Below are 72,089 nucleotides of genomic sequence, written 5' to 3' on the forward strand. Positions count from 1 at the left end.
ACTTATGTCCGTGGTCCCCTTTGGCCGTCCAACACTCAGTACCATAAAGCATAGCCAGTCTTATAGCAGTGCGACAGAATTTACCTTTAAGTTTTAAAGGCACTTTTTTGTCGCATATAAAACCAGATGCACTCCGCCATTTTGACCAACCTGCTTGGATCGTATGATTTACATCCTGTTCAATCTCTCCATTATCCTGTATGATGCACCCAAGATACTTAAAACTTTTAACTTTTCGTATGATGTTTTCTCCAATCTTTACCTCTATATTAGGGTTTTCCATTCTCAGACCGAACTTACATTCCATATATTCCGTCTTGCTACGGCTTATGCGCAAACCATACACTTCTAGAGCTTCTCTTCATAAGTCAAACTTCTTATTTAGGTCTTCCATTGCCTCTCCCATAAGGACGATATCATTGACAAAAAGTATGCACCATGGCACAGGCTCTTGGATGTGCTCTGTGAGTACTTCCAAGACTAATGTGAAAAGGTATGAACTTAAAGATGATCCCTGGTGTAATCCTATACCAATAGGAAATTTCTCTGTCGCACCACCTTAAGTCTTCACACTAGTTGTGGTCCCATCATACATGTCTTTAATTGTATGAATATATGCGATCCTTACTCTCCTCTTTTCTAAAACCTTCCATAAAACCTCCTTTGGCACCCTATCGTACGCTTTTTCCAAATCAATAAACACCATATGCAGATCTCTTTTATTACTATGATACCTCTCCATCATCCTTCTTAACAGGTATATCGCTTCGGTGGTGGATTTGTCTGGCATAAATCCAAATTGGTTCTCTGTTACTTGTGTCTCTTTTCTCAACCTCCGTTCTATCACCCTTTCCCATAACTTCATGGTATGGCTCATGAACTTGATCCCTCTATAGTTTTCGCAACTTTGTATATCCCCCTTATTCTAGTAGATAGGTATCAAGGTACTCTTTCTCCACTCATCAGACATCTTTTTTTACCTTAAAATCTCATTAAAAAGCTTGGTTAATCAGTTGATGCGCCCTTCCAAACCTCAATCAGGATATTATTAGGTCCTACTGTCCTGCCATTTTTCATCTTCTTTAGAGCCTCTTTTACCTCGAAGTCTCGAATTTTTCGATAGTAGTCAAAGTTTTGATCTTCTTCCTTTGTGCATAACCGACCAAGGCTCGGAAGAGTCTTATGTCCTTCACTAAATAACTCGTAGAAGTAGCTCTTCCACCTTTCATTTATCTTCTTCTCTTGAGCCAGCACCTCTCCATCTTTATCCTTTATGCACTTAACCTATCCAAATATCTTGTTCTTCTTTCACGGCTCTTTGCGATTTTATATATACCTTTTTCTCCTTCTTTCGTGCCCAAATACTAGTAAAGACTCTTATATGCTCTTGTTCTTGCTTCACTTACAACCACTTTTATCTCTTTCTTAGCCGCCTTATATTTTTTCCAATTATCTGCATTGCAATATAAATACCACTCTTTAAAGCACTCTCTTTTTATCTTTATCTTTCCTTGTACACTTGCATTTCACCACGAGGACTCCTTGTCTCTTGGTCCTATTCCTTTAGATTTACCAAAACTTTCTTTTGTTGTTCTTCTAATAACTTTTGCCATCTCCCTCCACATTTCTTCCGTGCTTCCATTTCCGTCCTACTTTGCCTCTTTTTCTACCGGTCTTAGGAAGCTTCTTTATTCCTCACCTTTCATCCGCCATCACTTTGTCCTTAGATTTTTCGTATGATGTCTTTTCCTTAACTTTTTTTCAACAAGTGATTGAAATTTTTGGAGACATGAATTGAAATTTTAATAATATTTTTTTAATAAATAAAAATATTTTAATAAATAATTTTATTTTATCTTTATATTTATCTTAAATCTATAATATTAAGACATAACTCTATATACTTTATACTAAATATAATATGAAGACTTATTTTAATCTTTATCTTTCAATTTCTGTCAGTGTCTCAATCTTCCTTCCAACAAATGCAATCAAATAAGTGTTTAGGAATAGAAATACCAACAATATAAAGATATGTGATACAAATCAATTAATTAACAGCATATCAATAAATTTTAAAAATTGACAACTTTCTACAGTATTAAATATAATAGTTCATATTTCACTTGCATTAACAACATTGTCTCAATGCATTAATAATATAGGTTTTTGCAAAGAGAATACAGTATAGAGAATACATACGTTAATAAAATATACTAATAGCTGTGTGTGGAACTATGTAATAAACTAAATGGACTTTAAAAATAGTCCTTTACCATTCTTAGTTCAATTAGAAATAATAAAACAATTTAATTAGTTCAAATAATATAAGCACTCATAGAACATGATTAGTTATATGGAAACTATAAGAATACTTTTAAAAACTATTTAGAATGAATATGAAACAAATAAATAGTAAAAAAGAAGGCACAAGATGCAATGGCATACAATGCTGAAGATGAAAATATAGGAAACTTAAACAAAAATTTTAACAATAGTAAAGAAAAAACTCACATGTAAAATACTATGTTATGGCCAATTTGGTACAAAAAAAAGGGCACAAATAAAAAAAACATAATAATAAAGAATCTATTTCATATAATTGATGATATAAATTAAAGTAAATTAGCAATTTTGTCTCTGAATTATCAGAATGTTGACAAAAATGACTTCAATTTTTGTTAACGACAAAAATATTTATTAAATATTAAAAAATGCTACAAAAATGCCAAATCGTAGAAAAAACTATTCCGTTAACAGAATTGATTAAGGTGTCAAACGAATTCTATTATACCTTTTTTCTCCTTTTTCTTCTTCTTTGTTCTCCCTCACTTCCCAAAGCAACCGCAACAACAATAAATAGTATCTGAGTCACTTCCTCCCTTCCTTAAACCTCTCCGGGGCAGCCGCAAGAACAACAACAACAGATCTTAATCACTTTTCCAAAATTGCAACAACGGCAACATCATCTTCTTCTTTCTCACTGAAGCCGTTATAACAACAACAACAACATTCTATTGAAGAAACATAAAAGGTGTCACCACCTTTAACCACCTCTCTTCTCCTACTTTGTCACCATCTCCCCACACACACAAACTCAAAATTTCCATTTTTATTCTTATGAACCCCAAAATTGAAGAAACAGAAAATTGTGACATTATTTTTAAAATTGATTCTCATCACAATTTTTGCTTCTCCAAATTTTTCATCATTGCTTCTCATTTTTCGCATCAATCCATTAACAACGCATTCTGAAAGCCTCAAAGGAGAGCTGATTCAAAGTGAGAGATAGAGCCATAGAGGATGCAAAGCAAATCGGAGAGAGAGAGAGAGAGAGAGAGAGAGAGAGAGAGAGAGAGAGAGAGAGAGAGAGAGAGAGAGAGAGAGAGAGAGTTGTCTGAATGACGATTTTGAAATAAAGTTCAACATTGAGGACGAAAGGGCGTTTGCTTAATAAAGCAGGTAGGCTTTGTTTAATTTAATCAGTTCTTTTATCAATCCCTATCTATCAGATGCAAGTGTCGCTTCTACTAGCTTATGCAAATGAGAAAATAAATTTCTTGATAAGACAATTTCTTTGGAAAGGGAGTGCGAAAGGGCAGGGACTCTCCTTAGTAAACTGGAATCAGATTGTGACTCCCAAGAAGGTAGGTGGGCTGGTATTAGAGACTCCTATTGTGTGAACTATGCTTTACTTGGTAAGTTCATCTGACAGATTTTTCACTACAAAGACAAGCTATGGGTCCAGCTTCTAATAGGTAAATACATGAAGAACTCGGTGGATCTCATCCAAAACGATAAGAATGTTTCTAATGTATGGCGTGGTATTGTGAAGGCTTACTCTCAGATTAAGAAAAGGGTTTATGTGGTGCTACGAAGATCTTTAGCCGTCTTTGTGGCATGACCATTGGAGCCCAATTGACAAGATTGGAGGTACTCTTCCTTATATCCACATTTCCAAGTTGCTCTTTACTATTGCGGATGCCTGTGATGGTAATTCATGTGATGGTAATTCATGGAGACTAGATCACTTGATATCACCTATACCAGAAGATGTTAGAGATATGATCTTGAGTTTACCCCACCCAAACATTGTAATGATGTCCATGGTTGGTATTGGAATCCAAATAATCATAGGGAGTATAGCACCAAAACTGGATACCTCTGGTTTGCTCAAAAAAAGTTTCAATGGAATGATAGGATTGATTGATATTGGTTGTGAAAATTAAAGATTCCGAAAAAGTTTAAGATGCTTATTTGGCTGGCACTCAATGAGGCCCTCCCAATTGCTGTTTTTCGTTTTAGAAGAGGTCTTATTGATTCTGATGTTTGTCCTCGATGTAACATGACTTAAGAATCGGTGCTTCAGTGTCTTAGGGAGTGTGAGGCTGCCAAAGCAATTTGGAACCTATTGGATTTGGAGTATCTTGTTCTTCGAAGAGAGGACAATTTTTATGAGTGGTTCAGTGATGCGTGAGCATCTTATACCCTTTTCCCCTTTATTTTCTAGTTGTTTTAAGATAGATTTTATTAAGTTTTATTATATTTTATTACAAAAATCCTCTTTGGATGCTACTTTGAGTTCTTTTAGTATTTTTATGATTTCAGGCGAAATTCGGAAGAATTTGGCAGAGTTTTGTGCAAGAACAAAGAAATGATAGTGAGTTGCTGTCAATCTTGATCTCTTTGCATTCCAACGAGCATAACTTTAGCTACAAAGATCCAATTGATGCGTTTTTAATGGCGTTGGAAAGCCAACTTTCAGAGCTTTCCAACGATATATAATACTCTATACTTTACTTCTGGAATCACTGCCAAATCTGGCGCTAAACGCCGAGCCTGGCATTTAGTGCCTAAGAGGGACAGAACCAGTGCCAGAACTTCCCCCTCCCGGTGCTGAACGCCCATTTTGGCACTAAACGTCAGTAGTACGGGTCCAACCTCACTCATGGAACATCTTTAGTTGGATTTAGCTCTTAATTGTTATCTTATCTTTTATTTCTGTAATTTTTATTTACAAAAAAAATATTTTAGGTTTAGAATTCAAGTTTCAAATCAAAAGATTTGATTTGATCTATATTTGATTTTATTTTGATTTAGTTTGAATTTGAATTCTAGGTATAGTTTTAGAAGTTTTTTACTATAAATAGGGGAATTCCTTCCTCCCTAGAGAACACACTCGATCTCTCCTCTGGGAAGGGGACTCCTCACTTCCGCATTTTCACATTTTTCTGTAAGTATGAGCAACTAAGCCTCCTGGTTAAGGTTAGGAGCTCTGTTTATTTCTATGAATTAGAACTATTATTCTTCTATTTTAATTAATGTTTTGATTCAATTATAAGGATTGTTTTTATTCTTAATCTTATGAATTGGGTGGAACGAGAGTATGACCCTTTTCTACTTGAGTTCTTGTGATTCTTGAGAGAGTTATCTCTCTTGAACTACAGCTTGAAAATAAATTCCTCCTAAATTGCTAATTACATGAACTAATTGAGATATGTGATATAAAATCTTGTGAGCTTTGGGTAATTATGATTTTTGTGGCGCTAAACTAGTTTTCTAAACTTCACCCTCTAATATGAGTTAAGTGACCACAAGAGTGGCAGTTGATGAAGGTTAGAAGAGGCTAAATCACTAAGAGATTATGGTTTAGACACTCATAGTTTGCCATAGAATGAATCATTCATTGTTAAAATAGTTGGTAAGACGTTTTAATCTGGAAAGATAAACATCTCTGAAGACTTAACTGTTTTCTCATATTGTTTTCACACTAAATTCATTATTTGCTTTCTTTACTCTTATTTTATTGTTTAATGCTTTTAAAAACCACCAAACAATCTTTTTTGCCTGCCTGACTAAGCTAGTCATTCAACCATTGTTGCTCAATTCATCAATCCTTGTGGGATCGATCCTCACTCACCTGAGGTATTACTTGGATGATTCGGTGCACTACTTGCCGGTTAAGTTGTGGATATTCCAAAAATTCGCACCAAGTTTTTGGGGTCGTTGCTAGGGATTGACTGTGATTGACAACTGTTAGTTGTTTGATTGCTTATATTAGGCATTTTCAGTTTTTGATTTCTTTTTATTTTTGTTTTGCTTTTTAAAATTTTTGAAAATTTAATTCTTATTTTAGTTAAAATTTTTCCTTAATTTTTGAAATTAAGTTTGGTGTCCCTAGTTATTTTATTTTCTTCTCCATTTATTTTCTTATAAATTTCGAAAAAAAAGAATCTCTGTTCTTTCTTCTTTACTTTTGTTTACCACATGGTGCGTTTAATTTTCTTTAGTGTTTTGTGCTGAGGAACAATAATGGAGAGGGATCACATGGGTTACTACTCACACCCAAGGAATGATTCAAATTACTATGGATGGAGGAATTATCCAGACTTTGGTTGGGAAAGTCAAGACCAAAGAAACTTCAGTGCTCCATATTCCATCTATCAAGAACCACCATCTTCTCACTCATATCAAGAACCACCATCTCCATATTCATACCAAGAACCACCACCTCTCTATCCATACCAAGAACCATGCTCCTTTTACTCATATCAAGAGCCACCATCTCATTATTTATATCAAGAATCATCATCTCCTTATTCATATCAAGAACTACCAGCTTTAGAGCTTACCATAAAAGAATTAAGGGATGCCACTCAAAGTTGCATACATGATATGAGAATAAGTGTCAAAAATATAGAGGGGTATGTGGAGGTGATTATCAAGCATTGGGCAGTGACAGAGAATGCCAGGGAGGGCGCTGAACACCCAGGAGTAGAGCTAGGAAGGGCGCTGAATGCCCATGAAAAATTAGAGAATGCCCCCTCAAGGCATCCAGATAACTCTTTTCCGATCTCTCTTGATACACATCCTGCTTTACTCAAGGCTCCCGAATACAAGCCTAAGTGGCTCATGCCATACCCTCAAAGGGTACAAGAGGTGGCACAAGAACATGCAAAGTCCCTCTCAAAAGAATCATTGCAGACTCATACAAAAAGTGAGGGAATCATTTAAAGGAGTTCATCCTCGAGTGAATAAAAAAGCTACATAGGGGTTAATTTAATTGAATCATCAATCCAAGAAGTTCTTGATGAAGGGGTCCTTCCAAACACTGTACAACACTCAAGCCCTGAAAGAGAAGAAGAGTTAGAAGTACAAGAGCAAGAAAAAGAGGCCCCTGTACCAAGTGAAACCCCAATGAAGAAGGAGGTTGTAAGGGAGAAAAACATTTATGGGAATTTACACTCCAATGAATCAGAGAGTGGCATAGAGGGTGAGTTCATTGAACCACCAATTCAAGAGGTTCTTGACGAAGGGTACACTCCATCCATCACACAACACCCAAGTCCTGAATTCAGAGTGGTAAAAGATAATCAAAGAAAGCATTGAAAATGGGATTGTGACCAAGGAACAAAAGACCACATCTATAAAAGAAAGAAAATCAACAAAAAGCAATCCAACCCTTACCGCAACAAGCACTGTGAATCAAGTTGACAACAACAAAAGAAATTAAAGCTTGTTAGGAGGAATTCAAATCTGAGAGCACTAATCTTCTCCTTTTTTCTCTTGGAGTCATTTCTTTCAACCGACTGAAAGAAGAGGAAGAAAATTCAACAATCAAGTGTCAAGCTAATGACATTAAAGTAGCGCTTGTTGGGAGACAACCCAACCATAAGTATCCTTAAGTTAATTTCTGTTTTATTTCAGTTTTATTTTAGTTTGATTCTTATTTTTCATTGATTCTCATAGTTTTCCTAGGTTTAATCTAGTTTGTGATCATGTACAGTACTTAGAACAGGGACAGGATGACTCAGAAGGAAAAACAGAACGCTCTTGAGCAAGAAGGCTCTGGCGCTAAACGCCCAGCCTGGCGTTTAGCGCCAGAGAGGAGGCAAGCAGTCCTGGCATTTAACGCCAAAAGAGGACCAAGTGAGTATGGGCGTTTAACGTCCAAAATAGGTGTTCCCTTCCAAATTCTATCCCCTTCGGGCATTTCACGCCCATAATGAGCGTTTAACGCCACCAAGGGGTCATCCAAAAAAAAAGTTTTAAATTTAAGTTTTTCTTCCCCCTCTATCACTCTTATCTTCTTTTGTATTATTTTTACTCATCCATGTGCTCTTCATGTCCCTCCCCATTTCAGTTTTCTTTACTTGAGGACAACCAAACTTTTAAGTATGGTAGAGCGAGCTCTTGGGTTATATTATCATCAATGACACCAAAGGGAGGTGAATCATCTTCATGGAAGAGCACAGCCTGAGGAGGGAGCAGCAGCCACCATGATTGAGGTGGTTGAGTTTCATTATCCCTTGCCTTATCTTATCTTCTGTTTTTCCAATATTTTTAGCTTATTTCCTATTTTCTGTTCTAACTTTTGCATGATCACTAGTAGGATGTCCTTGTTTTCTAGTTTAGTTCTTTATTTAGTTATTTTATGTTTATTTTGAAAGATGTCTCATGTATTACTTACTAAACTTAAACAAAACTCTAAAGAAAAAGAAGTAGTAAAAATGCATGAGATTTTGGGTTATATATTTCGTGATTCTAGTTACTTTGAAATGGAGGCACCATCTCTATTCTGAATATATAAATTAACTGTGCATATTTGATATTGGAGTTGAGTATATTGGTTCTCGAGGAACAAGAACTTAGAGAAATATTATTGATTCTCTAAATTAAGAAAAAAAGATTGATTCTTGAAGTAAAACAAATAGTAAAAGAATGGAGATATAAAGAAAAATCAAAAGAAAATGCCCAAGTCTTTGAGCATCAATGGGTAGGAGGGTCAAAATTGATCTAAAGCTCAAAAGAGTGCTTTTTCCTAACCATATGCTTGTGGTGTGAAAGTGTCAAGTAACCCTTGAGACTTAATACTTAAAGTTGTAACTCATTGCTGTTATAGAGTATGTCTAAGGCTCTGAGTACCACTGTCTGGGAGAAGTAAAAAGAAAAATTCGAAACTAAAGAGTTTCCCAGTTAAGTGCTTGTGGTGTTCTTGTTTCAAGTTAAGCTTGAAGACAAAATACTTAGAGTCATGGCTAGGCTAAAGGTGCAAAGCACCAAAGAAAAGAAAGAAAAAGCTATGTTCAAGGATCAATTAGAGCCTAAAGAAGAGAATTCATAATATCATCCGAGTTCTAGTTCTTGAGGGCATCAACACTTCTGAGCTTCAAAGGATAGTGAGATGCCGAAGCTATTCAGATTAGAGTATCATTAGCCCCACTCAATAACTAGACCTGAGCTTAAATGACAACTCAAGTCTCAGATATTTTCTCTTCTTGGTCCTATATTATTTTGGTTGCTTGAGGACAAGCAACAATTTAATTTTGGTGTTGTGATGTGTGAGTATCTTATACCCTTTTTCCCTTCATTTTCTAGTTATTTTTAGATAGATTTTATTAAATTTTATTATATTTTAGTGTAAAAATCCTCTTTGGATGCTACTTTAAGTTCTTTTGGTGTTTTTATGATTTCAGGTGAAATTTGGGTGAATTTGGCAGAGTTTTGTGCAAGAACAAAGAAAGGATAGTGAGATGCTGTCAATCCTGACCTCCTTACATTCCAACGGGCATAACTTGAGTTACAGAGGTCAAATTGATGCTGTTTTAATGTCGTTGGAAAGTCAACTTTCAGAGCTTTCCAATGATATATAATACTTTATACTTTTCTTCTAGAATCATTGCCAAATCTGGTGCTAAATGCCGATCCTGGCGTTTAGCACCCAAGAGGGACAGAACCATCGCTAGAACTTCCCCCTCTCGGTGCTGAACGTCCACCAAAACGCCAGGATTGCCCACTCTCAGCGGTGAACCCCATTTTGGCACTAAACAGCAGTAGTACGGGTCCAACCTCACTCATAGAGCATCTTTAGTTGGATTTAGCTCTTAATTGTTATCTTATCTTTTATTTCTGTAATTTTTATTTACAAACAAAATCTTTTAGGTTTAGAATTCAAGTTTCAAATCAAAAGATTTGATTTGATCTAGATTTGATTTTATTTTGATTTAGTTTGAATTTGAATTCTAGATTTAGTTTTAGAAGTTTTTTTTACTATAAATAGGGGACTTCCTTCCTCCCTAGAGAACACACTCGATCTCTCCTCTGGGAGGGGGACTCTTCACTTCTGCATTTTCATATTTTTCTGTAAGTATGAGCAACTAAACCTCCTGGTTAAGGTTAGGAGCTTTGTTTATTTCTATGGATTAGAACTATTATTCTTCTATTTTAATTAATGTTTTGATTCAATTCTAAAGATTGTTTTCGTTCTTAATCTTATGAATTGGGTGGAACGAGAGTATGACCCTTTTCTACTTGAGTTTTTGTGATTTTTGAGGGAGTTATCTCGCTTGAACTACAGCTTGAAAACAAATAATTCCTCCTAAATTGCTAATTACATGAACTAATTGAGATATGTGATATAAAATCCTGTTAGCTTTGGGTAATTATGGTTTTTGTAGCGCTAAACTAGTTTTCTAAACTTCACCCTCTAATCTGAGTTATGTGACCACGAGAGTGGCGGTTGATGAAGGTTAGAGGAGGCTAAATCACTAAGAGATTATAGTTTAGACACTTATGGTTTGCCATATAATGAATCATTCATTGTTAAAATAGTTGGTAAGACGTTTTAATCCGAAAAGATAAACATTTCTAAAACCTTAACTGTTTTCTCATTTTGTTTTCACACTAAATTCATTATTTGCTTTCTTTACTCTTATTTTATTGTTTAATGCTTTTAAAAACCACTAAACAATCTTTTTTGCCTGCTTGACTAAGCCAGTCATTCGATCATTGTTGCTCAATCCATTAATTCTCGTGGGATCGATCCTCACTTACCTGAGGTATTACTTGGACGATCCGGCGCACTTGCCGGTTAAGTTACGGATATTCCAAAAATTCGCACCATTCAGGAATAATTTGGAGTGTCTTGGTTGCTTTGGGACTCTTCCTGTTTGGTCCATAAAGAGGTGCGAGCTCTTTGTGGTTTGACATGGCCTAGTCTTAGCTTGGGAGTGTGGTTTTCGACAGGTTATTTGTGAAACAGATAGTTTAGATGTCTTCCTTCTTCTAGGTGGTATTTGAAATTCTGATAATGCTTGTGACATCGATCTTTTAAACAAAATCCAAGACCTGCTAATTCGACATTGGAATGTTCAGTTTGATCTTATCAAGTGTGATGCTAATAGCGCCGTTGATTGGCTAACCAAACCTAGTGCAAAGGATAACAGAGATTACTTGGTGTGGTTAGAGTTTGGGGAGACGCCAGACCATCTCTTTTAGAGAGACATTGCTAAACTTTTTTAACTTTTTTTCTCTTATTGTCTTTTAGTTCTTGTTTAATTTTTTTAAACACCAAAAAGTAGAAATTATTTTTGTCAACGTTCTAATGATTCGGATGCAGAATTAATAATTTATCCTATAAATTATTTCAAAAAAAATGATAGTAACATTTAAATCTAGAATAAATTTTATTCAATTAGATTGATTAGTTTTGTTGGTTTATGTGTAAAAAATAGATATTAGTTTAAATAAAAAGAATTTTAATTTGATAAATATATAGAAAATTTTAATAAGAATAAGAAGCAATTAATTACAGTAGCTTTCAATTGCTTATTTGATTATTTTATTACTAAATTACTTTATTTTAGAAGGAAATGAATAAAAAAATTAATTTTAATATACTAATAATATAAAAAATATTATGCATTAATTTAATTAAATTTATGTATTTAAATAATGTTTTAATAATAAATTTTAAAATTAGTTTTTTTCCCTAACATAATGATATACGATTAGTTGTTTATGTAAAAGAAAAATTTATATTAAAGACATATGAAAATTAAATTCTAAAAGAAAACATGAAACTTTATTTTAATAAATTTGATTTAAAAATTAATTTTTGGTATGAATGTATAGAATTATAGATAGATAGATTAAAAAAAAAAAGCTTATAATAACTAATAAATTAATAAATCCTAAAAAGTTTTACTTCATTACGAGATTTTTTATTTCAAGAAGGCAAGAATTAGGGGTGTATATGGCTCTGCCTGACTCGAAGGTTTAGTCCGAACTCGAGTATTTTAGGGACTAATTTAGTGTGATTTTATCGGATTTAAGGTCGGATAAAAATCTCAAAAATAGACTCGGTTATTATTTAGGGTCGAATCTAGATTAAAGCGAATTCTATGTTATATAAATTATAAGTTTATTGTTTTATTTTTAATCATATTTAGTAGAATTAAAAAATAAATAAAAAAACATGAAATTAGAATTTATAGACAAATTTAAATTTAAATATGGATATTAACTTTTCGGTAACAAGTATATTTTTTTTTATAAATAAGTGTATCATATTTTTTTGACATAAAATTTATCAAAATTCGAACTTCATCGATTTAGACCTGATTTTAGTATGATCCAAAATAATATGATTTGGTCGAGTTTAAGACCAAATAAAATATAAAAAATATACCCAATTATTAATTGAGAAATTCTTCACGTACAAGCATTTTTTTATACAAGTCTTTACAAGTCATTTATATTAACACGTTTCGAACTGTTTTCACTGCACCTCTTTCTTCTTTTTGCTGCACGTTCTTCTTCCTCTTTCTTTTTTTTTTTTCGTTTCTTGCCTTCTCTTTCTCCTTCTTCAACCGTTACTACACCGTTTCACTGCACATTCTTCTTCTTCTTGCTGCACATTCTTCTTCCTCTTCTTCTTCTTCTTTTCTTTCGTTGCTTGCCTTCTCTTTCTCCTTCTTCATTTACGTTCTTTTCTCCCTGTTTTCTTTTTTCGTTATTCTCAATTTCTATTGTTTTTTGACATCAAGCTCTGAAATCGTTTTTGAAGAAGAAGCAGCAGAAGATGAGGAGGAGAAAGAGTTCTGAATTATGCATAAGGTGTACTTCAACGAATTTTGGGTGTATTTCTTAAATCCTTTGGATGTATTTCTGTAATTATTTGGGTGTATTTCTGAAGTTCCATTATCTTCAAAACGATTTCAAAACTTGATTTCAAAAACTATGAAAATCGAAAAAAAACGAAAAAGAAGAGGAAGAAGAGGAAGAGTTCATAATACATGGTGAGTGTAGCGCTTTGAAAACAGAAAACGGTTGAATAACGCATTAAAAGGCCCGTATGTGTACCAACTTGTAAGACTTATATATCAAAAAGACCCCTATGTGTAATAACTTGTAAGACTTGTAAGTCAAAAATACTTGTATGTGTAATATGGCTCTTATTAATTTATTATGTAGAGCCGAATCCAAAATAAGACTAACCAAACTTCACCGGGCCATATACACGCGTAACAAGAACAAACCAAAGCAAGCTCCAAACTCCAAAGTCCTAACACTTGTAATTGTATTTGTGTGCGCCGTGCAAATTGCAAAACCCTACCTGAACCCTCTCAAGTTTCCACACTCACATTGATTCCACCAAACAACAATGTCTCTCAGCATTCTCCGATCGCGATCCATTTCCATCGCAGCCACCCGCCTCCTCTGCACAGCCAGTTCTGCCCCCGCTTCCGCTTCGGAGTCGGCTCCGCCACCGGAGGCCGAGCCACGCCGCCCCGGTGGCTTCCTCAAGTTCGCCGTCGGAAGCATACTCACCGGTGCCATCGCCACTGCCGGTTACGCATCTTACGGTTAGATTTCTCCCTCTTTCTCGCTTTACTTCTTTAGCGTTCTAAAGCGAGTTGTTTTTTATGTTCTATCTGTTGGCGTTGCTATTGAATCAATTTAACTCGGAAATGATAAAAAAAACAAAAACTAAATGTGCCTAATGTACTGTTGTCATTGAATAAAGTTGATATGGAAATTATTCAAAGTGGAGGTTTATGTTTTTTAATGCTGTTACTTCTTTTCTGAATATCAATCTTGGAACTTATTTTGATGTAATCTTTACGTAGATTTGAATTAGTTTGGTTATTGTTCATTGAATTATCTGTTCTTTAATAAATTTGGAGGCTTGGAGCAACTGTTTTATGCGCTTAGGACAGCTATTTGATCAAATCGATATGGAATGATAAATTTATTCCTTTTGTTTTATACATGCTTAGTGTTTTTATTGAACAAGGGCATGAGTCTTGGCGTAACAATAAGCTAGCTGCCTAGTGAGTAGTGACACGAAGATCATAAATTTAAATCTTACAAACAGCATAATTTTCTTGCAGGACCATGTAAGAACCTTGTGTGCATTGATCCTCCTTTATAGTGTTGCTATTGATCCAAATTCCAAAGTGATTTTGAATTGAGCGAAAATGAAGATTTGCTTTAATTTGTATTGGTTCTGCTCTTAAATCATTTGAAATTCCTTCTGCAGCTTACAGTTTGAATGAGATAGAAGAAAAAACTAAGTCTTTCCGTGAGTCAGTGAAGAAGAGTCCAGGTGATGGAGCTACTTCACTTGATGTGAGTATTAAGTATTTCTCCACCCTCCTTAACATTCAATCTCTTGCTCTAATTCTTTGTTTCACGGTTTTTTTTGGGAACTATTGATTCATAAATTTATTTCAAATGATATTCAGGGTTGATTAGTTGAGTATATGAAACAACTCTTGGAATGTCGCCGTTCTTGTTTGATGTTGAGAATTTGGGATCAATCGAATGTAAAAAATGTATTCACCATTTTAACAACTTTCTGCTTGGGTTCTATATGTATTTTTCTACTTGTTGTAGAAGTAAAGTTTAGCTATAACAGATTAAAGATTATATTATTTTAGTACTTGAAATGGCAATCTTTTTAATACCTGATGACACTAAACATTGATCCATTTCGGTTTAAGCACCACATGATTGATCTTGTTCCTACGGATTTTGGGGAAAAAATGTGATTGAGATTGACTGGCTATTATTCTTGGTTTTGGTTTAGTAGATTGTGCTTGAAGTTTTTCCCATTATATTGAGTTGGAGGACTAACATGATTATGCTAGTAACTCAGTAATTGCCTGGTCCATTAGGATCTTTCATTGCCAATCTTACACTTTTACATAGCTTTTGGTTCCATTCTTTTTGAAAAGATAAATTACAATTATCTCTTCACTTCAGTCTTTCTTTATAGGCCAGAAGAATCACGTTAGGGATAACATGTTCTTGTGTATATGTTTCTGCAGAAATTTCAAGGGTTGCTATACTCTGCAGCAATGACAGGTTTTCCCTCAACCTCAAGCTATATGATGTTTGCATCTTGCGTTATATATGTGTGCTGCTTCTTTAAAAGAATTATCTGTCTTCTACTTTCTTCATATGATTGATTTGGATGATTTCTATAGTTAGTTTTGGTGGTTCTTCAAGTAGCCCTGTTTCTTTTTTTATCCATGAACTGAAAATAATGCTTAAATATAAGTCTCTGGGTTTTTGTGGACCTAGTTGTAGAATAATTAGCTGCAACAGATGCTTTAGTGATGTAATTGATGGTAACACACTAACACATAATTGATGGTTGAGTTCCATCACAAACCCCTACTATTTTGTTCATAGTAAGGACCTTGAAAAAAGGGCAGCCCAGTGCACAAGCATCCTGCGTTAACGCAGGGTCCAGGGAAGGGCCGCACTCAAAGGGTGTAATGTACGCAATCTAACCTGATGTTTATTCATAGTAAGGACCTAATTAATTTTTTTTATCTAGTATGGAGATATATGCATGCGTCTTTTATGTGTGTGGCCTGACGAGATTGGTAGGGAACTTGATTTTAGGCTCTAGTGAGAACAACAATAAAAGGCTCCAATGAGAAAAGTCAATTGGATAGAAGATTGTCCAATTAATAATGGAAGAAGACCATTATACATATAAAAAAATGAAAAAGAAAAAGGGAATACCATTATGAAAATTTTAAGTCCTTTTATTGAGCAGATTGTGTGAGTGGTCTATGTATCCAATTCCCCTTTGTTGGATGAGACTTTGTTGTTGTTGTTAATGTGATATGGTACGAGGACATTCTTTTAGCCACCTGACCAACCGAAAAGATTACCCTCTTGATCAAATAATAAATTCAATTGATTAGATACGAAGGGCTTAAAGAAGGAGGCAGTAGAGAGTAGGTATGAAAGGCAACTAAAACATTGAAATTGGGACAGTCAATTAGGACACGTTTGGTTAGGATTCTAGTTCTATTCTTAAGTTCAAGGGAGAAGTTTTCTTTTCTTTGCCCTTAATCTCAGTGGTAGAGAGATTAGGTTAGTGTCATTTTTCTAGTTAAAAGGTATTTGTGTAATTGGCTACTATATTTGATTATTTAATTGTTAATACTATATTCTGATGCCTAATAGAGATTCAGCTCATGGCAATTGTGATCTGCAGGGAAGATTGGTGTAGAAAAACTATTAACTTTCGGGTGCTAAAGTGCTGTGACGAGCCATACTTTATTATACTAGATGTCGGGTGGTGAAGTGCCAATAAGAGCATAAGATAGTTTTGCGAGGATGAAATTGTTGCAACGTAGGAGTTGTCATTGTACAAGAAAGATAAGATTATAATGAGTATATTCAAAATTACTGTAGTAAAGGTGGTAAAAGCATGTCTAAAGTAGTGTGGTTTGGACATGTTCAAAGGAGAGCAATAAAATCATTTGTTAGGACCATGGGCCATTAATTAGAGTTATTGAGAGACCATTTCATTTGTTTAGCAGAGTTGATCAACGGAGGATGGTGATACTTTATGGTATTGGTGAAAAGGAGGGAAATGCCTTTCATTTTGAGTAGGAGAGATAATGGATTTTATTTTTGTTTTGTTTTGGAGGGGGTGGGTGGAGCTTTCGGCTAGGACATACAAGAATAATTGAGAGGAAAAGAAATAGTTATAATGTAAATGTAATGTAATTATTTTTTAATTAAATTTAATAAATTCGCCCTACTTGCTTTCCCGTTATTTTCCCTCCTTTCCTCTCATCAAGCTAATGAGAGTGGTGGCCATTCTTACATTCCCTTCCCGATCCCTTTTCCGATATTATCTGCATCCAACAGTACTTAAATGATTAAAATGAATTTAGAGCTAAATATTTCACAATTACTTGGTTTGTACTAGAACATGATGGGTTTTGTTTTATTCATGTAATTAATTCTTCCTGGTGGTAAAAGGACTGCTATTGGTGGTGATAGTTATTAACAGCATTTGATTGTTTTATATGTAACATCTCAGTGCCTGTTAAAGCGATAGAGCTCTATTTGGATACAAGAAAGTTAGTTGAAGAACAAGTTCGGGTACGTGTACAGTTTTCTTCTATAAATGTGATTTTAGTATGAATTTTTTTTTACCATTATTTAAATAACAGTATGATCTTTTTACTGATCATTAGAGCTACACGGAGCCACATGCAGAGAAGCTTCTTCCAGATTTGTTACCTCCCGAGCAACATGCGTTTACACTTGTTCTGGATCTCAATGAGACATTGATTCATTATATATGGACGGTAAGGCTTCAACTGTAAGTCACCTTAAATGAATAATTAGACTGATTGGTAGCATATTCTTTTAGGTAACCATTTATTCTATACACGGTTACACAGATTTTTTATCTCTTCGTGACTTGCCACTGCTGCTTACTTAGGGATGTGTTGTATGAAACTGGTTTGTATTTTTGTTTGATATGTACAGCGAGAGACAGGCTGGCAGACATTTAAGAGACCTGGTGTTGATGCATTCTTGGAACATCTTGCTCACTATTATGAAATTGTCGTCTACAGCGATGAACAAAATATGGTAAGTTGATATTGTTTCTCCCTTTGATGACAGATATGTTACTTTTATGACAGATTAGTCATTTGTTGTTTCAATATATTTATTTTATTTTCCCAGTTTGTTGACACTGTCATGGAAAGGCTGGATACCAACCATTATGTACGATATAGGCTAGCAAGGACAGCTACAAAGTATCAAGATGGGAAACATTTCAGAGTATGCTTAAGTTATTATTCTTGTGTTCGCTCATATTATATCCTTGTTCTTGCTGTTCTTTACTTTATTGTCTCAAATTGTCTGTGATCTTATTGTTCTTTAATGTGCATGTTGCTTCATGATAATTAGCTGTGAATTCCCAATGTTGAAGAATAAAACCTTGAATTTTGTATGCATGTTGCTTAATGATAATGGAAGGGAATTATCTGATGCAGAGTAGAGTTGGATGAAGAGTGAAGATTGTAACTAAATTTGTGAGGAGAGTGTGCATTGCATGTGATTTTTTATTTTTTCCTACATTATAAAATGTACGATCTACACGCTTCATTAAAAGTGCTTTGATAAAAGTGACTAACATGTTTGTAAAAAAACATATATATTTTGATGTTCTTGTAACTTGTTCTTTTACTCGCCTTGCTTGGCAGGATCTTTCAAAATTAAACAGGGATCCTGCAAAAGTTCTCTATTTAAGTGGCCATGCTTTCGAAAGTTGCCTTCAACCTGAGAACTGTGTCCCAATTAAGCCATGGCAGCAGACCGATAAAGATGATACAGCTCTGTTGGATTTTATACCATTTCTTGAGTGTAAGCACTTAGTTATGATATGTTCAACCACTAACTCTAATTATCAGCACAGATGGTGTCTTATATTGCATTAGTTATTTCCTTTGTGTAGTTGTTGCCCGTAGTAGTCCAGCTGATATAAGGCAAGTGCTAGCATCTTATCAGGGATGTGATATTCCAGCTGAATTCATTAGACGTTCCAAAGATCACCAAAGGTAATATTTGGAGTTTTCTGCATATTAAACTTAGCGAGATCAAAGATGGGTATTGTTTCTTTATATTTGTTTGGTATAATTATTGTCTGATTTCCTAGGTAATGTGTGTGTTGTGTTGTAAACTGACTTGTTGGATCTTGCTTCATGTACTAATACCGGTCTTGCATTTTTTTTTCTTTTTCTCTCGCATCCACCATATACATATACAAGTATATAGCGTAGGTTGAGTTGGAGAAACTAGCTAGAAATTAGAATTAGTCATAATGGAGGTTTTTCCCGTGTTTACACCTATTTCATCTATGAACTTGTTTGTACTGTACTAGTCTGTAATCTGCACTGGGTGTTTCTATCTTCAAATCAGATTATTTCTGTGCAGGTAGTTTGACACTAAGTTCTCTCATGTAAACTATATTCCCATTAGTCCAATAGACTCCGGATATTGATAGTTCATGCCAGAATGTTCCTTCGATGGATGGATCACTTTTCGGTGATTGAAGGATTCTATTTATGTACATGATTTTGCAAGTTCATTGATCCTGTCATTAACTCCCTGTTTTTTTCCTGAACGTTTCCAATGATGCAGGAAAATGCAAGAGCAGAAAGGTCGAGGTCGCTTCTGGAAAAATTGATCTCAGGATTAACGTAAAAATGGAAAAATGATTGCGCTTCCTCATTGCTGCAAGATGAGAATATTTTTAGTTTCATTGCAAGTTGATGATAATGATGAGTGATTACATTGTAATTGATTTTAGAGAAACATTAGCCCACATGATTTTTCAATTTCTCCGTTTGCACTTTTTTCCCCTCATAAAGGGAGAGAAAAACTGTGTTGTCTCTCTCCCCCTCGAAAAAGTTCAGTGTAAAAGGGGTCTCAAAATTCTAGGAGAACCAGTAGGATTCATCTAGAGAGAAAAATGTAAATTTTTGGTTTTTTTTTCCCCAATATTTTGCCTTCTGTTGAAATTCTGTTCCTGCCCAATTTATAAATTTCAGCTAGCTTTTTGTTTGTCAAATACAGCTTGGTCGTTCATTCTTTGCTTCCAACTTTTTACTTTTGTAGTTGGGTCTTAGATTTTTAGCAAATCTAAGTGGTTGGATATCTAATGATTTTGGAGTGAAACTTACTCCTCTTATGAGTATCAGTTTTTAAAAGTGCATCAAAGATTTTTTTAATTGAACAAAACAATAAGAAAAAAAAGTAAAACAAATTTTTTTCAATTGAACAAAACAATAAAAGAAAATCCGAAAGAAAAGTAAAACAAATTTAAAAGTAAAATGATTAAAATTGGAAGGAATAACATTGAATTTAAATAAAGCAGTACTTTCGACAAGATTGAAGGATTTTGAAATCGAAAACAAAGTGCTGAATGTTAAAAGAAAACAGAAAGAATAAACTTGCTTGAAAGATAAATTTGCAATAAAATAAAGATTACAAAGAACTTAAATGAAATTTAAAAGATATGGAAGGAATCCTACATAAAAGAAAGCTCTTTACAGACTCAGAAAATCGCTGGGGATGTGAGTGTGCGAGAGTGTTTTCTGAAAACAAATTCTAACCCTTTTTTCTTAGAAACCTTCACCTATTTATAAGGGTCTTCGACCAATCAAATTCAAATATAATTCCCACGTGCATTAATCTTTGAGTAACCGTTTCCGCTCTCTTGCACAATGTGGGTAACTACCACTAATTAGCTTCACTTATCAACTTCTTCATTTCTTCGATTACTTTATTCTCCCTCGATGAGTCCTTATCCATCGAAATTCACTCCCTTGTCGATATGCCATCCTCGATAAGCCCCATGAAGCAAGTTTCTACTTCAAAGCTCATAACTTATTTATTTTTCGACTAACACGTACGGAGTTGATGGATAATAAAATTGTTTGGATGTTGATTTATACATATATGAGTTATATTGTTTGAAATGTGGAATGTTGGAATGAAATTGATACAAGGGAGTATTGGTATGTTGTGGAAGAGATGGAATGGATATGGGGTTGTTTTGGTCATAATTGATGTCGTTTTGAAATGGAAAACTTTGGGTTGGGTTGAGGTTTTTGGTAAAAATAGAGGTTTGGTACTTTTGATAAAAATTGATTTTTAACCAAACTTCGACGGGCTATAACTCGAGTTTCGAATCCTCAATTTTTGTCAAACTTATTTCAAATAAAAATTGGGTCTGTGAAGTTTATGCCGTTTAAAGAACAGACTAAAAATTATTTTTAACGAAAAAGTTATGCGCGCCAGAAGTTTACTGTGTAAAAGAGAATTCTGCAGGACTTAACAGCTTTTTAACACTTTTGAGGGGTATGCGTATGCAAACACATACGCGACGCGGACTCTGGGCTCTGCCCAGACGTCCCCCGTACGCGGGCGTGTGCATGCGTACGCAGAATGTGAGAATTTATAGGCTCGCATACGCGGGCAGTGCCAAACGATGCGGGAAGTTTTCCCTGCCCAAGGGGCTCGCATACGCGGACAACTGTTGCATACGCAAGAATGGCAAATGACACCTCCGTGTACGCGAAACATGGCATGCATACGCGAAATCCATGTTTTGGCCAAATGTGATATTTTTGGATGTTTAACCAAATCTCTAGTTTTTCAAACATTTTTTTCCTTGTTTAAGGTCTGTTAGTGAGCCTTTAAATCTTAGAATGAGGTTGAGTCTGTTAAATAAGTTGGGGAGATATTTGGAAGGATTTTGCAAAGTGTTAGCTGAAGTAAAAAGGTGTTGGTAATGTTGAATGAGAGGAGATTGACGAGGATGATGGAAGTAATGATGATTTGTAATTAAATGAGGTATATGTGACCAGTTAAGAGGTGGTGGCATTGTCCACTTGCTCTGGGTAAGAGATGAGGAAGAAGAACAATGAGAATAATTGATTGTGATTAGCAGGATAATGATTATGATTGAAAAATGTGACGGGTACTATATTCCAAGAGTGTACTGGGCATTATATCCTTGATAGGTAGTGACTGTGACTATGATGAGGTGGATTGAAGAATGATTATGTTAAGTTACGTTTTTCGTTGTGATACTGGTTGTGTATAATCTATTATGTTTATGTTGCATCATTTTCTCTCTGTTGTAAAGTGTGTCAACCCATGAGTGTGACGGACACTATATCCCAAGAGTGTGGGAGCACTTTACCCTGGGAAGTGTGTCGGACACTATATCCCAAGTGTGGCGAGCACTATATCTCAAGAGCGTAGCAGGTGCTATATCCCAAGAGTGTGGGAATACTTTATCTCGGAAAATACGGCTGACACTATATCCCATGAGTGTGATGGGCACTATATCCCAAGAGTGTGGATGCACGTCAGAGAGACGATATCCGGGTTAGCTGTCGGATGTGTCGGGTTCTGGCAAAATAACCGACACGTGAGTTCATGGCCAGTAGGACAGGTATATATCATGTGAATTTGTATGTTTCGCTTGAGTTTGCATTGTTTTAGTTTGTTTAACTACTTTATCCCTGCTTATCTGCTACTTGTTCTACTTGCTGTAACTGCTATATATACTTGTGTTTTACTTATCTGTTTTGTATGTGTTTGCAACTGAGAGATCCCTCATGTTGGTGGAGGTGACGCTGAGGATTGTTCCACTAATGTTTCGGAGGGTTGAATGAGGCAGAAAGTGAAGTATTGAGTTAGGGTTAGATTTAGAACTTGAGTCTCCTTAGATAGATTACCGAGATTTTCTGATTTAGAATTAATCTTAAGTTTAAATATGAGTGTCGGAGTTCTAGGAATGCCTCTGGCTTTCCCATGGCCTTTTATATTAACTATGCGGGCACCTTTACCATAGTGAGAACTCCCGATTCTCATTCCATACATCTATTGTTGTCTTTCAGATGCAGGTTGGGAGACACCTCACTGAGCATCTGGAGACTTTCAAGAAGTGAAGAACTATATTTGGATTTATCGTTATAGATTGTATTTGTATACATGTATGTTCATAGTTATTCTCCGCACCTTGTATTTTGCCCTCTTAGAGGTTGCCTATGGAAAAACAAGAGTTTATAATGTAGTTTGAGTAATGTTTTGGGGTTGTATATATATATATATACTCTGGCTGGCCTTAGCTTTGTAGGTTGAGCTTAGAGCTTGATTTTACTTATCTGTTGAAACTATATATATGAAACCAAAAGGTTATCAGCCAAAAACTAAACAAAACCACATTAATTTATATTAATAATTAATTTTAAATTTTTTAAATTCAAAATTTAAAAAATTTAAAATTAATTAAGTAAACCTAATTAAAACCTATAAAAACATTCCTCTTCTCTCTCACATTAACCTATCCACCTCCAACAATCACACACAGATCTCTCCCTCTCACCAATGCTGCTGAAGCGCCGACGACTTCCATGCTCTCCGCGACGCCCTCAACAAGCGCATCCAAGACAACTGCTTCAACACCAGTGCGACCACCTTCTACCCGGTCCTGAACATCCTAACGCGCGAGAAAGCCAATTATAAAAAAACAAACGAAGGAGGGTAGCTGGCGGCGGTTTCAAACCAAAGCTTGGCTAGGCGAGCTTAAACGGGAGATTCTTGCACCGTGAAATCGAAGAAGCGCGCTGCATCAAACTCGTAATCGAGGTCGATTTCGTAAGCCACATTAACGTCATTCTCTATTTCCATGTCTTCCTCCTTCTCCTCCATCGTTGTGGTGGTTATCATCATCGTTGCCACCGCCTATTGCGATTGCGGGTTATGAACCTCCGAATAGAACTCGTTGAAGAAAATGCACGGTTGAATGTTGATAGCTACTGTTACTGTTAGCTAGTCAAGCTACTGAGTACTGAGAGGGATTTTACATTTGAATACCAAATCGCCTCATTATTCAATTTAATTAAATATTATATAATATAATAATAGTGTTTTGTATTTTTTTATTAATTATAAAAAAATATTTATTTAATATAAAAAAAACATCATAATACTTAATAAAAGAAACATCTAATTATATTTTAGCAAAAATAATTAAATATCTATAAAATTTAAAAAAATATATGAAAAAAGAAACATTCAATTATATTTTAGCAAAAATAATTAAATATTTATAAAATTTAAAAAATATAAAATTCTTAAAGAAATAGGAACATTCACATTTGCAATACAAAAAAATTCGAAAAATATATAAAAAAACATCCATTTAGTATGAAAAAGAAACATTCTAATACTTAGCAGAAGAAACATCCATATATATTAACTCATAGATATTTTAGATTTACCAAAAGTATTTGGCTGATTTTTGGCTAATATCGTTTTGGTTCCCTAGCATTACTCATATATATATATATATATATATATATATATATATATATATATATATATATATATATATATATATGCCGTTTGGTTTTCTGTATAAGCTTTCTGTCTTTCCGTTTCTCATGAGCGTTTTATCTTCGGTTTCATTTTGATCGTATCCATTCTCTTTCAAGGCTTCTAGTTACAATTTTCTTCAATTATGTCATATATATATTTTTACTTTAAGAGGTCGTAGCGCCTCGCCACCTCTGATTTACGTCATAGGCATAAAGCTCTGTGTGGTAGGGTGTTACAAAGGACACCAGAACTTTGTCCTTCTTGCCTTTGAGGAGGTTGTCTTTGCCGAACTTGTTCTTCCTTATGAGCTAACGCCTTTTTCATTCTTTCTTTTTCGAATATAGCTGCAGCATCAGCATCAAATACAGCATTACATTAAGGACATAAAGACACATTTCGATCTTTTAACTTTTGTTGCATAAAAACTCCAACAATCCTTCACTGACACCAGGATACACTACCCGAACATTAGTTCGAAATCCCCAAAGCAGTATCAAAATCAAAGGAAAGACCAACCATATTGACCTCTAAAAAGAGCCCTGCAAAATTTACGCCAGCATTGAAGAGATCAAAGTCAACAATCATGTCCTTTTTGCGATCATCAAACTTCAATCTCCCTTCTATAATTGTCTCTTGAATCAGTCCCTGAAACGGACACAATTATTAGTTGAATGGCTAGTTGCTTGATGAAATTCGCAATAGGGTTTCCCCTTTTAATCTTTTTTTGATAGCAATGTTTTTCCTTCAGGCAAAACTAATTGTTTATCTTTAAGCAACACATCAAATATTTGATCATATTTTAAATATTGAAACTATATTTCTTTCCACTCTTATGTTTTGTATCATTGGATCTATCAACATTTACAATTTTCTTAAGCAAAGAGCACACATAAGGTGGACCTTTCTTTAATTCAGCCAAATCAACTTTGGGAAACTCAAAATCAGAATCCCCACTTAAGGATTCCATCTCGACGTATGAAACTTTTTCTTTTCGAGAAAAAGCCTTACTTTTCAACCTTTTCTCACTTTTAAATTTTTTTTTCTCTTTTCGAAGAATCTCTACCTGATGCACTCTTTCTGCCAAACGAGCCAAGTCAGGAATATGAACATTAAGCAATTTTCAACGCATATAAAAGCCTAAACCTATGGTGGCTATTTTAAATACTTCACTTTCAGGAAGAGATACATAACATCGACTTCGAGCATTTTTAAAACAAAGCATAAAGTCATTGATTGATTCTCCATCCTCACGTTTCAAAGCTACCAAGTCAGTGATGGTCACATCACCACACTGATTGACTCTCATTCGAGCCAACACATCATCTGTATTTTGATCTCATCGAACAACTCGAGGAGTATCTCTTTCAAAATGCATATCACCTCCCCTGTTTTTGGGCATACCCATCCCATCCTCCTGATTTATTTGCAAATTTTGATCTCCTTCATCATAATTGACAATTCAAGCAATTCTCTCCACTTATCTAGCACGGCGCTCAAATTTTAATTCATATCAGCCATCATATGGTTCAAAATTGTAGTCATCTGCTAGGTCAATAAATTGACCAAATCGTGATGACTTTCATCAATATGTTGTTGAAAAGCATCCATCGAACTAGAAGCATTCGATGTAGAACTTAATTGATAATTTCGAGAAAATTCAGAATATAATGGAGGTATTGGATTACCACCAAAATTTGATGAATTTTCAATTCTAATTGGTGGAGCATACCCACCTATTAGTGGAGTGTAACCTAGCGAAAGACCATAAGGAGGTCAACCAGCAGTTACTGGCAGTTGCATTTGCGTCACTACAATTCGTGGGCGTTGATTTCGCCCACTATTCCCAACTGGGGATTAGTACTGTTACATTCTCCCCAATCGTACTACTTTCAGCACGCAATGATATCTCCATTGGAATTGATGCAACTATAGCAACATTATCATTTGCAGATGATTCCACATTAGTATTAGAAATTTCTTCTGCCATTCGAATAATCTTGCCACTTCTAAGTTGCATGCACTAGATCATTATAAAACTTTTTAACATACGTAATTTTTAAAACTGTCTGACCGGGCGTGCCTATTTGTTTTACAATTTTTAGCAAATCTAAGTGGTTCAATATCTAATGATCTGGAAGTGAAACCTACTCCTCTTATGAGTACTAGTTTTCGAAAGTGCATCAAAGGTTCTTTCAATTGAACAAAACAATTAAAAAAATCCGAAAGAAAAGTAAAACAAATTTAAAAGTAAAATGACTGAAATTTAAAGGAATAACATTGAATTTAAATAAAGTAGTAAACTGCCTTTGGCAATATCGAAGGACTTTGAAATCGAAAACAAAGTGCTGAATCTTAAAAGAAAACAGAAAGAATAAACTTGTTTGAAAGATAAATTTGCAATAAAATAAAGATTACAAGGAACTTAAATGAAATTTAAAAGACATGAAAGGAATCCTACAGAAAAGAAAGCTCTTTGCAGACTCAGAAAATCACTGGGGATGTAAGTGTGCGAAAGTGTTTTCTAAAATCGAATTCCAACCCTTTTTTCTTCGAACCTTCACCTATTTATAAGAGTTTTCGACCAATCAAATTCAAATATAACTCCCACGTGCATTAATCTTTGAGTAATCGTTCCCGCTCTCTTGCATGATGTTGGTAACTGCCATTAATTAGCTTCACTTATCAACTTTTTCATTTATTCGATTACTTCATTCTTCCTCGATAAGTCCTTATCCATCGAAATTCACTCCCTTATCGATATGTCATCTACGATAAGCCCCATGAAGCAAGTTTCTACTTCGAAGAAATTATTTATTTTTCAACTAACAGTTACTTAAATAAATAATTTGAAAACCAAATTTATGAAATTACAATTTTTTAATACAACAGACGAAATTGTAACTTTTCTATCTCTATAAAAATTACTACAGGGTGTAGTGATTTTCAGTTGAGTGTAGCATTTTACGTGAGATTTCGTGTTGGACAGAAACCGCTACAGGTACAGCGATTTCTAAAAAAATTTTGCTGACCAGAAATTTTGCTATATAGATAAATGACTCAAAAAGTATATTTTTTTTTACACAAGAAAATAGATATTTTAAATAATGATGATAACAAGTACCTTCCAATAAAATTCTAATTCACAATAATTTTAATGATAATGCCAAAAAAATTATTGTATAGTTAGTGTTTGATATTTTATTGTGTATGATATGCTAGGTGAAAATAGAAAATAAATATGAAATATGTGTCATGTATGTTTTGTTGCTGATTTTTATTTTTGCTATTCCTACTAGAATTTCCTGGCCTCTTCCTGTATTGGGGTCTAGACCTTGCTGTATTATATAAAAAAAAATATAGCAAGCTATATAAAAATAATACCACATGTAAAAAAAAATATAATTAAAACTGAGATTCTATACCATATACAATATTAAATACAAATTTAATAATAAAAATAAAGTTTTTTTTTTTTGGTGACTATAAAAATAAAGTGATAAAATAAAAAAAAATTCCTATAAAAGTAGCACAATAGTCTCTTTTATAAATAGTTTTATTTCGATAAAAAATCATATAAAATTTTTAAATGGTTTTATTTTGATATAGCAATCAAATTAATATTCTTTTATTTTTTTATATTAAGTTGTAAGAAAATATAATACTTGAAAAATAAAATATGTTAATTCTTTAATTTGGAGCTTATTTAAGATTAAGTTAAATGCGTAACTGCCGTAAAAATTGTGATTAAGTTAAATATTTTTATTTTATATTATTCAATGGCGTCGTTTGATTCATGTAGCCGACCCCACTTAGTGGGACAAGGCTTTGTTGTTGTTTATTCTTTTTACACTATCAGTGCATGTGGAACTAGAACAAATCCTTAATCATAATTAAATAAGATAATTAAGTTTGAAATACAATTTCATTGTTCTCTCTTCTAGATGCAGTATAATAATTACTCTTCAAATATAAATTTTGCACGGTCACGTTCTTTCCGTAAAAAAATAAACTAACTGAAAATACAATTAACTAGTATAATTTCTTAATAATCATATTACCACCCGGACTAATTTCTATATTAACAAATTGGACCACAAATGTTAGATTTTAGTATCTTGGACTCGACGATTGGTATTGCTCTTGAAGAGTGGTTTCGGGAGGTCTTAGCTGACAATGAGGCGTCTTTTGATGCAGAATTTTGGTGGGTATGAAGAAATAGGTACAATGACATATTCAATGCTTACAATCCTTGGACAGATCACAAGGTTGTTGCCTTGGCCAGAATTACCGCCAAGGACTTACAAGTTTACAAGAATCGAAACAATGCTTTTAGGTCTCTCCAAAATCGCCTGTATTGGAAACCACCGGCAGACAACAGTTTTAAAGTTAATTGTGATGCAAGCTTGTATCTGGATTCAAATTTAGCGGGATTCGGGTGTATTATTAAGAGATTCTAAGGGAGGTTGGATATCGGGTTGCTTTGGAAGTATTTCTCTCTGGTCTATTATCATATGTGAATTATTTGCTATTTAGAGGGGTTGGTTTTAGTTTGAGATTGCGGTTTGAGGGATATTATATGTGGAATGGATTGCCTTGATATTCTGCCCATCATGCATGATTTTACAAGTGGGTATTCATCTGAAGTAACAAATTTGGTTGACAAGATTTAGGAGCTTTTATTTTGTCCTTAGCATATTCATCTTGAGTGGATATCCCGGGAAGCAAATAGAGTTGCAGATTGGATGGCTAGGTATGGTTCCAAAATTAACTCTAATCATGTTATTTGGTATAAGTTTTGTGTTGATCTCTAACAAATCATCAGCTCGGATATAGGATAGTGTTTGCTTTGTTTTTTTGCATGTTTAGAATAAAATTCTAACAACCCTATGCATAAATTGCGGGTTAACTACCAAAAACGTTCCTGAATTATTCAAACGTTGACAAAAATACACCCGAATTTTATTATTGACAAAAATATCTTTAAATAATTTTAAAATACAACAAAAGTACCCAACAGTAAATATGTATTTTCAAAAAATACCTTAAAGATTGAATTTTAATGTAATTTTTTGTAAGTATGATTAAAAAAATGAGATATTATTATTCTTAAAATTTGGTAATTTTTTGCTGAGTATATATTTTTTTGTGATTTTTTAAAAGTATTATTGGTTGTTAACAAAAAAATTACAAAAATATTATATACTTAACAAAAAATCACCATTTTAAGGATAATAATATCTCATTTTTCTAATCATGCTTGCAAAAAATCGAATCAAAATTCAATCTCTAATGTATTTTTTGAGAAATACATATTTAATGTTAGATAATCTTGCAAAAAAACTAACATTAAATATGTATTTCTCAAAAAATATATTAGAGATTGAATTTTGATGTGATTTTTTGCAAACATGATTAGAAAAAATAGATATTATTATTCGTAAAATTTGGTGATTTTTTGTTAAGTATATATTGTTTTGTAATTTTTAAAAAGTATTATTGGTTGATAACAAAAAAATTATAAAAAAAATATATACTTAACGAAAAATCACCAAATTTTAAAGATAATAATATCTCAATTTTATAATCATGTTTGTAAAAAATTGTATCAAAATTCAATCTTTAAGACATTTTTTAAAAATATATATTTACTGTTGGGTATTTTTGTTGTGTTTTTAAAATTATTTAAAAGCATTTTTGTCGATAGTAAAATTTGGATGCATCTTTGTCAGCATTTGAATAATTCAGAGGCGTTTTTGGTAGTTAACCCCATAAATTACTATTGTGTGATATGGTTTATCTAAGGGTAGTATTCCTTTAGAAACTGCTATAGTCACTCGCGGTTTCTGATCAGTAAAATTTCTCTAGAAACCGGTATATTCTATATTGATTTCTACCCAACACGAATTCTACGTAAATCGTTACGTAGATTACGTTCAATTAAAAGCCACTACATCTTGTTGCGATTTTTATAATTATAGAAAAATTACAATTTCGTCCGCTATATTAAAAAAGATGTAATCTAGTAATTTTGATTTCTAAACCATTTATATATGTAACTTGTCCAAAAATTAATGTTGACAAGAAAAAAAAAAGGATAATATAAAAATATTTGGGTATGTAAAATTAGAAATAAAAACCGTTAAATGACTTGAATAAGCGAGGCATAACATAGGTTTCACCTTCAAACTGGTTCTGAAATCTGATTTAATGCTAGCAAGCAACTACAGTCTACATTGATGCCCCTTAAGAAGATAAAGAAAGATTATTAAGCAACCAAGTAGCAACTGCGCAGGTCTGTTATGAAGAAACGCTGCCAGAATGGCCCAGTACATTACAAATTTACAATCAAGCAAAGGGTCTATCTAGTGTACAGATGCAGTTTGGTACAGATTTACAGATTTTTGTTTTTATTTGGTTTAAAAGTGTATCACTAAAAGTGTTGCTTAAAGAGAAAGTGTTACCCTTAATCGTTAACTTGGCTCTGATACCAATTTTTAACTCTTTTATGTTTATAATGTGTATAGATTTGAAGATGTTGAAAATTTCTATTATTACTAGTATTTATAATTCTGATTTCATTTTTATAGTTTTTTAATCTTGTTTTAGTTTATAATATTCTTTTTTGCATGGATTATTGTTTATAAAATTTTTTATCTGTTTGTCTTTTTCTTTAATATATTTTTTCAAATCTTCAAAAACTTCTTTTATTTCTACACTTTCCGTTGTTTCTAAATATCTTTTTAATTTTTCAACCTCATTCTCCATTTTTTCTTTTAACAGCTTTAATTCTTTTAAGTCATAATATGGTTTTCCAGGCATTTATAAATTTTTTAAGTTTAACTCCAACTTGTTTATATTTATTCTTATTTCTATCCTTTTTATTATAAGGTCATCAATTTCGATCTGAAGATTATTTAATTCCTTTTTATACTCCTTTATTTTACTTTTTAATTTTTTCGCTCTTTTTTTTTTTATTTTATTTTCTGGTCTTTCAATTTTTGTATGCTTCATTATTTATTTTAGAATTTCTGCAAATTCTATCATTGCTTCATCACTTTTTTCTAGAGATTCTATTAATTTTTCTAACTCTTCAACTTCTCTTTTTAACTTGTCATAGATTATTTTTAGAGCTTTAAATGCTCTTTGATTTATTTCAGAGAACTGCAAATAATTCAAACGATTTTCTCTTTCAAAGAGCTCTTGTTTCTTATCTTGATAAGTTACATATATTTCTTTTTTATTTATTGTCATAATTTAGTATTTAGGGTTTCATTTAATTTTTCGACCTTTTTTGTTAAGTCTTTTATTTCAGAATCTTCTTCTTTAATCTTTAACTTAGATAAACTTAAGGGACTATTAATTTTAGATTCTCTTATTTGAAAATTTGATGAAACCAATTTTCCTGATGGTTCTTTTAGTAATAGAACTGAATTTTCAATAGCTTTATATTTTGGTATTTCTGTTTTTACAATTTTCTGAAATAATTCATCGACATAAATTCTTTCTCTGTTTTTAAATATTATACTATGATGGCTATTTGTTAAAGCATAATTTATTGCATATGTAATTGAAAATGGTTCATCATCTTGTTCCATTAGATTTTTTCTATGAAATTTATAAGCCAAACTTACAGATCTTCCAAGATTTTCAGTTGATAAAGGTATAGCATATCCAAGATGGGCATTAAATTTAACATTTACGTTTGCCAAATTTCCATGAACAATTCCAATTATTTGATCTATTGGGTCATCAGTAATTCTTTTGTCACAGATTGCTAAACTTATTGGTGAATTAATTCCTTTCATATATGTAGATTTAATTAAGACTTGTATAGTACTAATATGAATCCATCCAATTTTAGATCTTTTTTGTTGATCCTTAATTTTCTCAATCTGTTTACTCAATTCTTCATTATTTATCAAAGCTATTTCAAGTTCTCCATTGGCAGATTTTATTTTTATAGGAGCTTCAAGTTGAATTTTTCCATAGTATATTATATTTTTTCTGTTAAAAACTTCTTTTAAAAGATTTTGTTTATTAAAATTTTCATTTGATTTGAGATTTAATTCTGTTTTTAGAACAGCCTGCTTTTCATTATCTAATAAAGCAGTTAATCTATAATAATCAGATTCTTCTGTTAATTCTAAACTTTCTAAATAATTCATAATTGAAAGACTAGAATGAAGATGTACCTTTCTGGAGAAAAACTTCTTTTATTCAGTATATTTTACATAAGGGGTTTTTATCTCCAGAGGGGAGATTGTAGATACTAACTCTAGAGGGGAGTTTAGAACTATTTTTCCCTAAGGGGATTCTTCCTCAGACTATAGAATCGCCTCGGCAGCTTCCTCCTTGCTCTCCTAGCATATGAGTACTCTTAGCCTCCTGCTTTCTATTGTCTGATGATTTCTACAATTGCCTAAGCAACCTATTTATAATGGTTGGGTCTGATGGACAATTCCCATCCTTACCCTTCTTATGACGTCATTGCTTACGTCATTGTTTATTATCTTGCACCAGCTACATTGTTGGTGCTCTATGACCTAAGCGCTTACGTCACTATGCAATAATGTTGAGAGATGCTTCAGATGTGCTGTCTTCCTCTTTCATTATGTGACCTTCAGATGCGTTGTCTTCTTCCTTTATCATGTGGGTTGATTCCGTTTTATTATTGCTTTCTTCAGATAACTCTGAGACGCATAGCTGGCACTTGTGGTCTTCTCTGTCTTTTATCAAATAGCAGAGATTCATCTTTATCCCTTCAGGGAGCTTTTCTAAGAGTCCAGATAAGTTGTAGAATGCTGATTCAAATTCCACTAAGAGTCTCATCTCTCTTTCTTCAATTTCATTCCTTTTACTAGACACAAGCAAAGTATTTCTGCTTTTATAATTAATTCTTGTGTGAGATTCCCTTGTTATCTTTTGAGTTCTTTCGAAGACCCTTGCTAGTGTGCTGGCTAGCCTTCCTTCATGACTGTAGATTGTTAAATCTTGAACTTGATCAATTGGTTGAAAATTTCCTGGGAAGACGGACATGAATATTACTTGGTGTGCTGGAACCAAGCATTCTTCTTCTTCATTAAAAATAGGTTGACTGTTCGTAAATTTTAGGGATATATCCCTTGGATTTACGTTGTCAATCATATTTTTAAATCTCTTCACTGCATCAACGAATCCTGCAGGAAACTCACTAATAATTTTTAGATCATTAAAAATTAAAATTGTATCAATTAATCCATACTGGAAAAACTGATAGGTGTCCGATGGGGATGCATCTGGAAATATAACCAGCTTTGTTAGCTGTTCTTTGGCAATAGGATAATATCCCAAAATTGCTCTTTTTTCTTCAGTCCAGTTCAGGACTATATTAAGGGTTTCTCTGAGATTTGATCTACAGACCCTTTTCTTTTCTTTGATTTCAGCCCTTGTAGGAATGTTTCTTATTATCCCTGTTCTCTGGGTTTGAATTGGAGTTTTATCTGCTCTTTTTAGGGTTTGCTCTGGATGAAGAGCTTCATATTCCCTGAAAGATTCCTTTGCTTCTTCCAGTGTTAAAAACCCTCCTTTATGAATTATCCTTGATTGATGTGTAAATGGTGCTACTTTTTCCCAGGCATCATATACTCCTTTCATGGGGCCATTATAAATTACATAATATTTTTTATCTTGGGTGAATTTTTTGATAATTTCAGCAATTGTTTTATTTTCTGGAATTTTTTCTTCACCTGATTTGTCCACCACGCTTAGCTGGCTGAGCTCTGATGGTTTTGGTTGTTGTGTTGATTTCATTGCTTCGATGGCCTTCTTGAGGGATTGGATCTGTGTCCTTATTTGCTGACAATGCTTGCATTTTTCGAGTTCTTGTTCGTATTTCTAAATTTCTTGATCTAATGCGTTGTAGACGAACTCCATTCTCTTGTTAATGTATCTGCAATAACATTTTTGTCACCCTTAATATATTCAATTTTTATTGGATATTGTAACAAAAATAATTGCCATCTTACCAATCGTCCATGATTATAATCAACTTTTAAATTATATCGTATGAAACCTGTTAGGTAGCTTGAATCTGTCCTTAATGTAAATTCTCTGGGTAGTAAATCAATTTTCCATTTCTTAAGAGATTTAATTGCTGCTAGAGTTTCCTTTTCATGAGTGGTATATCTCTGTTCTGTTGGAGTAAAAGTCCCTGAAATATACCTGCAAAGTAATTCCTTTAGGGAATCTTTAGAATCTAGTGATTCTTTTCCTTGTTCCAAACTTTTTATAGCTTTCTTAGCTTTTAGACATCCTGACCAGGTTATGTCTGAAGCATCTGTTTCTACTATTAAGTAGTCATTTTCTTCTGGAATATAAAGTTCTGGAAGTTTTTCACATAATTTTTTAATCCTTTGAATTTGCATACTATCTTTTTCATCCCATTTCCATTCTTTTTTAGTACTTATTTTTGGAAATAAGCTTTTAGTGTATTCTGTTATATTCTTTAAAAATCCTTGATCAGAAATATAATTTATACATCCTAAAAATCTTTGTAATTGTTTTCTATCTTCTATTTTATTAGGAAATAAATTTACCTTTTCTAGGACATTTGGTTGAAGTTTTAGCTTTCCTTGAGTAGATAGAATTAATCCAAGAAACTTTATTTCTTGTTTTGCTATTCTTGCTTTCTTTTTGCTAAGAACTAGTCCTTTTTCTTTACATCTTTCTAAAACTATTAATAATTTTTGAAAATGATCTTCTCTATCCTGTTTTGTAAAAATTAGTATACCATCAATATACACTAAAACAAATTCATTTAACTCTTTTAGATTTTCTTCCATAAATCTTTGGTAAATACCTGGGGCTTGTTTTAATCCGAATGGTAATACATTCTATTCATAGAGTAACACACTTGTTGATTCTTTTGTTGGGCAAGTAAAAGCAGTTAATTTCTTTGTTTCTTCGTCTAAACGAAGCTGCCAATATCCTGATTTTGCATCAAGAGATGAAAACCAAGTTGCTCCTTTGATTTTTTCTAAAATAGAATCTTTTCTTGGGAGTTTATGAGCATCACCAATAGTTGCCTCATTCATCTTCTTATAGTTAATAACCATTCTTCGTTTTCCCCTTTTAATTTCATTATTATTTTCGACATAAAAGGCTGGAGCCGCATGAGGACTTTTACTTAATCTTATAATTCCTTTTTCCAAAAGATCTCTACATTCTAATGAAAACTCTTCTCTATCTCTTGCGGAATAAGGAATTTTATTTGGAACATTTATCTCTTTTGTAGGATCTTTTAATTTAATACTTACTAATTCGTTATTTGTATTTTTAACATCTAAAGGATTTTTAGCACAAATTTCATCCAAAAGTTCTTCTATCTTTATTTCAAGACTATTTTTTGGGATATTTATCTGAAAGTATAAATTTAAATAACATGTCTCTAATATAGAAAATATTTTAAATTTTAAGATCTTATCTATAGTGGTAGTTGGTATTTTTATACGTTTTGATTTTTGATTTATTGAAGAATCGTGTGGTGCTTTTAAAACTATATATGTTAATTCTTGAATGAATGGATGATATAGCTTTAAAAAATTATTTCCTATGATAAAATCCATTCCAGAGTCTAACATATATATAGATGGAACAATGAACCTATAATTTTGAATAAAAATTTCAACCATCTCTGCTTTTTGGTTAATTTTATGTATTGATTTGTCAGCTATTCTAACTCTTAATGGTTTCTTTAATTTTTTCCAATCAAGTTTTATGTTTGAACTAGCAAAGCATTGCGTTGCCCCAGAATCTATGAAAGCATTTATAAACTTTTCTGTTATTTTTATAGTAATAAATGTAGCATTATTACTCAGTCTCTGAGTCTGTTTCCGAGACATATTCAAAAATATAGTCTAAGTTATCATCAGATTCTTCTAATGGTTCCATAAAACAGGACTTAGCAATTTCTATTTGTTTAGTAAGATCCTTTTTATCCTTCTTTTTCGGACATTCATTTGCATAGTGTCCTTCTTCTTGGCAATACTAACACTTACAATTTTCTTTTTTATTCAGGCAATAATCACTTTTTTGTCTTTTGTTTTTATTGTTATTTCTTTTTCTAAAATACCTCTTTTTTCTCCAGTTTGGATAATATTTTCTTTTTCTAAATTGATATTTTCTTTTTCTTTGAAAATTTTTATTAAGACCATATTTTTGAGGTATCTCTTCATTATCCTGACAGCAAATTCTAATTATATTTGCAAATCTTTTTTGAGTTGCTTCTTGCATACAACGTTCTTTTATTTCCTCTCTTATTGCAGAGGTTGTTCCACCAAAATTATTTTCAATTGTTCCTCTATTTATTTCTCTTATAAATCTTCCCATAATAAATTCATTAGCAGGATATGGAAGTTTTGTTATATACATACTAAGATAATGATTTTTATCTTCTTCTTTTAATTTGTAATAATGTATTCTATATTCACATATATAAGACTCCACATTACATAGATCATATATCTGAATGTTAGCTAAATGATTTTTTGCTTCTTGATATTCTTTATTATAGACTTCTTGTTTATGATCTATAATATTTTTTCCAAAAAATTCTTTATATAGAATCATCATTATATATAATATCTTATCATAAGCTGTTGTTTTTGTTGCTAATTCTTCTATTATTTGATTTTCTATTGATGTCATATAATCTCTTATAGCTCCTTTAGTATGAAATCCTATGTAATTCCAAATATCTCTTCCAGATAGTTCATTAAGTTTTGGATTAGTAAAGGCTTCTAATAAGAAGGAATTCAACCAGTTTTCGAAAATTTCTTTTTCATTCTTTTTACAGTCTAAATCGAGCATTCTTTCTCCTTCTATTTCCTGGATTTTAGGAACGTATTTTGATGGTGTTTTTGTATATTTTGAATCTTTATTTATAAATCCTTTTTTAAAAGCATAATTATCAAAACCTGTTTCCCATTTAAATTGAGATTGATTATCCCTAGATGTTTCAGCTTCATTTTTTACTTGTATTGGAATTGCTGGTTCTTCGTCACTTGAATAATCTAGGATGTGTTCTTCATTTTCTATATTTTCAGAATTTACTAATTCTTCTTCTATCTGAAATCCCTGTTCCATAATATTATTTTCTTGAGCCATTTTTAATTGTTTAAAAAGCATTGTAACTTCTTCTAATTTTTCTTCAATATTCATAATTTTAGTGGTGGTTTTACTTTTAAATCTGTTATGTTGATTATATTTTGAAATTTTTCTTCTTTGGAATTTTTTTTTTCCTTATTTCTTTGAAATTTTATAGATACTAATATTTCTTCAAGCATATCTACTATAGAATTTAATTGTGGGTTAAAAGTATGATAAAGATGTGGGGAATCATTTCCATGGTAACATTTCTTAGAAATTCCGTGTGAAAAATAAGTTTTTTCAGGTTTTTGAATTCCTTCAATAAAACTTATAGTAAAATAAAGATTTTGAGAAAAATCATTTTGTATTGATTTTAAGAATTCGGTGTCATTACAGTTAACATTAGTTAAAATCATTAATTTTTGATCTATTAATTTCGATAACTTAATTATTTATTCTCTTAAATCTTCTAATTTACTTTTTTCCATTAGGTGACGTTTTTCTTTGTTAAGAGCTACGGTTTTAAGTGAAAAGTGTGGCTTTAGAAAGTGTGATTTAAGAAAACAAATCTTTAAATCTGTACAGATTTAGATGTGTACCATATAATTTTCTTCAAGCAAAACATAGTAAGAATGTAAGATAGAGACATGATTGAAAACCCGGTCCACACTTTACACAATTCATGCGGTATGCTGAAGAAAAGATGATGCAAAAACCGAATAATTTGGTCCGTAAGACTGTTCAGTAGGAAATTCATCCCAGTTTTTATTTGTGGGTCATAAAAAGTAACTCCACATCAGTTTTTGCATCATAAACAGTAAATAGAAACTCAAATCATCTCTCTCTTCTCTATTAGGAGGAACTAACTTTAGTCTCTGTTGTGGTCCCACTTAATTAATTAATTAAAATACTTAAAATTAATGTAATTAATTTTTTTCAATAATATAATTTAAATTTATAAATTTAAAAATAATTCACTATTAAAAGATATTAATATTAAATAAATTCATATATAACAACAATACATAATATATAATTCGGGATTACACTAATTTGTAAAATTACTTAATACAAAAAAAATATAATTAAGCTCTATAGTTGACGACAAACATTGTGAAATTACCATATGTGTTCAATCAAGTCTTATTTCAATTGTCTATATTATTATTTAAATAATTAATATAAATAATTAATTAAATAAAAATATAATTATTTAATATAATTAATTATTATAATTATTACTAAATTAATTATTATTTAATTATTTAATATAATTATTTATTTTAATATAATTATTTAATATAATTAATTAAAATTTTATATAATTATTTATTTAAATAATAACTTGCTAAATGGCAAGTTATTATTTGTTGCTCCCAATTCCCATTCAGCGGAACTTTGTTCCATTGTCTTTGTGCAAGGACCTATTTCATTTTGTTCCAACAGTGAGGAATTTATTTGTGTCAGAAAAAGTTAGTAAGGCATTCACCTTTGGAGATGGTCTAATGCTGATGCATATAAAGGCTAATTTTTTTATATATATAAAAAAAATATTATTATTTTTATTAGAAATGAAAGTATTTGGTATAATTACATATAGATGAATTTTTTAGGTGAAAAATCAACACATAGAGTCGTGTTATAACAAGTAGGAGACGTGTTAAACACGTGGCAATATTCTGGCCAACATGCGGAGAGCGTGAATACGTAACAATATCTTAGTCAACGTGTGGAAACATGTTGAATAATTTTTACTAATACATTTCAAATGTATATTTAATCAAAACACCATCTCTATTTTCATATTAAAAGTAATTTCTGGGGTATGAAATTTAATTATTTAAATTTGAGTTAATAATCCTACCTTAAATTAAAAGTGATATAACTTTCTAAGTTTTTCAAAATACCTTTTTAACTATAAAATGAATAAAAGGTAGATATAATAAATATTTATAAAATAAATTTTGATTTAAGTTTAGAAATAGCAAAACTTTTTTTTATAAAATTGAAGATATTGGAAAAGAGAAAAAAAAATTTGCGCATCAAAATCAACTGATGGCTAAACCAGCACAGAAGTCCGCAGCCTAGAATAAAAGAACCAAAAAACCAGGAGAAAGGTCTAATTTAGTAGTAAGCACACTTTTTTTCCTTCCATCTTGGTGTAAACATAATTAAGGAAGGTAATAAATCCTGCCCAGCGTAGTACAAAGTACAAACTCTCTCTCTCTCGCTCTCTGCGTGTGTGTGTACTACACGAATTTCTATCTCTATCCAAGTAAGTAGTACCATCAACCATAGCTGCCAAAGAACCCTTCAAATCCAAAATCCCCAAAATCTCCCTCATCAATGACTCCTCCATTGACTCTATTTAACCCTCTTCTCTTCCACGCCACGCCAATCTTCAAAACAAACATTTATTTCATTATTTCCTTTCTCCTCCTCCTCCTTCTTCTTCGCCATGTCTTCTCAACTCATCATCTTCTTCTTCTTCCTCCTTGTCTTATCCGCTTCAGCTCACAGCGGTCACGACGACGACGATGCCGATGCCGATGCCGATGCCGGTGGAGGCGACGCCGTCAATCTCCGTTCCAAGTCATTGATCCTTGCCAAGATTTACTGCCTCATAGTGATCTTCTTCGCGACATTCATCGCCGGAGTTTCCCCATACTTGCTGAAATGGAACGAAGGGTTTCTTGTTTTGGGAACACAGTTCGCTGGCGGAGTGTTCTTGGGAACAGCAATGATGCATTTTCTGAGCGATGCTAACGAGACTTTTGGGAGCTTGACGGAGAAAGAGTACCCTTTCGCTTTCATGTTAGCTTGCGTTGGTTACTTGATTACTATGCTCTTAGATTGTGTCATCTCAACTGTTTTGAACAAGCAGGCTCCTCAATCTTCTGCTGCCGATGTTGAGATTCAAGGTTCGTAACTCGTTTCACTAATTTCAAGGCTTGTTTGATCTTTTCAGGGGCTAAATTGGTAATTTAGTTTCGTTTATTTGCTTTCATGCAATTCAAATTTTATTTTCATTTTTTGTTAATTTTAGTCTCTTATAGTTCTTGAGCAAATTAGAGGTTTAGGATTATATTTAAGTAACTGTTAAAGAGTGAGCTGTGACCACTTAAGTCTTTAGATGGCATGTGACACTTTTATGGGATTTGAATCTGCAATGTTAGTGAATGGTGATACATGATTCATTGTGCTAACATTTTACTCCTTGTATAAAGGGTAATGAGTTCTAAACCGTTTTAAAGTAGAAATGAACAATCTTTCTTGTACTGCTATAAGTTCGGAAAATCTAAGGATAGAGGGTTGTTTGTATTCTGTAATGATGTTTGATTGTCGTTAGAAAAAATAAATAAACTTCTTTATGAAATACAAAAGAAATTTTACTAATAAACTTATTATAGTCATCAAAATTTTGACCTTATTTCATAGGATAGTGGTACTCTTTGACTTGGTCAATGGTTATCATAGGACATTAATTCGGCAAACATGAAATCAAATTTTGATTGTTTATATATATAAGCAAATCCAAGGTTGACCTTACCTAACACGAGGCTGCATTCTATTTTTATGTTCCTGTTGCAGGGTCTATGACAGTCAAAAGAAGTGGCAATGGAGTTGCTTCTCAGTCACAATTCCAGGTTAGACACTATGATATGTTTACATAACAAATTTCACTTTAGTCATTGTTATCACTCATTTAGTAATTCTGTCCCTTCCTTTTTTCTTTCTTTATTTGTATGCGTTGGCTGCAGAATCGTTCCGGTGCCAGCCACCACCTAGCAAACCCTGCTCTTACATCTATCACCTCACTTGGAGATACCATCTTGTTAATTGTTGCTCTCTGCTCTCACTCCGTGTTCGAGGGCTTAGCCATAGGAGTTGCCGAGACAAAAGCAGATGCTTGGAAAGCTTTATGGACAATAAGTCTGCACAAAATATTTGCTGCAATTGCCATGGGTATTGCTCTCCTAAGAATGATTCCTGACCGTCCTTTACTATCATGTGCGGCCTATGCTTTTGCCTTTGCAATTTCCAGTCCAATTGGCGTAGCCATTGGAATTGTAATAGACGCCACGACACAAGGTGCTGTCGCGGATTGGATCTTTGCTATATCGATGGGTCTAGCTTGTGGGGTGTTCGTCTATGTATCAATAAACCATCTTTTGTCGAAGGGATACGCACCCCATAGGCCAATAGTGGTGGATTCAGCCTATTTCAAGTTTCTTGCTGTGTTGTTTGGCGTTGGAGTGATAGCGGTTGTGATGATCTGGGACACCTAATGTCATCCAGGTGCAGCGAGTCATAATCATCGATGTTGATTCAGAGATAACTTCTCTTTGAAGTTATAGAATATATCTCTCCTAAGATGCACGGAGACGAACATACACCCGACAAACACATTAATTTTAAGTTCCTATAAGACACTGGAATATTGCATATATATGTAAAATATAAAATATTTTTTGGATGAATTGTAATGATATTTTTATATTTTATTGATATTAAAATATAAATTAATTTTTAAACTATTTTTAATGTATTTTTTAATTATATATAATATTAAAAATATTTTTATTTTAATAAATAATAATATATATTATTTCTAAATTCAAATTTAAAAATACATATTAAGAATAAAATTAGACTTGTTGATTTGTGATGGTATTTAAATGTGTATAAACGTATTCTGACAAGTGTCAAATGAATATCCGTGCTTTTAATATTTGTTTATTATATATAGTTACTTTTAATGATGATACTATACTGATTTTGTATGATTGCTAGGTATTCATGGATGGGATCATATTGATTTTCAAATATGCCTCCGCACCCAGCTTTGGCATTTTGCAGGTAGGCAGCCGTCAACATTAAATTTGGGATTTGGGGCATATTTGCTAATAAATATGAGAGCTCCATCAAAGGAGTTATCCATGGGAGTTCTATGGAACTTGCCTGGTAACTGTATGATAGATTGATAGGTACAATTGTTTTAGAGAGGTTGTTAGTTTGTTAACGGTTGTTCATTTTTGAGATCTGCTGTACATACAAGTCTTTTTGGCATATAAATTTATACAAGTTAACCTAACCTAACAAAATCTACTTTTATAACGAGCACGTGAAATTACGACGTTCCTTCTCCAACGTTTGTATCTCGCGTTTCTCCTCCTCCTCCTCTTTCTTTTCTTTCTTCTTTGCGTTCTTCCTTCTTTTTTTTCGCGTTCTTTCTCCTTCATCGCGTGTTTTATCATCTTCGTTGTTCTTTTTATTGCTGCTGTTGTTGCTGAATTTTTTTCTTCCTCCTCTTTTCATTGATTTTGAATTCTTAAACAATACATCTAAATGTCTTAGTTTTCTCTTGAAATTTGCTGCAACAACACAAAAATGTTTTATCTAATGCTGCATTTTTTTCTTCTTCGTTTTTTCTTATTTTTTTCTTTTTTAGTTAAATGAATGTAAGTTCATCCTCTTCCAAGTAATTTTGCAGCATTATGTGTTTTTTCTTCTTCTTTGTTTGATTTTTTGTTTTTATTTTTGTTAAGAAAGAATAAAATAAGAAAAAACTTGAGAAGGTAAAACAAGAAAAGAAAGATAAATAAAAAAAAAGAAGATGGTGATGATGATAAAAAAGAAGAAGCAGCAGAAGATGAATAGGAGAAAGAAAAAAAGTTTTGAATTATACAGAATTTATTAGTATAAATTCACCGAAAATTCTTAAACAATACACCTAAATGTCTTAGTTTTATCCATGGTTCTGAAAACCGAATCGAACTGGCCAGTTCAACCAGATTAACCGGGAATCGGTCACCTAATCGGTCCGGGTAAGGTCAGAAACCGTTTGACAAAAAACCAATAAAAAATCAGTCGAATCGACTGTTAACCGGTGAACCGGTAGAACCGTTTGATTTTTTAACGGATTTTTGGTTTGAATACTCCATCCAAACGACGCCGTTTTATACTTTATTAAAAAAAAAAAAAAACCTAAATGGCTACCCGTCCCCCAAGACCCCCAACCCACTCCCACTCCCCCTCCCACTCCCATTCTCACCCCTCTCGGCGTCTCCTCTCTCAAACTGAAGAAAGCTTGAGATTGAAAGAAGAGGAAGAACCCTAGCCACCCACAGCCACCGCAGCCCCCAGAACCCCGCATCGTTTGTCATCGCTGAACCCTTCTCTCCCTTCTCTCTCTCTGTCGCGCTCTTTGTCTCTCTGTCGCTGCTTTGCTGCTCCTCGCCGTGACTTGCAGCTAGCCACTTTACCAGTTGAGTTTACCCTAAATCCCTAATCTCCCTAATCTCCCAAAATCTTTGAAGAACACTCCACGGCCACTCCCAACCATAAGCTCGAGGCTGGAGCTTCTGCATATGACGGACAACTGACGTCGTGAAGAACACTCCCACTCCCACTGTGGCGCACCATCGCGGGTTCTGGGTTTCTGGCTTCTGGGTTTCTGGCTTCTGTCGTGCTATTTTCTGGCTTCTGTTCATTCTTCTCTTGAGTTAAGTTCTGGGTTTCTTGCTTCTGTTTACTATTTTCATTTTTTGTTCTGGGCTTCTGTTCTTCTGTTTTTTAATTTTTTAATTTTGTTTTTTATATGATTAATCAAATGTTGAATAAATTTGTTGTATGTTGAATTTGAGAATAAATTTGATGTATGTTGAATTTGAGAATTCTGCTTTGCTCTGTTCTTCAATTTTTTTATCTTTTCAATTTTTTTATCTTTTGGTGGTACTTATTAATTTTGTTGATTGTTGATTTAATTGTTTAATTGTAGGGATTCTGATTTCTTGAGTTTGTTTTCTGAACTTTTGATGCCTAATGTAATTCAAAATTTTCTGTTTTGAACTTTTTGATGCATGTATTGTTGGCTTCTTGATGTGATTAGAAATTTTCTGTAAATCTGTTCAACAATCAATATTTAATTATTGGTTGTATTTAATTTGTGTAAATTTGTGTTTTTAAAATTACTAAATTGTAGTTGTTACTAACTAGAAATTTTTATTTTTGAAGATTGTTAAAGGCTTGTTTGGGTAAGCTTTTAAAAAAAGATCTTTTTTTTGAGTTATCTTTTTTTAAAAGATCTTATAGAGAAGTAAAAGTAATTTTATGTTTGGATATCTCATGTAAAAAGGTCTTTTTATCTATCAATTATGTTTGGGTATAACAGTATAAAAGTACTTTTTTGTTCATTTATTACATGAAAAACATCTTTTTTTTTTAAGGAAAAAAGATCTTTTAAAAAAAGATGTAAATTACAGCTTCTCAAAAAAGATTTTTTTTTATTTTACTAGTGCTTTTACTTTTACTACTAGAAATTTGCCAAACACGTTAAAAAATAAAAAAAAGATCTTTTTTCATTGAAAAAAGATCTTTTTTTAACAAAATAATGGCGTCCAAACATGCACTTAAAAGTAGTTAGTTGGATGGCTTCTAATTGGTACTCTTCTAACTGGTGGATAATAATTTCAATACCTGGTGACACCAGGTTCTTTTCATAATTCAAAGTAAGAGTAGGTTCTTCTCATAATTCAAAGTAAGAGTACCAAAAGAGTACTAATTAGAAGCCATCCAACTAACTACTCTTAACAAAGATAGAACAACTAGATAGTGATCAAGCATTACATATATTAATTTTTAATAATTTTATTTAATATTTAATTAAACTGGTTGAACCCCAGTTGAACTCCAGTCGGACTATTGAACCAGTGAACCAGTTGTCTTACCGGTTCATTGACCGGTCCGGTTCTCGCAACCTTGGTTTTATCCCGAAATTTGTTGCAACTGTACAAAAATATTTTCTCTAATGCTGCATTTTTTTTTCCTATTTCTTTCTTTCTTTTAGTTGAATGAATGTAGGTTCATCCTCTTCCAACTAATTTTGTAGCATTATGTGTTTTTTCTTAAACAATACATCTAAATATCTTAGTTTTATCCTGAAATTTGCTGCAACTACATAAATATTTTTTCTAATGCTGCATTTTTTCTTCTTCTTTTTTTTCCTATTTCTTTCTTTCTTTTAGTTGAATGAATGTAGGTTCATCCTCTTCCAACTAATTTTGTAGCATTATGTGTTTCTTCTTATTCTTTATTTGATTTTTTTTATTCTTGTTAAGAAAGAGTAAAAAAGCAGAAACTTGAGAAGATAAAATAAGAAATGAAAGATGGATAAGAAAAAAGAAGTAGATGATGATAAAAAAAAAAGAAGAAGAAGAAGCAGTAGAAGATGAGGAGGAGAAAGAGGAAGAGCTTTGAATTACGCAGAATTTATTAGTATAAATTCACCGAAAATTCTTAAATAATACACCTAAATGTCTTAGTTTTACCCCAAAATTTGCTGCAACTACACAAATTGAGAAAATTCTATGGCAAAAATTTTAGATCAGGCAACATCATCAATATGGTAAAATTTCTACGATAACGATAACAATAACAATAACAACGATACGTATAAGAAGAAGACAACGATGCTATAACGATGATGATCATGTTGATGAAGATGATAGAGGAGAAGGAGCAAAAGGAAGGAGAAAAAATCCAACGAGAAAAGAAGGAGGAGGAGGAGGAGGTGGTGGTGGTGTTGGTGACGACGATAACGAAAGAGAAAAATAACGAAAAAGAAGGAGAAGAAGAAGAAGACGAAGTATCAGGAGAAGAAGAAGAAGAAGAAGAAGAAGGAGAAGAAGAAGAAGAAGAACGTGTAGGGCACGTGAATGTAAATGACTTGTATGGACTTATATGTGTAAATGACTTGTATCTGGAGAATAATTGTTATTTTTGTACCTCTTGTTAAAAATATAGTGGACCGCTGGACCTTTCAACTTGGTGTGAAAAAAATGCGCTGGACATAGTTTTTGCCCACATTTTTCTTTTACATGATCATTCTGCATGGACAACTTTAATTCCCTTATGTAGCGTTTATTTTGAGCTACTGAGACAGAGACTGGGAGACTGAGACTCAGTATCATGTTTGTTGGCTCAGAGACTGGTACTAAAATTTCTGTCTCTGTCCCCAAAATTTCAGTATTTCAGTACCTCCAAAAAGTAGGGACACAGGGGATTGAAATTTTTAGAGACGAAGATTGAAACTTTAATAACATTTTATACCTAAAATATCCTCATTTCAATTAATTAATTCCAATTTTACTCTTTGTGCAAATTAAATTAGAGTTTCATTCTTGTTTCAATTTCTATCTCCCACTTTGCACCAAACAGAATACTAAAATTTATTCAGTCTCTGTCTCTTAATTTACGTCTCTCAGTCTCAGTCTTTCAGTATCTGTCTCTGCACCAAACGCTACCTTATTGACCAAAAACAAATACTCCAACCCCTTATTTGCCTATATTGCATGCTAAGTGTTTTTCCTACATGTCTACATGATTAATGCTTGGAAATATGTCGAATTGAGAGCTAATATAGTCAATACAACAATTAATATTAGGCTTTTTTTTTTATTTAAATAAAATAAAAAGAAAAAATTTTATCAGTTTTTTTAAAATGAAATTTCAACATGCGAATTCCCTAAACCTATTAATATATAAATCATCCCAAAATTTTGTGTATTAGATAATATATTAAACACCACACCCTATGACAGTTTATGCATGGAATTCCTTCAAGAAATGCACATAAATCGTCTCAAGGCACTAAGCTTTCTAAGTTAAATATAACTTGTCCCAGAGTAGTATGGTTTACATGTTTTTGACCTAAATCAATAGGGATAGAACGATTTATGTGTTTAACACAACACACAACAACCTAGCATGATTTACGTGAAAAATCTAAAGCACAATGGGCTGGGACGATTTACGTTCGAAAACATAAAGTTCAAGACCTTGGGATGATTTATGAAGACAAAGAGCCTATAAATAAACGAGTATGATGTATAACGAGCCATAGATGAATTAAAAGTTTTGGAAGAGATGGTTGAGAGTGTGTTTTTGCTAGTTCATCACTGAGAAAAAATTGATGAAAACACAAGTGAGGGTGTAGCATTCTCTAGTAAAAAGCATATTGGAGTGTTTGTAAATCCTTCAACAAGTTTATTGGATTTACAAAATAGTATATTACAGAAGTTAGAAAAGTGTGGCAAAAAACATGTAAAGTAATTATTTTTTCGGATTCCTATCTCACTCAGGCAAGGTTATGTTAAGTTTAGAAAGTATGAGATGCTAGGCGATGACGACATGCGAGTTATATTTCACAGTCAATCTAGATTTCTATATTTGGGGGATATGGACTTATTTGCGAGAATGGTTGATGTAAAGGGTAGTTCGAGTGGATCTGCACCGGCGTGATAGAAGGAGGTTCTAGCACCATTCCAACTGATCATGAGGTTACGGCTCATGTTTCGTCTCCATCATTTGCAGCATATTTGCCCATTCAGGCAGATAATGCAGACGGCTTGGGTGATATGCGTATCTTCAGGGAGCTTGCAGTTGGAATGAGAGCATCACCTATATTGGATGGTGCACCAGCATTTATGGAGGTCAGAGATAGGGATCCACTTGCTGAGGCTATAGGCAATGATAGGTCAGATTCGGAACCACCTATTATTGGTGATGATACCGACGATGAGGAAGACACAACATGATTTGGGAGATCACAAGCTTAGTCAAGCTCTCAGACACAACAGTACCCTCCACACTTCTCTAATTTGGATATTGAGGCAATGAATCAATTGGCATTTTCAGATCAACAGCGGCCTAATATTCATGAAGACGGGCTTGGTATGCTTGGCACAGACGAGTTTCAAATCTACCAGTAGTTCCAAAGCAAAGAGGAAGTTGTATTGACAGTGAAGAGTTATAATATTCGTTGGGGACTGTTTGAGTCTGATTAATTGAAGTATCACGGAAAGTGTGTACAGTTTGGGAATGGATGTAATTGGCTAATACATGTGACTATGCAGCAGAGGAAAGGCTACTGGAAAGTCCGAAAGTACAACGGGCCACACATATGTCTTGCAACTGAGATATCAACTGATCACAGGTAGATCGATTATCATGTCATATATATGTGCGTCAATTCTATCGCTGGTCATGGTGGATAGGGATATTCAAAAACGATCCGGATCGAACAAAACTGACTAAAACCGAAAATCGAATAAACCAAAAACCAAAAAAATAAAAAAATCACGTTTTGCTATTTTTTCTGCAGTTCGGTTAGGTTTTCGGTTTTGACACTGAAAACCCTAACCGAACCGAATAGAACTAGTCCACCTAAAAAACCCTAACAAAACCAACCCCCCAAAGGCCCAAACCCCATATAACCTAAACCTAGCACTAGCAGCGCCACTCTCAGTCTCTCACAGTCTCTCTTTAATGAAGGAACATCAAGTGCCTGCCCTAGCCGTCGAACCCTTTCCTCCCTGCGGCCAGCACCGTCTTCCTCCACCATCCACATCACTGTTGCCGACTCGTCGGACAACACCTTGCGGACAGCACCCAGCCACCCACAGGCCACAGCAACGTCTTCCTCCATCGTTCACAGTACCATCGCCGACTCGCCGGATAGTACTTCGCGGAAGCACCTCGCCTCCATGTCAGGTTGGTTCTATTTCTGATTGTTGTTGATTATTGTTCTTTTATTTCTTCACTGATAGCTTCTGCCATTTTTTGAAATTGTTAGTGATGATTTAGCGTTTGATTTTTGTTTTGTTTATTTTTTTGCTCTGTTTATTTTTTGTTATGTTTATTAGGTTTTTTTTTTAATTATTTGATTTTTCGTTATGATTTTTTTTATTATTTATGCTATTTTTTATATTTGGTTCTTTTCTGAATTCTTTTTCTTTTATTTGGTTATGTTTTAATTTGTTGCTGTGAATTGAATGTGTTTGTTTTTAGTATAATTATGGTTGAGGTGATTTGTAAGAGGAAGAACAAAGATTTTTTGCAAATGTCTTTGAACGAGGATATTAGAATTTTGATGCCATGGTACTATAGGTGATTATATAGAATAGACTGTATGCAATATACTCTAATTATATATATATATATATATATATATATATATGTATAGAAGTTATATCCTTAAATTTTGTTATATTATTAATGATTTTATTGTTGTTATTGATGCTGATGCTAATTGCTCACATTTTTGTGCCAGCTTAATAGAGGTCAATGCTCACAATACCACCTTATTTAGTTGAGGCAAAAGCAAAAGCAATATTATCATCATCTTGTGCAATATGGTAATGGATTCATATGGGTTGGAGAACATATTGAAGCCATAGATGACATGGTAGAAGTTCAAGTGAGCCATTCCAATAAAAATTCAGTAAGTCTTGAAGAACAAGAAAAAAATTATACATTATTGGAGACATGAAAAGACGTATGCAGGGCTACTAATGCTATTAGAGTATTAGAGCATTTTGTTAATTATTGTATTGTATGATTTTAGTTTATGACTTTATCAAATTGAACTTATTATTTTGTTAATTATATGTTGATATGTGGTATTTTGTTCCATAATATTGGTTGAAAATAGCTTAAGACAATATTTGAGTACACTATATGTGATTAGAACGTGTTCCTTTTTTTATTAACGTAAAAATCGAAAAATCGAACCAAACCGATCTAGTTTTAATTGGTTTGGTTTGGATTGATTGGTCTTTAAAAAATCGAATTAAACTGCAAACCGAACACTCCTAATGACGGATGCATCAATCTCCGTGAAAGTATTGTAGAATATGATCTCATCGAAATTTGGTTTCATGCGCAGTTACAAGAAGGTGTGGATGACTAAGCAGAAGGCGATTGCACAAATATATGGTGATTGAGAGGAGTCTTACAACCTGATTCCGAGGAGGATCATCGGGGTTCAGATATATATATGCCTGGCACTATAACTGTGTTGCGTACTTCACCTGTTAGGGTTGGTACTACAGTTGATGGAATGGGGGTGTTTTTTCATTCATTGTTTTGGACGTTTCCTCCATGTGTTGAGGCCTTCAAGTATTGCAAGCCATTGATATCTGTCGATGGTACTCATTTGTATGACAAGTATGAGGTACTTTACTAATGGTGATTGCACAAGATGGAAACTCAAACATTCTCCTAGTTGCATTCAGGTTAGTCGAGGGTGAGAACATAGATTAGTGGGAGTTTTTCCTGAGTCAACTTCGTCAGCACGTGACTTCGCACCCCGACATTCTAATTATCTCTGTCCGCCACAACACAATCAAGGCTGCGTTGGTTGCCGAAGACACTGAGTGGATCCCACCGACCGCATATCGTGCATACTGTGCAAGACACAGCTGTTAATTTCGCGCTAAACTTCAAACCTAAGGATGCACAAAAGATTCTTGTGAATGCAGCATACATAAAGTCTGAACAGGAGCATCAATATTACATGAATATCTTGAAGCAAGAAGACCCGACAATGGTTGATTGGCGTAAGCAGATTGGATTAGAGTTGTGGACCCAACACCGGGATGGCGGCCGCCGATACGGTCATATGACAACCAACATTTCTGAGTGTATTAATACCATCCTAAGGGGTACACGTAACCTACCTGTGAGTTCACTTGTCAAGTCAACATATGGGCGTTTGGCTGAGCTCTTTGTTAGGAAAGGAAAGAAAGCAGAGTCGCAGCTCGGGGCTAGGCAAAAATTTTGCCAGACACTTATGAGGGCGATTGAGAAGAATCTACAGGCCTCCAAAAACATGCAGATTGAACTATATGACAGAGAAAACTCAAAATTTGTTGTGGATGAGATTGTACCGACAAGGGGAAGAATTGCTTTCAGTGCATGTAGGGTTTCGCTATCGTTGCGCACATGTGACTGTGGATATTTTTAAGCCCTTCAAGCCCTCCATTATCCACGTCGTCATGTGTTTGCAGATTGTTCGTATTACAGACTGGATTGGAGGACTTGTGTTGATGACATGTATCACCTGAGCATCGTGTTCAATGTTTATAAGATGGGTTTTTCGCCACCAATTCACGATGATCCCGGCATGATGTAAGCAATAGTCAGTCGTCCTCGGACTACAAGGATAAGAAATAGTATAGATGAGACTGATCATGATTGCCCAAAAAGATATGGTATGTGTAGGCTTCTGGGTCATACTAGGAGACAATGTTCCCATCGCCCATGTGCTTCTGGTTCTCATGAAGGGAGCAACGTGTAGCTGTTTGTGACTTTCCTATTAGGTTATCTTATCTGCAAGTCATCTTTTGCCATTAGGATTTCATGTTCGCTTTATGTTAGCTTTATCTTATATTTCAAGTGATGCACTACTTGTGTTTTTTTAGTAACAATGTCCTAGACAATATGGTGTATGTCATCTGTGTTAGTGAATTCATGTAAATCATGTTTATGGTATAGTTATTTTTCTTGATGAACTAAATTTAACATCCAACTTGACGTTAACTCAGATAATACAACAACATAACAAGGAAACACTACATTACTATGCAAAGAGTTCAAAATATAAAAGCTACAGACACAGTGTACCATGATAGCAAAAAGATACAATAACATAGAAATAACAATAAAATAACATTGAAATACCCAAACCCACTAGCTAACACATATGTGACCCAGTACCACACTTCGCTAGCTTAATGACACGCTTCTTCCTCTGGGTGACTAGTACATATGGATTTGGTGGCTGAACCATAGGTGCTAAAACCTGCTCTGACTGATCAGTAGATGGTCTCTATGTATGTCTACCAAAGGCAGATGTCGGAGTACCACCCATAGCAAATAGACCCCGTGATAACCAGTCGACGCTTCATTCAGATACACGTTAAGGTCCACTGCACCTCCCCTTAAACTGTGGCCTATAATCACCACCTATGCTGGAAAATTTCCCAATCTCAGCAAAAAAATCACTACCAGCACCAAACAACTACTCCATCTGGTTCGGGCTGCCGAAGTCCAAGAATAGCATGGAAGCCTCAACCACTCCACCACCACCCTACCCTCCAAAGCCCCCAACTCCTCCACCTCTAGAGCCACTAGCTTCTGTAGCCCCTCCCCACCTAGAGTCACCCCTCCCGCTCCCTAACCAGAGCCACCTGCACCACCTCCCTAACCGGAGCCTCTAGCACCACTCCCCCGCCCAGAGCCACTCGCACCCCCTCCTCTACCAGAGCCACCCGCACTAAATCCCCGACCGGAGCCTCCAGCACCACTCCCCTACCCAGAGCCACCCATACCACCTCCCCAACTGAAGACATCACCACTCCAACCCCAACCAGACCCACCTCCATCGTGTCCCTAACCTGCCCGATGACTCTGACTTCCCCCATTGTCATCATCATCAATGTCCCCTGCCTCATCCAAACCCTATGCATCATCGACCCCCCGTGCCATAGGTTGGCTGTATCGAGTTCCAACATGCTCACGAGTAGTCTTACGACAATTGCCTGGAAAGTTTGGTCCCTGTTGTCTAGCCAGCATAGCAATATGACCCCGAGCAAGAGCATCTACAAGAATCCCAGCCTGGCGAGGGTCAAATAGGTCCTAATCATGTGAAAAGAATCTACAAGCTACCCTATACCACCAATCAAGATACTCCACCGAAGGTCGAAGATCTGGTACCAACTGAAATGCGAGCACACTCTGATGTCTCTGGTCCTAAAACTCATGCCATGTGGCAAATACCTTAGGGAACCATCGGGTCGGTCCTCGACTATCCTTCAACAACAGGAAGTCAGGCTGCATTTGTTTTTTAAAACAAGACAAGACAAGACACAAAGGATAGAGACATAAAATTTAGTGTTTTTGTATTCTATTTGATGATAAATAAGAATAAATTATGAAACTTCAATTTATTCTCATTTTTTTCATTCAAAAAATTTGAGAAAAAAATATAATAAGAAATATAATTATGAAAAATTAACAAAAATAATGAAAGAAAAAATAAAATATAAGTTGTGTCATTTGTTAGTGTCTTTGTGTCCTTTCTATAAGAATAGACAGAAAATACATTAATTCAGTGTCTCTGGACACAATGTCTCTATCTATGTCTCATTTGTCAAACACAATTTTGTGTCTTAGTGTCTCGTCTCTGTAAACAAACGTAACCTCAATGTTAATGGCTGGATCGGGGATGTGCTGAACTCCCCCAAGCTGATATAGAACTCTGTTAACTTGATGCCACTCAATTGATACAAAGTAAATCAACGCAGTAGTCGACTTCCACAATAGCGTGTGCTCAGGTCTATGGATATCAGGATGGACTACTTGGATAACCTTAGGAGCGCTGTACGACATCCAACAAAACTGCAACATGTCAATTAGTCAGATTTAAGTATTATGGCATAACCCTAAACAGCAAACCAGTATAATTGAAAGCAAGTAATGGAAGCTTATACTTACATCATCTACACTCAACCTTAGTCTATGTCGAGTAGCGATGACCCGAGGACCCTTTTTGTCTGATGATGGCAGGTACCTACCCTACCTAGAAGATTTATAGTGATAAGCATTAAACTTAAGAAAAAAGTATATCAACTAGTGCACTATAAACCACTTCATGAAACGCACTCACCTCGATGCAAGCGGCCAAAAAATGGTGTCAAACTCTCTGTGCTTGAATGTGGGGAACCTTCAAAACATCCAAGATTGCAGCAATGCTAGTGGTCCAAGTAGGTTATTAACATTTCGGTTAGCAACTCTGCAGAGACACCTGTATAACTAGGACAATGTGGCTGAACCCCAAATATACTTGCCGAGTCCGTCAAAGTCCGTAACATAAGGGAGCCACCTTAACTGAACTCTGGCACCAGACTTGTCCGCGAAAAGCATTGTGAACAACAACATTATGATGTAACCATAAATGTGTACCGTGACCTCTGATGCATCAGCTGGCACGACTCTGAACTTGTTCTGAAACCAGGCAAACGACACAGAGAACTCATCAATATAATCGTCAGGTGGAAGTTCACCAAACAACTCTTCAAACCACACCCATGTAGGCTTCCCCCTCCATCAACTGCTCAAAGTAGTTGAGACATCCACTAACTTGAAATCCATGAACAGGGAGGCCAAACTGATATGCCACATCCTGTAAAGCTACCGTGCACTCTTCAAATGGCATGTGAAAGGTGTGGATCTCGGAACACCATTGCTCCACAAATTCACTAATCAGTGGCTCATCAAGCTTAAACCAATAATCATTTAGCCTTGCAATATATAGTAATCCGGCACTATCTAGGTACGTTATTATACTATCATGCATTATCATCTTCTGTTGCCTATGAATGCTCCTTACACATTGAGTTGGTTGATAAAACAAGAATATACAGTCGCAATTCAACAACGCATAATAACAACAAAACATATATTAATAGTGAAATCCACTCCTAAACCCCACAACAACTACAATATTCCTAAGAATTTTAAATCTAAAATATTAATAAATATCCAAATTACAAACTACATATATTATATTAAGATAATTACATTAAGATAACTCAATATATTACTGTCATCAACTATAAAAATTGTAATCAAGTTTGACCTCTATTGTGATAATAGTATGCCCGAGATCCAATCTATCATGATTGGCTCTTGTGCAAGTGGGAGATTGTTGGAAATAAGGAGTATGACCACAACCCAATCAATCATGTGTCAAATAATTTGTTATTTTTATTATATTAAAATGTTAATATAATAAGGTCCTTGATTAAATTTAGAGATTTATCATTGTGATAGTGATCATAATATTGAGAGATAAATCTTTTATAATTTAATCTAAATTATTCTTGGTCATAGGATTATTAAAAAGGACATTAATAATCCGAAAAGATCAATATATATATATATATATATAATGGTCTTCATTTGATGAAGATTAATAGATCTCATTTATTAAATTATATATATAGATGGTGCATATAGAGATATGACTATTGAACTGACTCACTCTGAGAATTCCTAATGGTTATAATTACCACATATTTGTCAATAGGATATTCTCAAGATGAATATAGTAATAGAGTTTCCTTTGACCTACGGCTGTCATAGTAATTTAACAATGTATTTATTATACTTTGATTCCGGACACCTAATACCCTAGGGTGCTAGTTGAATGGATATTGGGTATAATTTAAATACTTTAGAATTAATGATTAGTCAACAAGGAATTCGTCAACTCTCGGTAAAGAGTTTGAGCTCTATGATTATAATGACCGAGATGAATAAAACCTTGGCCAAGGGGATTGAATGAATGGAGAAATGAATTTCTTATGTCATTCACAGTTCATTATAATAATAGTAACAAGTTAGAGTTTGACAATTAAACCATACTCTAATGGTTAACCAAGAGTTGGAAAGATGGAAGGAATTATACTTTGTTCTTCTGAGGTTCTTAGTAAAAATATATTACTTCATACTATTAGATCGTTGAGGAGTGTTGCTAGACGCCAACCTTGATTAGTAAATTTAGTATGACTAATTTACTACCACTTAGTATTGAATCTATGGGGTCACACACTAACGAGTGTTCTAACCTTTGCTGTTTAATTATTTAATTATTATTTTGATGGGATCAAATAAATAATTATATTAATTCAAATGGAATATTGTTGTATTCTTTGCTAGCACCAAGAATATAATAATAATATGATAATTGAGAATATTAAATGAGATTTGAGAATAATTAGTTATTCTATTTTTGAATTTGAATTATAAATTTGGATGAGATCCAAATTGATTATGTTTTAAATTGTTATGATATGATTCATAAAATTTGAAGGATTCAGATTTGGAATTTCAAGGTATGATTTAAATTTGAATTGAGAATCAAATTTAAAATCAATAACAAATCTCATACTATATATATGTATGCTAAAAGAAAGATAAGGTGAACAGAACACTCGTTAGTGTGTGACCCCATAGGTTCAATACTAAGCGGATAGTAAATTAGTCATACTAAATTTACTAATCAAGGTTGGTGTCTAGCAACACTCCTCAACGACCCGATAGTATGAAGTAATATATTTTTACTAAGAATCTCAGAAGAACAAAGTATAATTCCTTCCATCTTTTCAACTCTTGGTTAACCATTAGAGTATGGTTTAATTGTCAAACTCTAACTTGTTACTATTATTATAATGAACTGTGAATGACATAAGAAACTCATTTCTCCATTCATTCAATCCCCTTGGCCAAGGTTTTATTCATCTCAGTCATTATAATCATAGGGCTCAAACTCTTTACCGAGAGTGACAGATTCCTTGTTGACTAATCATTAATTTTACAAGTATTTAAATTATACCCAATATCCATTCAACTAGCACCCTAGGGTATTAGGTGTTCGAAATCAAAGTATAATAAATACATTGTTAAATTACTATGACAGTCGCAGGTCAAAGGAAACTCTATTACTATATTCATCTTGAGAATATCCTATTGACAAATATGCGGTAATTATACCATTAGGAATTCTCAGAGTGAGTCAGTTCAATAGTCATATCTCTATATGCACCATCTATATATATAATTTAATAAATGAGATCTATTAATCTTCATCCAATGAAGAGGATTATATATATATTGATCTTTTCGGATTATTAATATCCTTTTTAATAATCCTACGACCAAGAACAATTTAGATTAAATTATAAAAGATTTATCTCTCAATATTATGATCACTATCACAATGATAAATCTCTAAATTTAATCAATGACCTTATTATATTAACATTTTAATATAATAATAATAACAAATTATTTGACACATGATTGATTGGATTGTGGTCATACTCCTTATTCCCAACAACCTCTTCGTTGATAAATCCCGCAACGTGCGCAATACCGTTCAATCGGTACATGTCTCCTTCATTTCTCGCCATCTTTCACCAAAACTGCTTATCCCCTGCCCTGCTTAGCCCCACGGTGAACTTCCCCCCTTTGCCGCCACCGAAGCTTCAACCACCATGATTAGCAGTTGCCGTCGCCGCCCTCCGCAACCCTTTGTGTCGTGCATTGCTACTTACTTGGCCGTGCTCTGCCGTTGACCCAGAGGATTCTTCTTCCTCCTCCGCTGTAGACTGTCTTCTTCCCTAACTCTCCTCCTCTCCAAGAGCTTCTTCGCCGTCAATGGGAGCTCTCTTTATGAAACATTACTCGTGGGAAGCCATTGAGCGATTCACTAGATGCATAACTCGTGCTAGGCTATTGTGCCTTAGCTTTATGTACGTGAATCGTACTAGGATGTTGTGGGTTAGGTTTTTGCATGTTAATCGTGCTAGAGTATTGTGAGTTACTTTTTTTCACGTAAATTGTGCTATCCCCTAGTGATTTAGGTCAAAAACATGTAAACCATGCTATCCTGTGACGAGTTATATTCAATTTGAAAAGTTCAGTGCCCTGAGACGATTTATGTGCATTTTTTTGAAAGAGTTCTATGCATAAATTGTCCTAAAATGTGGTGTTTAATATATTATCTGATACACAAAATTTTAGAACGATTTATATATTAATAGATTTAGAGAATTCACATTTTAAAATTTCGTTGAAGAGAATATGGTAATATTAATTATTTTTTATTTTATTTAAATAAAAAAACCCTTAATATTAGTGGATTTTTTCTTTTTTTGTTAAAATAATTTTTCTCATTTTCTTTTTCACTTACATTGATTAATATTTGACTTCAATTTCAAACACATTATCCATTTCTCTCATGAGTTTTGAAAAAATCGTTGTTACTTATTTAAGATATTCTATTTCACTTTTGGATATTTTGTTAGTAAAATTTTGAATTTTTTTTAATACGTGGTTTTAAATGTTCATTTAAATATTAATGTTAATTTAGAAATAAAATTAAAAAAAAATAATATTAACAGATAAATAGTTGAAGATAAATAGTTGATTTTTTAATTAAATTCGTCGAATAATTGTAATATACACACAGGTACATGGTTCGTCGAATAATTGTAATATACACACAGGTACGTGGTACATGGCTTAAGTTTTGTTTCTAACAGGTAATCGTTTCAAGGCTATATATAGATGAAGATAATTTTTTTCGTCTATTACCTAATTGTCGTTGTGATTTTTTAATGACAAACAATTAGGCATATTTTATTTCAAAATGAAATATTTTATCTCCTCCCAAAATAAGGTTTAACTTTAAGAGTGTAAAAGATTTTTATTTTTTTATTTGTTATAAGCTGCATCATATTTGGACAAATATAATTGAATGAACTTACAATTACAAGCTAATTTGTCCTTTTTTTAGTGATCCTATTTTTTCCGAGATCAATTAATTTGTCATTTTATTTCATTAGGAATTAAAATTATTTTTTTTAAAAGTTATAAGACTAATTTTTATCATATACATCCGACAAATAAGTCTTATGGTATAAACAAAAATTAATTAATTATTTGGTAGATAATTTTGTATGAGATATTTTATTTGTGAATAATAGTTTTATTTTTTTTGTGGTTAATTTTTTTAAACTTTAACAACAAAAGATTTCAGTCTTTCACAAATAATTTTGATTATGGGTGAATATTCTATTTGATTTTTGACTATTTTTTTTGTGATACATAACCCACTTTAATTATTCTTAAACTTCAATCAGTTCCTATCCATTATGAAATTATGAAAAATGGACAGACTTGCTATCGGATGACAAACGGTTGCTCGCTGATGTGTTTAATAACACCGTCAAGTGTCAACTTCAAATAATTGTAGGAACTAAAAACTCTCTCTCTGCCTCCTCTTCTTTTTCTTTTTTCTTCTTCTCCTCCTCCCCCTCCTATTTTTCCTCTTCTTCAGAACTATCATAATCGCTACCCACTTCTACAACCTTAACATTTTTCTTGCAAAAAGGTTATACTAGATTATGTCTTAGGTACTTCCTTTCCACTTGCATTAAGTTTCAAAGATAGAGATAGTTCCGATTAGTTTTAAAGAAACTTTTCTCATGGCGGTTTGAGTTTGGATCTTGGGGTTCAACCTAAAACGAAGAAGACCTGGTAGATTCAGATGCTGCAAAGGACGATTTCGAATACCCTTCGACAAGGGAGCTACCGGAATGAGTTATTGCAGCAACAAAGAAGCTTTTGAATCGGTATAACATAATGCTCAAAGAGCTTAAGGATTTGTTTTGGGATGATGAAAATTTTAATTTGAGAGTTAAAAATTCGATCTTGACAATTGGGGATGATGATAGCGATACTTGTGTTGGTTGTATTAATCAACATGATGATGATGATGATGATGATGATGATGATGATGTGGGGCAAAGGGCTCAGTATCCAAGACGACGTTGAGGTCTCTGAAGGAAGTGAAGTTGGACTCCGCCAAGAATTTGAGGCGTAAAGTTTCTTTCTCGTCTTGTTTTGTTGGTGCTGTCATTGATGATGATGAGTCTGAAGAAGAGAAAAAAGAAGTGACAGAAAGGAGTTTTTAGTCCCTGCAATTATTTAGAGTTGACACTTAGGTTCTGTTTTGGTAAATAACTTAAATAAACTCTTTTGGAAAAAGAGCTTAAAGCATAAAGACTTTTATTAATAGCAGCTTATAAATAAGTTATTTTGTATTTGGATTTTTAGTTATAAAAGTACTTATTTTAAAGTTGTAGCGTTTGTATAAATAACTCAAAAAATATAATTTTTTTACACAACTGAATGAATATTAAAATAACGATGATAACAAATACTTTTTAATATTAAATGTTAATTTTACGTAACCTAGTCACTAATATTGTGTATGATATGGTAGGTGAAAATAAAAAATTGTTAGAGAATCAATATAAATCAATTTAGATCAATTAGCATCGTCTATATTTATATAGCATATCTGTACATTAATTGTAGGATTCTATGTCTTTATTACTATGATTCATTTAGCACCTATAAATACCCCTTGTATTGTACCTCAGAATATAACTCAATAATACATTTTTCACATTATTCTCTCAGTCTCTTGTTTCTAACATGGTATCAAGAGCTTAGGTATTTTTTTATAAATATTAGTTCATAGCCCCATTGTTTTTTCCTTTCCGGCAGTGTTCTTTGGCCTCTTTTTTCGTTCTCTTTTTGACGCTTTCGTTCGTCACCCCCATAACCTTCTTGTTCGTCTTGTCACCGTGATTCCAACGCAACCAAAACCGCCGCTATCCGCCACCAGACGCGCCTCCACGCGCCGCCGAAAGACGCTGCCACGACCAGGTTGATCTTCCTTCCAGATTCCACCCGTGCCTCTTTGCTCACATTTTTCGATTTGTTTCCGACGCTTTGGTTCGTCACCTCCGGCATCATTGTGATCCTCGCTTTGTCAGCTTTCCAACGCCGCCAAGATCGCCGCCAGAAGCCCCCGGACGCGCCGCCAATCGCCGCTGGAAGTTCGCTGTCCACCTCCATTGTTCCTCCTCCAGAAGCTTCAGCAGCTGTTAGATCTCAGAGCTGATCGGACGTTCCATCCGCTGCCACGTGTCGCCAGAAGCTTCTTGTTTGACCCGCGCGCCCCAGCCCGACCCGCACGAGATCCGGCCCGACCCGGCTTTGACCCGCGTCCTGCTCCTGCCAGCGTGTCTCTTCTGCTCCACTCCGGTGCCGCCACATGTCTTCACCCCCTCTGACGTGGCGCTGACGTCACTGCTGACGTGGCGGACAAGCGGGACCCTCCCTAAGGTTTTTTGGTGAGATCTTTCCGATTCCGCGCCCTGTTTTCTCATTTTCTGCCCCGAATTTGTAGTTTTCTTCTTCCTTTTGCTATTTCTTCTTTACTATGGAAAAACCGGATGTCTTTCAGCCTATCCCTGTTATCCTTAATGGCTCCAACTATGCCCATTGGGTTGAAGCTATGCGAGGATTTTTTTAAAGGGCAAAAATTATGGCGATATGTGACTGGTGATATTGCTTGTCCTGTTAAGCCAACTGTATCCAAAGATGGTGCCTCCAAATCCAAGGAGGATGCTGAGAAGGAGAAGGACTATGCAGAGAAATTGGAAGATTGGGATAGTAAAAATCATCAGATTATCACTTGGTTCCGCAACACTTCTACTCCTGGCATTCATTTACAGTTTGGGCATTTTGACACTGCTAAAGAGGTATAGGATCATTTGGCGAAATGTTACACTATCTCTGATCTCTCTCATCAGTACCAACTGCTTAAGGAACTTCATAGCCTTAAGCAAGAACGTGGCCAAGCAGTTTTTGACTTTCTTGCTCAGATGGAGATTATTTGGGATCAGTTGACCTCTTGTGAGCCTGTTCTTAAAGATCCCACTAATGCTAAGGCATATGAGGATTATCGGAACCGGACACGTCTCATCCAATTTTTGATGGCACTCACTGATGATTATGAGCCGGTCAGGGCTTCTCTTCTTCATCAGAATCCCTTGCCTAGTCTTGAAGATGCTCTTCCTTGTCTCAAGTCTGAAGAAACGCGCTTGGGATTGCTTCGTTCTAAAAGTGAAACTGTCTTTGCTGCCACCGACAAAAAGGGCAAAATCTGTCACAACTGTAATCGGCCTGGGAATTCCTTCTCCGACTGTCCTTCTATTGAATGTCGTAAGTGCAAACAAAAAGGCCACATTGGCTCCAACTGCCCGAAACTGTTCTGCCATTATTGTAAGCTTTCGGGTCACTTGATTGCTACCTGTCCTACTCGACCACCACGCTCAGATCAGAACAAGTATCAACCTCGTCCCAACAACTCTCCGCATGTGCCTGCCTCTACTGCTGCTGCTGCTACTGAGTCCACCTCTTCTACATCTCTCAACACACCTTCTGTCTCTCCATCAGATATTGAAACCCTTCTTAGGCAGCTTCTCTCCTTTCCTGGTAATACCCCCGCTACTCTTTCCATCCCTCCAGGTAATTCTAAATGGTATTTTGATTCTGGTTGTTTCAATCATATGTCTCCTTTGCGTCATCTTTTTTCATCGTTGTCTCCCACTACAAATGCACCTTCTGTTAACACTGCTAATGGTTCCCTCTTGCATGCAACACATCACGGGGTTATTTCACAGTCCAATATTCATCTTTCTGATGCTTATTTTATTCCAAAATTGAATTTCAATCTTATCTCTGTCGGTCAGCTTGTTGAACTTGGTTTTGATGTCATTTTTTCAAATTCTGGTTGTCGTGTGCAGGATCGTCGGACGGGAAAGATCATCGGGACTGGATGTAAGGTCGGACGCTTATTTGAGCTCGAGAACCTTCATGTTCCCTCTACAAATCTCTGTGCTGCTTCCTCTCCATCTACTCTTCACTTGTGGCACCGTCGTCTTGCCCATAGCTCTTTAGGCAAATTACGTCCTCTTATGTCTACGGGTGTTTTAGGTCAAGTTCAAAATGAGTCTTTAGATTGCATTTCTTGTCGCATTGTAAAACAACCTGCCTTATCCTTTAATAATAATTCCTCTGTTGCATGTTCTCCTTTTGATCTTATTCATTCTGATGTTTGGGGCCCCGCTCCCACCGCTTCAATGGGAGGGGCTCGATATTTTGTCGTCTTTATTGATGATTATTCCCGTTTTACTTGGGTCTATTTGATGACTAATCGTTGTGAGTTGCCTTAGATTTATATTAACTTTGCCACTATGGTTCGAACTCAGTTTTCAAAGGTCATTAAAATTTTCAGACGTGATAATGCTATGGAATATCGTGACTCCAAACTTTTAAATTTTCTCGCTGAATAGGGTACTTTGTCCGAGTTTTCTTGTCCTGGTACCTCTCAACAAAATGGCAGAGCTGAGCGTAAACACCGTCATATTCTTGACTCTGTCCGTGCGATGCTTATTTCCTCTTCCTGTCCTGAGCGTGCTTGGGGTGAAGCTGTCCTCACTGCTGTTCATGCTATCAATAGACTCCCTTCTTCTGTTCTTGGTAACACTACTCCCTTTGAGCGTCTTTATCGTACTTCTCCCGATTACAGTTCTCTTCATGTTTTTGGTTGTGTCTGTTTTGTCCTTCTTCAGCCTCATGAACATAATAAGCTTGAACCTCGGGCTCGCATGTGTTGTTTTCTTGGTTATGCCTCTGAACATAAGGGTTATCATTGTTGGGATCCTATCTCTCGCCGTATTCGTATATCTCGTCATGTTGTCTTCTGGGAGCATCACATGTTCTCTAGTTTTTCCTCTTTTGAGTCCATTCCTTCTACTCCGTCACCGTTTTTTACTAACCCAAATGTTGATCTCTTTCCTAGTGATGATACTACAGGGTCTACCCCAAGTCCACCCCTCGAGGCTCCTGATCCTCCGCCTTCTCCATCTCCCGATGATTCCAGTCCGGACGGCGATCCCGCCCCTAGCATCATGCCTCCTCCTCCCACTCGTTCTTCTAGGGTAAGGAATCCACCTCCTCATCTTTTTGATTATCATTGATTTTCTACTATTCTTCATCAACATGAACCTAAGTCATTCAGAGAAGCCTCCACAAATCCAAATTGGCAACAAGCAATGCAGGAAGAAATACAGGCACTTAAAAAAGCACACACTTGGGATTTGGTTGATCCTCCTTCTGATCAGGAAGTTGTGGGCAGTAGATGGGTATACAAGATCAAGACTCGCTCTGATGGCTCTATTGACCGTTATAAGGCACGCTTGGTTGCTCAAGGTTGTATGCAAGAGTATGGTATTGATTATGAAGAGACTTTTGCTCCTGTTGCTCGCCTTACGTCTGTTAGAGCTCTCCTTGCCATTGCTGCGGTTAAGAGATGGTCTCTCAGTCAGATGGATGTGAAGAATGCATTTCTTAATGGGGATTTGAAAAAGAAAGTCTATATGAAACCACCTCCAGGATATCCTTGTCCTTCCAGTAAGGTTTGTCTCCTTCGCAAGGCACTTTATGGACTCAAGCAAGCTCCTCGTGAATGGTTTGACAAGTTCAGCACTACCATATGCAGTCTTGGTTTTATTTCTAGTCCTCATGAGAATGCGCTTTTCATTCGTAAAAGCAAACGTGGAGTTGTTCTTCTACTTTTGTATGTTGATGACATGATCATTACTGGAGATGATGTTGATGGTATCTCTGATCTCAAGGCCTCACTTCACCGTACCTTTGAGATGAAGGATCTTGGTTCTCTCAGCTATTTTCTTGGTCTCGAGGTCATCTCCACAGATGATGGCATTTATCTCTCTCAGGCCAAGTATGCTTCAGATCTTCTTGCTCGCGCTGGGATTACAAATAGTCGTACTGAGTCTACTCCTCTTGAGCCTAATGTTCGATTTACCCCTATGGATGGCACTGTTTTGGATAATCCGACACTTTATCGCCAGTTAGTTGGAGGTCTCGTCTACTTGACTGTCACCCGACCAGACATTGCCTATCCAGTTCATGTCCTCAGCCAGTTCTTGTCAGCTCCTCGTACTACTCACTATGCGGCAGTTCTTCGCATTCTTCGGTATGTCAAAGACACTCTATTTCATGGCCTTTATTTTTCTGCCCATTTCTCTTTGACCCTTCAGGCATACTCTGATGCTGATTGGGCTGGTGATCCCACTGATCGTCATTCTACTACTGGTTACTGTTTGTTTCTTGGCGACGCTCTCATCTCTTGGCGTGCTAAGAAGCAAACGTTCACTGCTCGCTCAAGCACAGAAGCTGAGTACTGTGCCCTCGCTGACACCACTGCTGAGGTTATCTCGGTTCGTTGGCTTCTCGAAGATCTGGGTGCTCCTCAGTCGTCCCCTACTGATGTTTTTTGTGATAACCGCAGTGCTATTCAGATTGCCCATAATGATGTGTTTCATGAACGCACCAAACACATTGAGATTGATTGTCACTTTGTTCGGCAACGTATCCTTATTGATGCTGTTCGTCTCATTGCTGTTGGGACACTGGATCAGACTGCTGATATCTTCACGAAAGCTCATCACCCGACTCGCTTTCGGACTTTGTTATCCAAACTCAAGTTGGTATCCTTAGCTCCCACTTGAGTTTGTGGGGGGATGTTAGAGAATCAATATAAATCAATTTAGATCAATTAGCATCGTCTATATTTATATAGCATATCTGTACATTAATTGTAGGATTCTATGTCTTTATTACTATGATTCATTTAGCACCTATAAATACCCCTTGTATATTGTACCTCAGAATATAACTCAATAATACATTTTTCACATTATTCTCTCATTCTCTTGTTTCTAACAAAAATAAATATAAAATGTGTGTCAATGTATATTTTGTTGCTATTTTTTATTTTTTTCACTTCTGTTAGAACTCCCTTCTCCTTTATTGAGGTCAAGAACTTGCTGTAACTAACTATGAAAATAATAGCAAGCTATATAAAAATAAAATCACATGTGAAAAAAATAAAATTAAAACACAGTTAAATATAAATTTAATAATAAAAATAGAGTGATAAAATGATAAAAAAAAACCTAGAAGTTGTTCAGATGGAACATTGTCCAAAGACGCTTTTTTTTTTTCATGTGTGAGAGAGAGGATTGTATCTCACAATGATGTGAGAAGAGATGAGTTTTACGCTGGTATGGCTTAAACAACTCGGTGCCTCCGATTTATTTCATTTTTTAAACCAACAATCACAAATCGGACCGTCCGATTTGTGATTTCGAAAATAAAAAAATTTTAATATTGAAATCGGACCGTCCGATTTTTATTTAAAAAAAAGTAAAAAATACAAATCGGACTCTCCGATTTGTAATTTATTTTTTTCTTCAAATAAATCGGACCCTCCGATTTGTAGTTTATTTTTTTCTTCAAATAAATCGGACCGTCCGATTTGAATAAAACACCATATAAAAAAAAACACCAAATCTTCCATTAACAATGTATTACACATATATTTAATCAATATAAAAAAAATTAGCCGTCTAAAGATGGTGGTGGAGGATCATTATGTAAAAATGGTGATAGAGGGTCCGTACTTCCACCAGATGGAACATTGCGTGAGACTGTGAGAATGATGGTGGAAGGCCAATGCTTCTAGCAGACCTTGCGTGAAATATAAATCTTTTTTGTTTTTGAAGTTAAATTTTTTGTAAAGAAGTGGTATAATGACTTATCGAGAAGCAGAGAAGTCATATATTTCTACCTTTTAAAAAATCTGTGAATTAACTTTTCGAGAAGTTAAAAGTTTTTTTAAAATTTGTGTCAAACACGCGTGTTGTGACTTTTCATAATTCAAAAGTAAAAAAAAATTTATGCTACTTCTCAAACGGGTTCTTAGTACTGTTACCTGACACATTAGCGAGCAACCATTTGCCATCCGATTACAGGGGTTGATCTGTCTAATTTTTTTTATAAGTGAGAATCTACTTGAAGTTTAAGGATGACTAAAGTGCGTTATGTCTTAGTTATGTCTTATGGAAAAATTACCAGGAATTGGATAGAGTATTTACCCTTTGATTATTAAACTCTTTTTCATTAGTCATTTGTTTTTTTTGGTCATATCTGGTACCGAACAAGTCGGCCCAGACAATATTAACTTTGACCCGAATCCCAAAATTCCCTCTCCTAGACCTACCCACAAGCCCACGCTATTCGGTTAGCCAATAGCCAAACTGCCCAAACATTGAGGGCTTAATCGTTTTCTTTTCTTAGGTCTATACTTCCTGCCATCAAAATTTGTCCACTCGCTAGCTCGCCTTCATACTTTTGAGTTTCGAGTTCACCATTTTTATCTATATTTTCTGAACTTTTTTTTGCTATTTTGTCTCTTGGTCGAATTCAAGACTTGTGAGTTGTGACTTCTTTTTATTTAGTCAATTCTAAATATTTTTTGGTCTACTTACTTATTAATTAGAGTGTACACTAAAATAGATACTAAGAAATTTTACATCGAACATTTTTTCTTCCTGAAACATCTTATTACATTGAGATTTTTGAATTTTACAAAAGTAAGACATATAAGTCTTTTCATCACATTTTGAAAAATTTATTTGTCCAATTGAAAATAATGAATTTGACTAAGATAGAGACTTATATACCTTGTTTTAAGAATTTGTTTGGGTGAGTTTTTTTGAATTTTTTTTTTAAGTAATTTATTTTTAAAAAATCTTTTAAAAAATTAAATTAATTTTATGTTTAGATATCTCGTATAAAAATATTTTTTATTTAGTAATTATATTTACATATAATTATATAATAATATTTTTTATTTATTTATTATGTTAAAAATATTTTTTAAGTAAAAAAATCTTTAAAAATGTAAATTATATCTTTAAGATATTTTTTAATTTTTAAATATTTTTATTTTTACTATTAAAATTTTGTAAAATATATTAAAAAATTAAAAAAAGATATGTTTTTATAACAATTTAAAGTTGTTACACATCCAAATTTTTTTATTAATCAAGTCTAACCAAATTAAACAATAAGAGTTAAAATAATATTAGTCACCATAACTTATTTTTGTTATATTAGATCAATTTGATCAGATTTGATTAACAAAAAATTAGATATGTAATATTATTCAACAATTTGTTAACACCCAAACAAAAACTATGTAAAATTTAAAAATTTTAATGTAATAAAAATTTTTTGATACGAAAATATCCCACAATTTTAAATATATACTTTATTAATTATTAGATAAAAATACAGGTACAGATGTATAATTAATTTATTGATTATAAATAATTTGAAAATTTTAATTAAATTATCATCTAATAATTCTTAACTATCAATTTCACAAGAAGTTAAGTGTATTTAAGTTTTCACTTAATTATTATCTTGTAAATATAAAATTTCAAAATCCCGCCAACCCCGTTCCCCCCTCTTCATTCTTATATTGTGTGAAGTGTGAAGTGTGAATAGCAATGTTCAGAAAAGCGGACCGAATTGACCGGTTCGATCGGTCTAATTGTGAACCGGAAATAATTATGGTTCGGTTTGTTTCTAAAACCGGTTCTCTAAAAACAGGAGAAGAATCGTCGAACTGGCCGGTTTCTACCGGTTTAAAAGAAACGGCGCCGTTTTTGCCAAATTTGCTTACTTTCACTCTTGGTTCTGAAGCTCCTTCGTTTCTTTCTCCCTTTCTCCCTCCCTTTCTTTCATTCACTGCCGCCGTCCGTCCGTCCGTCTATCTAGCTTCCCTCGTGTTCCAAGTCTTCAACCCCCGTTCGCTGTCACCGATCGCAGCTGCTTCCTCGAGCTCGGCGTCCGTCGTCTTTGTCTGCTCAGCCGCGCTTCCGCCGCCGTTGGTTGCCGTTAACGTTCGCGTCTTCGTTCAGCCGTCGTCTTCGTTCGCGTTCTTCGCCGTTCAAGTTTGCTCGGCGTTCACCGTTCGCGTTCACTCGCCGTTCACCGTTCGGGTTCGCGTTCGTCTGGAAGCCACGTTGCCCTGCTTCAAACTCTGCGACCAACCCGCGCGCTCCACCCAGCCGTCGAACTGCTCTCTTTTGTCGCCGCCGTGAGTTCCCTAAACCCACCACCAGACAATACACTCACACAACACCAATACTCTGCTTCAAACTCTGCAACTTCTTATTTCTATTACAATAAGTAACTATTTGATTTGGCAGTGGTTTGGATTTTTTTTATAGACTGAATTAAAGTATACAATAGTTATGTTCTCTTCTCTATCACATTGATACTAAGCTTTGAATTCTCTTATTTCGTTTCAAGTTTACCGCACTCAATATGTTTGATGAAATGCTTTAACCATATTTAGCGTTGGTTTTATCATTTCTAGCTTTTAGAAATTTAGTAAGTTGATTGCATGTGAAATTAGAATAATTGGATCTTAGTAATTAGGAAATTTTAGCTGCACAAATAGCATCTTTGTAGAAAACATATTAGCATGATGATTTTCCACTTGCATTAGTGTTCTTCTGGTAAATTTTAACTGTTAGTGTGAACTTGTTAAAATTTGCTAATTATTCTTGTGTTGTTGTTGTTCTTCTGTTATTTTTATTTTATTTTTTGTTGTTGTGATTTTCTGTTCTTGAACTTGTTAAGTTGATAATTTGTTAAATTGTTGGGCTGTTGTTGTTTTAATTTGCTAAATTGTTAGGTTTCTGTGATTTAATTTGTTGGATTTTCTATTTAGGTCTTGTTCTTGTTTATTTGCTAAACTGTTGTTGTGTATTTATTGTTGTCTTTGAGATTCTTGCTGGATATTGGTGATCATTGATTTATTATATGCTTCATGTTTTCATTGTTTTCTTCTTCTGAAGGAAAAAAAATTCTGTTTTCATTGTTTTGTTGATTGTTTTTGTTTCAGAAATTAATTTTTTGTGATCAATGCTCAAACTCTAAATGCTGTTCTGTTGGTTTTGCAGTGTTTGTTTTGTTTCAGAAATCAATTTTTTGTTATCAATGCTCAAACTCTGAATGTTGTTCTTCTGTTTTTGTTTTGTTTCATAAATCAATATTTTGTGATCAATGCTCAAACTCTGAATGTTGTTCTGCTGTTTTTGTTGTTTCAGAAATCAATTTTTTGTGATTAATGCTCATACTCTGAATGTTGTTCTGTTTTGTTTTAAGGCTGTGTTTAGAAGAGGTGATTGATTTCTGAGTGTTGTTTTGTTTTTGTTTTAAAGCTGTGTGTTGTGTTCAATTTTCATTTTGTAGGAAATTCTGAGGTATATAAGAATTAAGAAGGAAGACTATTTTAACGGTATTATTCTATTGATTCTGGTATGCTACAAGCTTGAACATAGAATTAAAGAGAGAAACCCTTTATTATTTTATCATTGGCCTATTTTTGGCATTGCATATCATTGTAGTTTGTTTATTCATAGAACCAGTTGTTTATGATCCTCTTTTGAAGTAAAAAAATGCAGTAGAAGAGTGTTTAGAACCAGTTGCTTTATTCATTGAATTTTTATAGAATTAGGTGTTTGTTTTTCCGGTTGAACTATGGTTGAACCGGTTGAATCAATGAACTAATGAACCAGTAACTAGAACGGTTCGATGACCGGTCCGGTTTTCTGAACCTTGGAACAGAGTAACTACATCCCTCCGTGAGCAGTCACACTCTCAACCCAATCTCTCATTCTGAGTCTCCCTTCCATCACTGCAGCCGCCTGCCCTCACGGCCTCGCCTCTGTTTCGTCTTCTGCCTCATCTCGTGCTTCCTTATTCCGGTCGCCGTCCTCTGCTTCGCCGTCTCTGTGATCGGGTTGCCCGTCTGCCTCTGCTCCTCCTGAATCTGCCCGCTGCTCGTGCTCGGGTTAATCTGGTGAGCATTTTTTTCCTTTTGTATTTATTTATTCTTTTTAAATTAGTTGATAATTATTTAATTGATGTTGGTAAATTTGTATAAGAAGAATCAGAAAGCTTTTTGAGAGAGGTATATATTTTAGATATAAGAATGAAGGAACCATGACTGCAAAACAAGGGAATTGAAAAAAACGTTTTTTTTTGCTGTGAGTTCTTTATAAAACTTTGTCGTGGGACTCCTGCTGTGATCATGAATAGGGATATGATATGACATGGGATCCAGTGACACAAATTTAAAATTTGAGAACATCACATATATGTAAAATAGACACTTCCATTAAACACAGATATAAATAAGAGTTGGCAGAAGTTGGCAGAAATGCTGTTGGTAACGTAGCGGGATTGATGTAAAATATAAAGTATTTGTTAGATAAATTATAATTATATTTTGGTATTATATTGATATTAAAATATAAATTATTTTTTTAATATTTTTTAATTATATAAAATATTTAAAATATATTGTTTTAATAATTAATAATATATATTATTTTTAAATTCATTTCAAAAATATATGTTAAGAATAAGGCTGGACATGCTGACATGTGATGACATTTAGGTATGTCTAAATGTGTCCGGAAAAGAATTTTTTATTTTTTATTGAGAAACGTTTTGGACACAGAAGACACGCGTGTCAAACGAGTGTCAATGAGTACGATGTTTGAAATGTATCTAACACACGGACACAGCAAATCAGAGAAGTGTCCGTGTTTCATAGCTTTTTGGTCACAAAAGAAGGTTTTCTCTGTGGGTGAGAAAGGTTATAGGTTATGGCAGAATAATGTTACATGAAAATGGAAAGATGAGAGGAGAATAAGAAAAAAAAAAAGACGAATAAAAATACAAGCTATATAATGTTTGCATCTTATGTTATATTTCTGTTCTAGTTTTTTAAATGAATTATCTATCTTCTACTTTCTTCATGTGATTAATTTGGATGGTTTCTAGTTAGCTTTGGTGGTTCTTCAAGTAGCCTTTTTTCCGGATATGAGCAAAGATCTTTTCTTCTTCGTGAACTGAAAATAATGCTTAAATATAAGTTTCTGACTTTTTGTGGACCTAGTTGTCGAATAATTAGATGCAACAAATGCTTTAGTAATGCAATTGAGGGTAACACACATAATTGATGTTTGAGTTCCATCACGAAACCCTACTATTTTAATCATAGAAAGGACCTAATTCAATTTTTTTATTTAGTATGTAGACATACTTACAAACTTATAAAGATCTATTTAAAAGTTTAGTGAAATTACAAGAACTAATAAAGTTATTAAACCTAAAATAAACCACTTGAAATCTTATGTGTGTGGCCTGATGGGATCGGTAAAGAACTTGATTTTAGGCTCTAGTGAGAACACCAATAAAAGGCTCCAGTGAGAAAGTCAATTGGATAGAAGATTGTCCAATTAATAATGGAGGAAGACTATTATACATATAAAAAGAAAAAAGAAAAAGGAAATACTATTATGAAAGACCTTCTGAAAATTTTATAGTAAAATGATAAGTCCTTTTATTGAGCAGATTGTGTTTGAGTGGTCTATGTATCCAACTCACCTTAGTTGGATCAGACTTTATTGTTGTTGTTAATGTGTGATATGGTGAGAGGACCTTCTTTTAATTACCTGACCAACCAAAAAGATTACCCTCCTGATCAAATAATAAATTCAATTGATTAGATACTAAGGGCTTAAATAAGGAAGCAGTAGAGAGCAGGCATGACAGCCAACCAAAACAGTGAAATTTAGACAATCAATTTGGACAGGTTTGGTTAGGAGTCTAGTTCCATCCTATAAGTTTAAGGAAGAAGTTCTCTTCGCCTTGCCCTTAATCTCGGGTTC

At 34.1% G+C, this 72,089-nt stretch overlaps 4 protein-coding genes across 7 annotated transcripts in view; 3 read left to right on the plus strand and 1 right to left on the minus strand.

Annotated features, from left to right (window-relative positions):
• The first annotated feature begins 13,269 nt into the window (after positions 1 to 13,269).
• On the plus strand, positions 13,270 to 19,684 carry TIM50 (Haloacid dehalogenase-like hydrolase (HAD) superfamily protein). Its single transcript, XM_016319240.3, has 10 exons — positions 13,270 to 13,646; positions 14,324 to 14,412; positions 15,114 to 15,150; positions 17,138 to 17,199; positions 17,295 to 17,408; positions 17,593 to 17,697; positions 17,794 to 17,892; positions 18,318 to 18,477; positions 18,569 to 18,671; positions 19,255 to 19,684. The coding sequence occupies exons 1-10, from the start codon at positions 13,445 to 13,447 to the stop codon at positions 19,298 to 19,300; spliced, it is 1,017 nt and encodes a 338-aa protein (XP_016174726.1). The 5' UTR covers positions 13,270 to 13,444; the 3' UTR covers positions 19,301 to 19,684.
• A 19,571-nt stretch (positions 19,685 to 39,255) lies between these two features.
• On the plus strand, positions 39,256 to 41,672 carry ZIP11 (zinc transporter 11 precursor). The gene is made up of 3 exons (XM_016319343.3): positions 39,256 to 40,055; positions 40,726 to 40,781; positions 40,896 to 41,672. The coding sequence occupies exons 1-3, from the start codon at positions 39,593 to 39,595 to the stop codon at positions 41,421 to 41,423; spliced, it is 1,047 nt and encodes a 348-aa protein (XP_016174829.1). The 5' UTR covers positions 39,256 to 39,592; the 3' UTR covers positions 41,424 to 41,672.
• Positions 41,673 to 52,437: 10,765 nt separating this feature from the next.
• LOC148575654 (serine/threonine-protein phosphatase 7 long form homolog) lies at positions 52,438 to 54,334 on the minus strand. Its single transcript, XM_088502476.1, has 7 exons — positions 54,119 to 54,334; positions 53,822 to 53,982; positions 53,645 to 53,701; positions 53,473 to 53,548; positions 53,179 to 53,376; positions 52,756 to 52,809; positions 52,438 to 52,614 (listed from the first exon to the last, which is right to left on the minus strand). Exons 1-7 carry the CDS (start codon positions 54,332 to 54,334, stop codon positions 52,438 to 52,440), a joined length of 939 nt encoding a protein of 312 aa, XP_088358602.1.
• A 13,680-nt stretch (positions 54,335 to 68,014) lies between these two features.
• The window catches only part of LOC107617691 (uncharacterized), a 10,562-nt gene continuing 6,487 nt past the window's right edge, over positions 68,015 to 72,089 (plus strand). Inside the window, exons 1-3 of one of the 4 annotated variants that reach the window (XM_088500966.1) lie at positions 68,088 to 68,437; positions 69,601 to 69,646; positions 70,052 to 70,210. The gene's annotated coding sequence lies outside the window, so the exon portion shown is untranslated. Of the gene's footprint in view, positions 68,438 to 69,600; positions 69,647 to 69,975; positions 70,211 to 72,089 lie in introns of all 4 variants that reach the window. The other 3 variants (XM_016319554.3, XM_021117003.2, XM_088500967.1) reach the window with 3 other exon arrangements.

The sequence above is a fragment of the Arachis ipaensis genome, chromosome B1 (genome assembly GCF_059453495.1).
Source record: "Arachis ipaensis isolate K30076 ecotype BB chromosome B1, ASM5945349v1, whole genome shotgun sequence".
In the NCBI taxonomy this organism is placed as follows: Eukaryota; Viridiplantae; Streptophyta; class Magnoliopsida; order Fabales; family Fabaceae; genus Arachis; species Arachis ipaensis.

Excerpts from the sequence above, each read along its gene's own strand:
- TIM50 (XM_016319240.3), top strand. The coding sequence starts at position 13,445 with ATGTCTCTCAGCATTCTCCGATCGCGATCCATTTCCATCGCAGCCACC. Across the intron at positions 15,151-17,137 it reads ATACTCTGCAGCAATGACAG|TGCCTGTTAAAGCGATAGAG; the intron begins GTTTTCCCTCAA and ends GTAACATCTCAG. Across the intron at positions 18,672-19,254 it reads CGTTCCAAAGATCACCAAAG|GAAAATGCAAGAGCAGAAAG; the intron begins GTAATATTTGGA and ends CCAATGATGCAG.
- ZIP11 (XM_016319343.3), top strand. The coding sequence starts at position 39,593 with ATGTCTTCTCAACTCATCATCTTCTTCTTCTTCCTCCTTGTCTTATCC. Across the intron at positions 40,056-40,725 it reads TGCCGATGTTGAGATTCAAG|GGTCTATGACAGTCAAAAGA; the intron begins GTTCGTAACTCG and ends TTCCTGTTGCAG. Across the intron at positions 40,782-40,895 it reads CTTCTCAGTCACAATTCCAG|AATCGTTCCGGTGCCAGCCA; the intron begins GTTAGACACTAT and ends CGTTGGCTGCAG.
- LOC148575654 (XM_088502476.1), bottom strand. The coding sequence starts at position 54,334 with ATGCATGATAGTATAATAACGTACCTAGATAGTGCCGGATTACTATAT. Across the intron at positions 53,702-53,821 it reads GACTTTGACGGACTCGGCAA|GTTCCCCACATTCAAGCACA; the intron begins GTATATTTGGGG and ends GATGTTTTGAAG. Across the intron at positions 53,549-53,644 it reads TTTTGGCCGCTTGCATCGAG|GTACCTGCCATCATCAGACA; the intron begins GTGAGTGCGTTT and ends TAGGTAGGGTAG.